Source organism: Engraulis encrasicolus, chromosome 20 (genome assembly GCF_034702125.1).
Source record: "Engraulis encrasicolus isolate BLACKSEA-1 chromosome 20, IST_EnEncr_1.0, whole genome shotgun sequence".
In the NCBI taxonomy this organism is placed as follows: Eukaryota; Metazoa; Chordata; class Actinopteri; order Clupeiformes; family Engraulidae; genus Engraulis; species Engraulis encrasicolus.
The window spans coordinates 8,554,961-8,625,152 of NC_085876.1; the positions used below are offsets into that span (position 1 = coordinate 8,554,961).

The following is a 70,192-nucleotide window of genomic DNA, read 5'->3' on the forward strand; positions in this document are numbered from 1 at the left end:
GTGATTACAATGCAATTTCCCATTGGCAATACAAGTTGCTATGTGGTGAGCAATGATATGGAGATGGTATTCAACAGATGGGGTCCAGTTTGGTACTATCTTAAGAGATTTCCTATCCTATGCTTGGGTTAGGGTAATGAGGTCACCTCAATAAGTGTTCTGACCCAATTAATTGGTTCTAATGATTATCAGCAGAGCTACCTAAATGGTCTAAAGTTGGAATGGGTCAAAAATGTGGGGCACATTTTCTAAAGCTCATTCAACCAATATCTTTAAAGGGACCCTGAGATTTTTAGTTGCTTATTTCCAGAATTCATGCTGCCCATTCACTAATGTTACCTTTTTCATGAATACTTACCACCAGCATCAAATTTTAAGTATTCATTATGACTGGGAAAATTGCACTTCATACATGAAAAGGGGGATCTTCTCCATGGTCCGCCATTTTGAATTTCCAAAAATAGCCATTTTTAGCTGCAAAAATGACTACTCAGACCATACTAGAAAATATTTGTTTATTACTCAGTAAACTTTCACATCAAGGCCAAATTTGGCAATAGGCAGCCCAGTTTCAATGAGCAGCATAGTTGCAGTACCTTTTTTGACCAAAAAAGGTACTGCAACTATGCTGCTTATTGAAATTGGGCTGCCTATTGCCAAATGTGATCTTTACATGAAAGTTTAAGTAGTAAACAAACATTTTCTAATATGGTCCAATTACAGTCATTTTTGCGGCTAACAATGGCTATTTCTGGACATTCAAAATGGCGGACCATGGAGAAGATCCCCTTTTCATGTATGAAAAGGGCCATTTTTCCAGTCATAATGAATACTTAGAATTTGATGATGGTAAGTATTCATGAAAAAGGTAACATTAGTGAATGGGCAGCATGAATTCTGGAAATAAACAACTAAAATCTCACACTGTGTCCCTTAAGTGATGGTGTACCATTGCCAGAATTCTCATTTTACACCTCCCTTTGAGAATTCAATTTTTCCTTTGTCCTGTACTTCCAGCTGTCCTGAGTCTGTCGGTGCAGGTTTTACTCCCAAGTTAGCATGCATCAATGAATCTGGAGGGTCCAGCTTCAATGATAATTGCCAGCCTTATAATTACCGGTACAAGTAGTATCACCAGACTGAGAAGGTTTGAAAGAGGCAAAACTGTCTATTGGAGAGGTATATGAGATTTCCTGAAATGGTACAGTACTGCTTCAAATGCTAAGTTTAGGAGATGGTGTTGAAGGCTTCCTTTGGTGTGCCACACTGTTAATGAAATTAACAGGTCATGTTGGATGAACCTCTATCCAGGCAAAAAAGTTGAAAGTGAATGAACAAGAACAGTTTCCCTACTCTGGCTTTTGTGGTGAAACACTCCCAAGAAGGTACAGGCCCTTTTTTACACAAGGGCACTAGGTTGCTAAGGGTATTCATTATTGGTCAATGAATTTTAATAATCAACATTTAGTTCAGCATTCATGTAATATGGTAGAGTAAATATGAATGACATCGCTGACCTTCACCACACATCAAAAGAGCAGCTAGTTACTAATAAAGACAGATACTCTTGACCAAGATTGGACACAAGGTGAAGGAGCGTGGGGTGAAGTATCACAAAGGCTCACAGTTAGGGCTGGGATCAAAAAGTAAGGTAACCCTTTTAAAGGAACTTAAAAAATGATGCCATTTTCTATTTGAAATCCATGTTCACCCAATGGAATTTTCGCCCCAGAACAGGTGATTACACCCTAATTGGCATCACTTAATATACTAATTCTGTTTAAATAATAATAATAAAAAAAAGGCCTGTTGGCTCATGAAAGATTCTAAAACGAGGAAGGCAGTAGGCTCTGTTATTTTTAAATATAGGCTAATATTGTTTGCCCCCTAGGAAACCCTGGCTCACAGACCTGTATTGCCCTGGCTGCCATACGGTAATCTTTACCCTTTTAGAATCAGGTATTCTGGAATCTGTCCCACACTGCCCCCATTAGACCAATAGTGAAGGGCATGGCGATTCTTTCGCACCAGTTCGTTCTCTTCGTTCAGTTCTGCTGAGGAATTCGTTCGTTCACAGTTCGTTCAGTCGTTCATTTTGATTACGTCACGCCACAATGCAGGAGAGCAAGGGGTGAATCACGAGCGAACTAGTTCAGTGAACGAGAGGAGGAGGGGGGCATTCATACTTTGCCTGTGTGCTTCTCATGTCCAAACATATCAACTTAACTTATTTTGCCTAGTTATATTATTTATTTAACAGCAGCACACATTTAAAAAAGCCCAATTACAAGCTGTTTTTAACCAAAAAGTATGCCTTCGTCTCTGCCACGTTAAGTTGTTTATTCGTGGTCATGGAGACTGTTGCTATGCGCCCAGGCTGGTCTCTCGTTCGCGGGCTCAATACAGTTCGTTCTCGCTGTGCTGTGTAGATTTAAGGTGCTCCTCGTGTCTAAACATATCACCTGAAACCTATTTTGCAGATTAATTTTATGTATTGAACAGTATCACCCATTAAAAAAAAGAATAAAATATCATTTACAAGTGGCATTTCCAACTAGAAGTATGCCTTTGTCTCTGCCACGTTAAGTTGTGTATTCGTGGTCATGGAAACCATTGGCTGCAGTTCACTGGCTCCTCGTTCAGGAACGAGAGCTCAGCTCGTTCAGAGCTGTGAACTGTGGACTATGTGAACTGCTGAGCTCTTCTAAATTATGAACTAAATACCCGGTATGTGTAAAAACTCTGGTAATATTAAGATATCACATTAAGAGATAAAGCGGTGCCCCTTTGCGCAGATTAAAATGCTCATTGGACGACCACTTCTGCTACTGTCTGACTAGTGACAGACCGGTGATTCACCAACGAACGAAGTGAACGAGAGGCGGGGAACTAGTTCGCTTCGTTCACTTCAAAGACTCGTTCAAAACGAACGGTTCGTTCGTGAACGACACATTACTATAGACCAATGAATACCAAGGCCTAAATATGTCCCAATAAAGTTCCTTTATCGGCGATTAAAATAAAAAAAGATACATGTCCAGAATTGTGCCTACATCCAACATATGAAACATGTAACACATATAAGAGAAATGTTAAAAATGTCTGAATTTTATGGACAAGGCCCTAGCCTATTCACAATTATCAGAGTTCAGGTAGGAGGCCACGAGGTAGGATGTGCAATCAAAGAGGAGAAGAGTGGGATTCGGTGGACGCCATTAAACTTGGTCCTCCATGGGTGAATGGAAACGACATAAGGTTAAAAAATTACGGAGACATCAACAATAATAAGAAAGTTGATAATTACGACGACGTGGAAGACCCACGTGCGAAAATTCCACATGAAGGTGACGCAGCAGTGACTCCACTTACGACGCATGGCATGGTTGCGTGCACTTGCCTGGATCCAAACATCCTCAGAAAATCTATTTTACACAATTTCAACACAAAAGCTGGTAAAGCAACACGGGTCACAAGAAGTCGCAGAAGTGTCTCTAAACGTAAGTGGAAAGGCGGTTTCATTCCCGCCACGGAAAGCAAATTATCAATGCTTTGCCCATAAAGCTAGTTAGCTAGCTAACGGTAGGTACGTTATTTGAATTCTCAAGACATGAGTGTGTTGTAGCTAGATCATGCAGAAGGAGCTACGGTATATTTCCCACTAAGAAGTTGACCAGAAAGGTGCAAATGGGAAGCTTTTGTTAAATTGTGAGTTATATGACATTATATGAAGCTTGCTTGGGGATTTATAGGAGCGTGCCATCACAATCTTAAAATATTGTTTTGTGCGGCTTGACGGCAGTGTTTGGTTGCTGGCTGGCCTAAACTCAGTGGCAGCCAGGTAGCATTGACGTCGTCCACCATACTATGAAAAATATCAAAACGCATTTGCCTGTCAATTTGTGTCAGTTGATTCTACCATATGGAACAATAATGTGGTAGCATACGCTACCTCTGTAATTTATTTATTCATTCATTCATTCATTAATTTATTTAAATTCATAATTATTTTTAGAGTGCGAAAAGTGGTCGCGGTTAATAGCTAAAACGTGTATCTTTGCCCCAGTCGTTTGTTTTGACCGAAAATGTAATCGTCTAAAAGTCTCTCGCAAAAAACGTAGACTATTAGGTACTTCAAAATTTCACTGTAGTGTAGTCATAAATTTCTATGCTGTAATCTGACTTTGAGAGCACCATACCTGTCAACTTTGAGCTCCCAAAATCCGGGAAAATTCCCATATTTTAAGCCAAAATCCGGGAAATTTTCTTAAGGCCAAATTTTGACAGTCAACGGGATGACAGACAGACAGATCGGACGGTGCGTTACTCTGCTTTTCACAACAGCGCGCGTGCTGCAGATCCTGTCTAAAATCTCTCAGCACACGTTTTACAGCGTGGAGAAACAATGCAATGAAAACAAAACAATGAAATGAGCGCAATGAGTTTCTTCTTGTTGTTTTGTCGCACAAGTTGTCTGTTCGTGCAAAACTTTGTGCTGGTACAGGTTGTGATTAGGTTAATCGCATGATTCGCTGTTCCGAGGTTGTTTTATGCATTGCATGAACTGACGGTTTCTGAGGAAAAGAGTGGGCGCACAAGCGCTATGGAGCTCGAGGTTGACAGCTCGTATTTTCAAGGAACTTCAATTATTGGTGGTATCTGGCATCTTCTGGCAGGTAGCTTGATAAAGACCCTCTGTCTCTCTCTTCAAGAGGGGGTGTGGCTCGTCGGACAGGGCCGTGGGTAGCCTATAAATAGCCTACTGGACCGACGGTGTTTTTTGATAATGTGAAAAATCCGGGATATTTCCGGGAAAAAAATCAAATCGGGAAGAAATCGGGAAATGAGTCAAAATTAGGGAGTTTCCCTGGAAATTAGGGATGGTTGACAGGTATGGAGAGCACCCTGTTTTCAAATGGGAGCAGTACAGGGAAGGTGGCTCGTGATGCTACTGTATGTTTAAAAAAAAAACCCAAAAAAAACAACATGCAATATCAGCCTGATCTCCAAAATTCCGTGCTCCTGGACACGGAATTGTTTTCCGTGGTCCTCCTGGACACAGAATTGTTTTCCGTGATGGGCACACGGAAGTGCTTTCTATAGGCTATTACCACAGCACGGTGTAACTCTATCATTAGAAATACATACCAAATGCTAATCCTAAACAAAATAATGCTATAGCAATTTAAGTTGTGGGCTGACCAAAACATTCCCTAACCTTAACCTGTCATTAAAGACATATTTTTGAGAAATACCTTTTCCAGTTGGTTGCTAGGCTATCAAATTCATAATGAATGAAAGAAAAGTAGCTGTGCCCAGACCAAAACAATCCCTAACCCTAACCTGTCAGTAGGAATTTTTTTTTTTTTTTGAGAAAAAATATTTGAAATTAGAAAAATCATGAGAAAACAACACTGTGGAAACATAGAGCTGTGAGAGTAGCCTATAGATAGAGCACTTCTCTGTGTCCAGCACGGAAAACAATTCCGTGTCCACGAGCACGAAAAACAATTCCGTGTCCAGGAGCACGGATCTCCGTGCTCTTGGACACAGATTTTGTGCCTTTTAACGTCCTTGTCCAGGAGCACAGAATTTTTGGAGATCATGTTGGCAATATTGACCTGTAGTGCAGTTAATAACTTTTTTTATTTTTTTGTTTTTTATGCTGTGGTGAATAGTTAATAACAATAATAGTAATGGTGAAGTAAAAATAATAATGGTGAATGAAATAATGTGTGCCATCTGGAATAAAAAAAGCGAATGAAAATTATTCAATATTTTGAAGTGTCCCAGCATGAACATTTCTGGAACCGCTGCTGTAACATCGTTCTGCATTGAGATGTCTCATTCTATTTTTTTTACAGGGCCTGTGACCGCCCAAAGAAGGCCTCAGTCGCCTACTTTGACATGGGCCTTGAGAAAAAGACACGTACAAAGGTCTGCCAGGAAAGTGTGCTGTAACTTGTGCGGGGTCACTAAGTACTCCCCACCTCAGCGGAGGAAGCTGGCACCCGTAAATCGTCTTAGGCTTGTCTTGGTGGATGAAGAGGACTACCTGGGACTCCGCAGGGTTTCCGGGTCTCAGCGAAAACCACGCAAGTTGGTCATTTGGCTCAGGAGGTACCCCAAGGTCAGGTTGTGTGACATCAGTCAAGTGTTTGATATTTCGCCGCACTTCTCCTGCCTCGTTCCCCCGTCCTTCTTCCCCTTCGTGCAGAAGAGTGGCTTGCACTGCTTCAAGCAGCAGGTCTTGGCCCTCATGTGCCAGGAGCATCTTGGAGATGGGTCCTCCTCTTCCTATGAACGGACAGCCGGAGCTGACGCACAGGTCGCTGATGCTAGTTGCCACCATACGTGCGAGGACGATAACGGTTGCCAGAGGGTGCGACCGTTTGTGCGTAGGAATCGCTACTTGTGCTCGCGGACTTACCTGACGTGGCCTTTCGTCGCCAACGCTCCACCTCCCTGTGTGCTGTCACCGCCACGTAGTCCAACTAAAGCTACTTGTGCGTCATCTCCAAATATCCCATGTAGAGGAATTTCGGCACTTTCATGCAGCTCAGTTGGAGAGGCCCGTGAACAGTCAGGCAGAACGCCATGCAGCTCATCCCTAGAGGCTGCCGTGTCCTCATCTGAGGATGACTATACATTACCACACTGCCAAAATGGAGATGTCTGTGAACTTTCACATAGCCCACCTAGAGGTGACCGCTTATCTCCAGAGAAACCGTCCCCAACCCCTCTGCAATCAAGTCAGGTCATAGAGGATCCTCAAGAGTTGGTATCTAACAGGGTTGTGGAAAACGGACATGCTGACGTAGTCCCATCTTTGGAGAGTCCACCAGCTTCCCACGATGGTTCACTGACCCATAAACCGCTTATATTCCATCAAAGCGGCTATGACCTCTCTGATTCAGAATCGCCACAGCAGGGTGACGTGTTCAAGACCCGTTTGTACAGGTCACTGCTGTCCGCAAGGCCACAACTTCTGTCTCCCATCGCAGAGCACGGACCTGACTCTGGCAGTGGCGAATCATCAAACGATGGAGTGACTAGCACTTTGTCTTCCGCTTCCAGTTTGATGGACTTTTTTGAAGAGGGGACTTCCGTTGGCAAAGATGGAGAAAATGACGGCAAGGACAAAGAGGTGGTTGATATGGAGACTGATGCTGTTACTCCCAGCTCATTGGATCTTTTTGAAGAGCAGAGTCCCAGAGACGAAAATGGAGAAAACGACAACAAGAAGGCAATGATTGACAGGGAGAATAATGATCGCATTCTGGACAGCACTGAAGAAGTGTGTGACATACCAGAGGCTGCTGGTGTTGTAGACAGCTCTGGGAAAGTGTGTGACAAACCAGAGGTTGGCTGTTTTCTGAGCAGCACTGGTGAAGTGTGCGATGTATCGAAGGCTGGTGCTGTTTTGGACAGCTCTGGCAAAGTTTGCAACATACCAGAGGATGGAGTTGTGAACAAAACTGGCAGTGAGTGTGAACTATCGGACCGTGATGCTTTTTTCGACAGCAGTGACCAAGTATGTGACAGAACGGATCCTGTGTTGTCACAGCGTGATTCTGGCGTCCACTCCCGCCGCCGCCGCCGCCACCTGAGGGACCTGGACAGTGTCGCTGCCAACAGCTGTGAGTTTGAAGCATACCAGCAGGATGCCCTTGTGCTAGACGTTATCGACGACGACCCTTATCTGTTTGGGTGCATGATGCCTGAGAAGGAGGAGGAGGAAGACGACGAGCCGGAGTCAGTGCGTTCAGACAGTCAGCGGTCCTCTCCGAGCTTCTATACTGCAAGGTCTACCTCTACTGAAGAGCTCTCATCCTCGGCTTCCAACTTCAAACGGTGCGTAACTGTCGTTGAATTGTGCCTCATTTTTGAATGTCTTGAAATGTACGATATTCTTAATATGTATACATGTGGTTTTCTTTCAATTGTGTTTTGTGTGCAGACACACTGAGAAGCAAAGTGTGAAGGCAAAGGTGAAGAGTCATAATCTTCAGGAGGATGGTAGGTATTACTGTTTATTTGTATGTCCTCAAATAAAAAATAAAAAAACCCTACATGACTCCTGCACACTGACCATCTGACTTTAACTTAATTTAGGACATTAAAGTTCAAATGAAATGTCCAGTGTGTGGTATTTTTTTTCTGATCAGTGACCAATGGGCCACCTGCAACGCTACTGCCAGCTGAGGTGTGCAGCGACAAAAAATCATACGTTTTAATGTCCTCAAACAAACTAGTGCAGTTAAATGTGTTGTACATTACTTGCAGGTAAGTTCTCTATGGCGTTATTATGCCTACAGTTGCCATTACTGTGTCTTGAGGATTAAATGCGTAAACAACTGTTCATAGCTATTTTACCTTTTTGTGTCAACGGCAGGCCTGGACTGGTACTCTGGCATACAGAGCATTTGCCAAGAGGCAGATGGTCCATTGATGGTCGCTTTCTTTTTTGGTCCCAATTCAGCCCTGATCAATGGGCTTTCAGTGCTGTCAGACCAGTTTCCACTTTAAAGCGAAGCAGGGAAAACGACTGCCGGAGACAGCAATGTAGGGTTCTGACATCACATCAGAGGGGCCCAAATATTTAGAATATGTTCTTTTTCACTGTGGATTTAGGTCCCAAAGACCAGATGACGACAGAGGGGTCAACAAGTTCCCAGAGCATGGACACAAGTGTGGACATGGACATATCACCAGAGGTACATGCATGCTCCTGTATTATTATTTTGAATTGTTTTTTTGTTGTTGTTTTTTTTAAAATATATTTTCAGGGCCTTTATGCCTTTATTTGATAGGACAGTCTGAGATGGTGACAGGAAGTGAGTGGGACAGAGAGACAGGGTGGGATTGGGAAATGACCCCGGCCGGACTCGAACCAGGGTCCCTGTGGGCATTCAAGCCCAAATGTGGGGGGCTGCGCCACAGCGCCCCCACTCCTGTATTATTAAATTGCTACACATGGTGGATTTATAGCCAGGTTAATAGATTTGAACTTCCCTAACATTTTTGTAAAGGGTGTTGTATTTCTACACTCAGCAGTCCAGAACTATACAGTATAAAACTAGTATCGACCAATCTTTAACCAGTCTCAGGACAGGAAGGAATGGGAAGTGGGATTGCATTTTTTTCATGGTGATGTAATTCATTTTTCAGTTAATATCAATAATGTGGCCTATGCACATTTTATAGAGATTCACACAACTTTATCAATTTAATATGTAAATTGGATTATTTTGATGTGAGGATGGAGTTAACATTGGCGTGTGTGTGTGTGTGTGTGTGTGTGTGTGTGTCAGAGTCCGCATGACTATGGTGATGATGGTTACCATGAGGATTGGAGCTCAGACCTGAACCCTGAGTAAGTATCTTCCTCTTCTGGACCACAGGGGATTTGCTCCATCAGCATGTACTTGGTGGCAGTGTTTAGCATGAACTTGACAGGTGGGCTCCCTGGGGCACCTAAGTCACGCCCTTCTACTTCCGATCCATGGGGCTGGAGCTCTCAAAATTTTGAATTGGAGTTAACGGAGCGAGTCAAGCTAAGTCCTCATCCCGTTTGGCATGTGCTCCGGATTTCACATATGATGACCATGAATTTGAAAGGTTTGGATTTGCGTCGTAAGACCACTCATTTTCGACACGCAAGAAATGTTATTTTAGCTTTTGTGCAAAACTGTGTTAGAGACTACACGTGCGCCTCACATATTTGACGTGAACCGAGGCACAGCCAACCCTACCGCTGCACCGCGGCTTAAGTGGCTGCACGTCGGACATGCGACGTCTGTTGTGTAGTCCAAATAATTACATATTTTTGCACCAACATAACTCAAAAATCGCTTGCCAAGTGAAGTCAACAAGCACACCATTGGTTTTTATTAATTCCGAGGCACAGCATATGTGTGATCAACAGGGAAATGCGAGGTGGATCGGGAAATAGCTTTGATCAGTCCATTACAGCCCAGTCAAAAGTTTTTGCGTTGCCAGCCCCATGAGCCGCCCGGAAGGGGTGGAGACTTACGTGCCCCATAGATACAGTATAGAACGCAAGCAGTTGTGCTAAGTAGCCTTGGCTATTTGATCCAATGGTGTCACTTTGGTCATAGTACTGGGTTAATGAACACCAGGCGTTAAGGTGCTGCGCAAATCATCCTGTAGGTGGGGGCAAATCAACATCCTTGCTGCTAGTGCGAACACCAGGCACCCCAGGCTTGCCATATACTGTAATACCAAAAGCCTGTGACATCTAGTGTGGGGGCAGCCATGGTCTGATGGTTCAGAAGATGTACTTGGGATGAGGAGGCTGTAGGGTTGAATCCTGCACCAGAATTAAGAATGTACTTTATTGTCAATTGTTATTGTCAGTCGCTAATGTGCAGTTAAACTAAAATGATTAAATTAGACATTGACGATAATCTCTCTCTCACTCTTGTGCGCACAGAGACACACACATACACACGGCTACCATATTCATATGGGTCATTTCACGTGAAATCTTTGGGACCCGACCGACACAGATTTCAATCATACTTGGAGTGCCTTTTTAGTTGCAAGGTAGCACCCCAGAACTGCATTTGTGTGAATCTGACACCAAAATTAAGGGAGAAAGAGACTAGGAAATGTTTACATACGAGGGTAGGACACTATACATTCAGCCTTGATTATATCAGCCCGTGTAAGAATTTACAATTCCTTCTCTGACACAGTCACTCACAAACAGCACAACACTCGTGCAGTTTTCAAACACCAACATATACTGACATATAGACATGTACAATGCACGCACACACACAGCCGTATAAGTGCAACCAGTGGTCATACAGTAAAGTGAAATGTGTAGATCTGTATACAAGGTGCAAGAGTAAAGCGTCGGTGGCATTTTGAAAGGAATGTTCATGGAATGTCCTCCAATGTTTCCTGTGGTTTTCTTCAGCGTGTTGAGGAGTCTGATGCCTTGTGGAAAGGAGTTGTTACTCAGTGTGCTTGTGCAGCACTGCAGGTTGCGGTATCGCTTCCCTGATGGTAGTAGGGAGAACCATCTGTGTGCTGGATGAGTTGTGTCTTTGAGGTTCATTGCCCTCTTGGAACAGGGGTGATCTGATGATCTTTTCTGCCGTCCTCATCACCCTTCTGTAGTGCGTTGTCTGCAGCTAAACTGAATGTGGGTGGTCTGCTACACCCCCATCCATGGCTGATGAACTTAACTTTGCTGCAGGCACTGTAACTACAAATACTTTTGTTTGTGTTAAGGTAACATCTTGCATAGCATTAATAGGTTGCTTTATGTTTATTGATGCTATGACTTTTTGACCTAGGAGGGCCTCAAACACAAAGCCGGAATCATGGAGCAAAGGTATCTATCTTTATTTCTGGTTTCTAATTAATTTGTAGATCAAGTATGTAATGCTTAGGCCATTTTTTTGCATCCTTCACTCTAAAAGACAGGTTCACACATTTGAAAAATGGAGTCCCACCTAGACCCCCACCCAGACCCAACGGTGATGCACGTGTAAGTCCCATGATCACACTCACGCTCACAAGCACACTCTATCATTGTGTTGTATGAATTTTGACTACACGGTATACCATGGTGTACAAGTAGCATTGGCTTGTATCAGTGTATTGACCTCGCTCCATAAAAAGAATCTGAACACACAAAGTACGGTAAACCCTTTTTTTAGAATAGAAAGTTTTGTTTGTCACTTTGTGTTTACAAGTACAGTATTTAAAGCTTCACCATAATGTGGAGATGAGTTAACATATGAAAAATATGTACAATAAAACTACTGACAACTATACATAAGCTATTAATAGACTTGTGCAACTCCGGAAGTACACAGGCAGGTGGAGAGTGTGTAGCAGCAAGTGATAGAAGTAGAAAAGTCATTTACTGACACTTATTTTCAAAAGTAGGCCACTGAAAACAGATTACTGGTAACTATAGTACGATAGTGCAAATGACAGTTTACAGATAGCTATGATATACAGCCATAGAAAAAAACGAGACCACTTAAACATTTCAGTTTTTCTGATCAGTATTGCAGGTACTACTTCAGTGACAAGGATTTCTGTTACCGGAAGATGTGTGGTTTTCTTCATGTGCCGAGGAAAGGCGATGAAAAGGTATTGTAATATAGGTCGTTTAATACAAGTGGAGATAACAGGATTTTGTGTTTTGTTTAACTACACTGTGTGTGTCTGTGCCTCTTTTGGTTTGAACTGCGCATTGGGTTTTGGTCAGATGAAAGTTCAATCTTCTACACTAAGGCTTGCTGCATAGCTTTTTTTTGACGACAAAAAGTACTCCTTTGTTTTGGGGGTAAAATGTGTCGCACAAACTACAGTACGAAAGTGTTTCAGAAAATACATTCCTCTGTGTATGAGCTAGTGTATTTACCTAATTGCATTGCTACAAATTATATGTAATGGGAGATCATGCATGATGTGCCTGCATAGCGAAATGACACAAAATAATGATCACTGTAAGCACGACTAATTTGTCATTCCTATCTCTTCACAGTTCTGTATGGTGATTGTGGAGAGGTTTGCACGGTCCAACAACCCGGTGTATGTGACGCAAGCTGGTGAGATTGAACAGGGACATGCATGTGTCAGATGCATCCATTACTTGTGACACAAGTGCATTGATTACTGCTTGAGGAGTTGGTTGCAGGTTTGATTCCAGACGTCTGTTTGACGTGCCCAGAGTATGGCTATGTTTTACTCGCACAACTTTTTGTGGAGGAAGGTGTTGTCTTCCACGTTCTTCTCACTAATATGTAACTTGAACCTGCTACCATTTCAATGTCAAGAACCTGCAACAGCTTCTTAAAGCAGATCTCCTGCCAATTTCAACAGGCTTATTATTGCTCACCCTACTCTTATCGTGACTGTGCCAATGAAGTCGCATTTCCAAATAAAGGAGAAGTCCACTTTTTTGAACATTAAGGCCATTTTCTGAGTGGTCTGCAATGTTTTAGAGTCCCCCTCGCCGTTTATTTCATGTGTGCTGCAGTCTCTGTTATTTGGCTGATTTTATCTCAACCAGCTTTAGAATGGCCGTCTATGAGCACCTGCAACTCTGTTCTTAAAATCACCTTAAACATTTGTTTTAGTAAGTCTACAGCTCACAAAGTGGTTAGGGGTGTTCACTAGAAGTCCCTAAGAAGTTTCAAGGCGAAATATGTCTTCTGTCATTTTTTATTTGCCATTTTGTGAAAGAAAGTGAAAGTGAAACTTAACTTACAAATTGCTACATAAAACACGACAGATGGGATATTTCGCTACAAAAATTGTTAAGGAACACCAGTCAATACTGCTGAACACTTGGTCAGTTGCATATTCTTGAAAACAAATGTTAAAGGTGATTTTAAGAACAGAGTTGCAGGTGCCCATAGACGGCCATTCTAAAGCTGGTTGAGATCAAATCCAAATAAGCCAAATAACAGAGACTGCAGCAAACATGAAATAAACGGTGAGGGGGACTCTAAAACATTACAGACCACTCAGAAAATGGCCTTAATGTTCAAAAAAGTGGACTTCTTCTTTAAGTCCTCTCCGAGATCATGCCCATTATAATGGGGACTTGGTTTGTTTACTGCTTTAAAAAACCCCTCGGCATACCCCAAACATCAGTCATACAGTTATTGCTGTGTTGTAAGGTTTCTGCTAAAGTTGCATAACTTTTGAGGTGGTATTTGAAGTATGCCAAGACATTTTCTTTAAAAACCTTAATAAGTTCATGCCCAATTAATATGGCAAGGATCTTGGAATGGACAGATCATTTTTAAAAATCTGCGTCGTCAAGTCAGGGGTAGCGTGAGCAATGCAACTTCTAGGTTCACTGTGTAGAGTGGTGGTCAGAATGGGTACTGCAATACGGCTGCTTATTGAAACTGCTGCCTATTACCAAATTTGATCTTTTCATTAATATTTACTGAATACATATTTACAAGTGTAACGAATGTACAGTAAGTTTTGCAGCTAAAAATGTCTATTTCTGGAAATTCTAAATGGCGGGCCATGGAGAATATCCCCCTTTTCATGTATGAAAAGTGCAATTTTCCCAGTCATAATGAATACTTAGAATTTGGTGGTGGTGGTAAGTATTCATGAAAAAGGTAGCATTTGTGAACGGGCAGCATGAATTCTGAGACAGTCAAAAAAGATGAGGCGCACACAAGGCTTGCAAGTTCAAAAAGTGTATTGTGGCCGACAAAATGTCATCGGAAAATGACTGGAGCTACAGACGTTTCAGACCTAGTCCATTATCAATGTATCCAGTGACTGTGAATACACTTTTTGAACTTGCAAGCCTTGTGTGCGCTTCATCTTTTTTGACTGTCTTAGTATCACTATTTTTGGTGAGCAGTCGCTCCAAGCAACACGCGATTCTAAGTTGAACGCCAACCTTTTGTTTCCAGCATGAATTCTGGAACAAATATTACAAATATTACACGCTGCACCTTTAAACCATTTGGCCAAGTTGGCAGCCTGCATGGTGATGATGTGCATTATCTCTCCTGCTCTCTCTCTCTCTCTCTTCTCCTCAGTTGATGTGTTCACACGCTACTACGAGGCTTGCCATCCTGGCTTGTGTTTCAACGTCGAGGTGGTTACCACTCTCCTGGACGCGCTCCTCCGACTGTCTTTATTCGCGGAAATGCTCAGTATCCTGAATTTACTACTTGCACACAATATACGGGTATGTGCTTCTTTTTACTCTTGTGTACCCTACCAACTACATGGATATTTAGCCCAAGGTGTCGCTTAGTTCACTGCCATTGTCAATTGCAATGAATACCAAAGATTTTCGATATGGTACACCGTAGCATGCATCACAAATGCAACAAAGTGGAATGAACTCCAGTCTCTTAACCCATTAATGCCTGATGTTGCGCAACATTAGCCCTGGCGCCTGGAGCTGCATTACGCAACATTCAAGCTCATGAGATTTGAGACAACTTCATGAAAAATCTGTTTGTTTGAGGTGAATGAACACATTCTAATGAAAGATGAGGGTCTTAGCGTTTAAATGCAACTTGGTGCACATTTTTAATGAGCTTCAGAAGCTGAGATATGTAGGTTTTTATAGGCTGAGGGCAGCTTTTCTTAAAAAGGGCTCAGGCATTCAGCACCCATTTTTGCAGGTGCCTTAGGCATCAATGGGTTAAATGGGCTTAATCATTGAACTCCATTCACTCTCATTCTAAAGGTGCATCCCTGCCATAGGATTGCAGTAAAGCCTTACATCATATTTATCCTGGAAGAAACTCCTTATATACACACCATCTCCTCCTTATCTATCATCTGCTTGAATCATTAGAGCTCCATAGCAATATGGCTGTCTACAAAGGGAAACAAGGTTCCCGTGCTGCCAACCAACACAGAACACCATCATCAAAAAGGAGGGAGTCCAAGGCACTCAATATCCCAAAAATATTTTTTAAAAGCCTTCATTCAAACATGGCTATTTTAAAGTTAAGAACTCAGAACACCTTTTAAGAGTCTCAACCATATTCAATATCCTGAGTGGAAATTAGATAATGCCATTTGAATCGTTTTTTGCGAGATGTTAATTAGGCTTGGGCGATGTCCCCCTAATTGGCAGCTGACGATGTTTACAGTGAGACGATGCGATGGACGATGACATCGTCGTCGTTGGGGGGGGGGGGGGGGGGGGGGGGGGTAATATTATTTTTTTATTACTTTTTTTTTTTTTTAATTATCATGTTTCGTTTTTTTTGGCTTTCGCTAAGCTATTATTTTAATATATTTGCTTTAAGAGTAGGCCTAAGTCAAATGTATTAGCAGTTTAAACCTCCTCCAGCTGCGCTACTGTCTGCAACAGAGATGGTCGCTCCTCTGCTGTCTGTGAGAGCGACTCTCCCCGACCGACCCCTCCCCATCGCCCTTCTTGTCTCTCGTGTCACCATCAGCTGCTTCAAGCCCGCTCTTCCAAACTCCACCGCGTGGAAACTTATTTTCAGTAAATTTCGCGATGCAGCCTACTGCAGGCTGCTACTAGAGTGTGTTATTTAACGGCGTCGTTCTATTTCAAGACCAGCTGTGTCACGGCGTTATTTGCATACCGGTACATAACTTTAGCCATGCAGGGAAGCCCAGAACGTTTGTCAAATGGAAGAGATGAGAACCCACGCGTGCCTTCTCGAGGTTTTGCAATGGATTTTAGCCCGAGTTAGCAAATTACCCGACGCGAATGTTTCTTAAGCACACGGCGAGACTTTTTAATTCATCAATGGAAATAATTGCGGTGAAGCCCCAAAGACGCGGGCAGACATGGAATCGCTTGCGCTCCCTCTTGGCAGTGGGCTAATCAGAAGTGTAGCCTACAATCTTGTGTGGCTACTTCACAAGACATCTCCATCGAGGAGAGATTAAACATTTTGAGTCGAATTTCAGTTAAACATGAAATGGTAAACTGTCGCAATTGCTGAACGATTTGTTGCTTTCACTTTAGGCTACTCCGGAGGGAGAACCAATGCCTCATGACTCTCCGTTGTAGAAACTTGGGTCACATAAATAAATGTAGGCAATCAGACACTTACTTGAACTCATATGCAGCAAACATTAGGGCTTAGTTCACAAGTTTGTTTTTATTCCATTGCGGTTTTTTTTCGTAGCTATAAAATTCACTCTGCTTGAGGAATTGTGTTGACAACCTCGGTCCGTTCAGTCCTGCTACCTGCGCAGTCCGCTGCTACTAAGGATTTTACGGTAATGTTTCAGTTTATTGCAATGCCAAGCACCGTAATGATGGCAATAGCAGCGGCTTCAAAAATACAAATTCCTTGGCATCACGATGTTGGCTGTCCATCGTGATGCCAGCTGTCCATCGCCGATGGACGATGACATCGTCTATCGGCACAACCCTAATGTTAATAAAATGTTGATCATGAATGATGTTAAGCCTTGTGTCATGAGGCGCAAGCAACAGGAAAGGACGGGCAGGTCTAGTTTCACCTGCAACTATTGTGTTTAGCAGGTGATTTTGTCCAGACTGTTGATTTCATAACTGAGGGGTTTTTTTACAGCCCCCGGCAGACTACTTGATCACTGTTTTTAAGACGGCTTCTATGACAAAGCAGCATAACGCCGTTTCTCAGCTCATCAGCGTGCTATCCAAGGTTATTGCACACACACACACACACACACACACACACACACACACACACACACACACACACACACACACACACACACACACACACTACCCTTATGTTGCATTCAGACACTACACTAAAACACTGAAATCATTGTAAGTAATTCACCCTGAATGGAAACGCGACAAAAGCTTCAAAAGTGATCAATAACTAAACTTGGGCGACAAGAGTTTACAAACTTAAAAATAATATTTATGCAGCAATGATTATATCCTTTAAATGGGTAAGCAAAATTAAATGTTTGAATTTCCCACATCAACAGTTACTTTGACATTGTTAGTTGCTTCTAGTCTGAATGCAATATTGCAAGAGCAGAGCAGCATTTATCAAAGTTTTAATTTTCAAGAGGCCTTTAATGCATCCTAGTGAACACCCCACACCCCCTTTTCCACTGTGCAACTCATAGAATATTTTGATATGCGACTTGCCCAGAAAACCTTTGACCTTTTCAGCGGTTTAATTCTTTCAAAAGCTGACATTATGTTTTGTAGGCAGTGTGAATATTGTGATTGGCAGGGTAAAAGGGTAATTTCATCTGTAATTTCGCACAAGTCTCATGAAAATCATTAATTACTGTGGTATTAGCATACACCATGGCTATATCTTAAGCATTTCACGGTGTGTGTGTGTGTGTGTGTGTATAGAGTGTGGAGGCTGGTTGTCTATTCTCTATGGGTCAATGTGAGGAGTTGCAGAAGTGCCTGGAGCTGCTGGCGGCCTCCAAGCTGCATATGGACATGTTCCTCGCTGTCAAGTGCAGGTGAGCCATGCATGTCCACACACTCATTCATCCAGCCCATCCCATGGTGAGTGATCCCATATTCCCCACCCATTTGGCTTGAAATAACATTTGAGGGTTCTTTTATCTATATGGCTTGTAAAGGGAATCTAAAGATATAAAATATTTTGTTTAAAAAAACATACTTGGAAATATGCCCTGTGGAAGAGCCTAAATGTCTTTTAAACTTAAAAAAAAATTGCCCAATTGCTTGTAATTGCAATCGTTTTACCCAGACATATCTGTGCAATCCCTTGTATTATAGGTGGTTTGTTTGCTCATTACAGGTTTTGTGAGTGTGTGTTAATTTTGTTTTCCAGGGCCCTGGCCAATGTCTGTGATGGTTCAGATATGCGTTGTGGCATCGCGTATGCCTTTGTCGATGTGGAGGTTGGTTACTCTCATACACGTTGGGGTTAACCTACAAACATGACATTTTAGTGTTGTTATTGAGTGAAGGCAGGCTGTCCTTTCTTGTGAGCCATTTTTGCCTCAGGTTTCATGCGTAGGTGTACAGTAGCTAGCGCAAAATGGCTAGTACAGTACCTTAATTAAGCTAGTTAGTTGCAGTTGTCCTTGCAATCAGTGGTTAATTTGGTGTTGGTACGCATGTGCTGGCATTCTGGCATCTTACTGTATGCTATTTATGCATACAACTTAAATTGGTAAAGGCGTGGGGAGGGATTGGTGTTTCTGTGGTGCCCCCCAAAAAAGACAATTTTGTGTGCGTCCAATAAGTATTGCAGACCCATCCAAACAGTGTGGGTTCTTTGAGGATCACGTGGTAAATGTACATTGTGCAACTTCAAATGGCAAATGTGTGCGCATGGCTTGTGTCCACAGCTGTGTAGGAAGCAGGAGGACTGGCCGGGTTTGGCCGACATTTTCCTGCGCATGTGTGCCAGCCCCTGCACCAGCAGCCACCTGCTGCGCTTCTGCATGGCACTGGCCACCGCCCTGCTGGTGGAGCCCAGCCAGTCGCCCACGCCGCCCTACGTCACCTTCGCTGAAAAAGGTACCAGCACCCGCACTTCTGTTACACTAGACGCGGAAATTGCACTCCCATTTGTCACACAAGGTTTGAAGGTATTCGAACACAACTTCAGGCAGGCGCAAGCATTTCTGACAAACAGTAGTGTCCTCTACTCCGATGATTGTCCGATTTTAGGCATGGGTGTAGACCTGACAGCTGGGGCCGTCTCGCTTACTTCACTTTGCAAAAAATAAATAAATAAGTATGCTCAGTAGTTGTGCACCAAACTACCTCATGATTTTACTACTTCATGTATCTGATTATTGTTTATCAGGTATTGCACTTAGGGTTCCATATATTCATTCAAAATTATTTTGCTAACTGGTTGAAGCTGTTTGGCAGTATTACAGCAGATATGCTGCATGTGGGACCTATGAACTTACATTTCAATTCAACATTACAATTCCGAATTGTGTCAATGTAAACTCAACGGAACTATTTAATTCTGAATTATTGATTTGAAATTAAAAATGTCATGTAAACGTGGCCATTGTCATCTAAGAAGCTGATTACATGTATTTGAAAAATGCGGATGGGCATTTTTATGTGAATTAGTTTAGGGGGCTAAAATGCACAATGGATATTTTATTTTTGTCTGCATGTTTACAGGTTTATTTATTTAAAAAGGGGCAGCATATATTACCAGCATTTAAACAAAAATGCTAAATACACAAGATTATAGCCATGAGGCTAATTTCCATCTTTTGTCTCTTAAGGTTAAAACAAAACAAAAAATACACAGTTATAGTACACAGTTGTAAAATTATAGAGTCAAATAATACTTCACACATTTTAAAAATAATTAATACAAAATACAATTACAAGATACAATACCCAAATAAGTTAAATACCTGCCAGTACTAGTAGCCTAACTACGTATGTTGTGTTTACATTTAGACGGATTAAAAAGAACATTTGCATGCGTGTAACGGGCACCTAAATAATTGTTCTGGGGCTGTGTGTCTGCAGTGTCCACCCAGGTGTTGGATGAGGGGCTGGACAGGAGCTTCTTGGGCAGGATTGGAATCTCCATGATGGTCCACTACTACAATGAAAAGCAGTGGGAGAAAGTGAGTGCTCATTAGCTGCTATACAACGGTGGCATCACCACCACATTTCTGCCACATGGCTATGTACACTTTTTTTCTCACATATTTTTTTGCGGCTGGTTATGGCCCTGGATGTCTTAAATGTGTAAATGGTTATGCTATGCAAGTGGCTTTGGGTAAAAATGTGTAAATGGTAATGCAATGTAATGAAGGACCTGATGTTCTTGGCTTCTCCTAACCTTTGTCTGTTTGTGAATTTAATTGATTGATTGTGGTGTTTTCTATTTGTTTGCTTGTAGGGTCAGAGGATCGTGGCGGTGTTGTCTCAGCAGCAGCCGTGCTACTCTGGCCTTAAGGGCGTCTTCAAGAACGAGGAGACGCTCTCCCGCTGCCGCCTCATCACCATGGCAACAGAGCTCCCCTTGCACTGTGGCAAAGTGGAGGTGGCACTCAACGTGCTGAGGGGTAACACACACACACACACACAGATGCTAGGGTGACATGAAAAAGCACACACTCCAAAATAACCATTTAGTTTTTAATTCAAAAAGTATTTCCATGCATAATTTGTATAGGACCCTGAACATTGCAAAGAAACTGTATGTGCTGGCAATACTATTTCTGTCTGTCCTATCTATTTTTATTAACTGAATTTGTTTTGTTTTGCTGATTATTTATTGTACTGTTACCTAACCCCTGGAGCGGGGTGGGCCAGGTATTGCAATGGCTCTGTCTGTCTGCCTGCAGTGTTTTGGGCCACCTCTGGCTGTCGCCTAACAAACATCCACACAGGCATCTTGCAAAGAATCCTCTAGTTGAGTAAGATACATAAAGCCCTTACTTTTCCTGGATCCATGTGACGTCAGGTTAACGTCCCTTTAGGGCAGTGTTTCTCAACTGGTGGGTCGCGACCAAAAATTGGGTCGCGGAGCCGTGGTGTAAACAAAAAAAAAAATGTAATTCATTGATTTGCCAAAAAAAAAAAAAACATTCAACTTTTCCTGCAACAATGTAAAACTTTTATTTTGATAGGTGATTGAACTCCATCAGAACCGTCTCTGACTCCATGTCATCTGTCGTCATACAATCAGAATGTTTATGCGAGATAGATAGTAGCGTGCAACCAGTCAGTCGAGTGTTGAAGACAGTGCGTTGAAAAGAAAGCTCGCATTGTGGGAACCAGGGTAAACAAAGACAGGTTTGACAGTTTCCCCAACGCTTGTCAAGAGATACTTCGTGTGGATAATATTGTGGACAAAAAATGCTCTGAAGAACACCATCTCTGCACATCTCAACAAACTACACGGTTTAATGAATGACTCGGCTACTTCCCGTAGAGCGCACAGAGCAAAACATGGGTAGCGCAATCCTTTTGAAACCAATGATATAACGCGCTGCGCTGAGGAAGAGAAACAGCTGATCGAACTGCGTGACCACTCAATGATAGCAGCATTCGGCAAAGTCACTTTGTGTCGGTTCTGGTGCCATGTCACAGCTGAGTATTCCACGTTTCCACGAGACGGGCTATTACAGTTTCTCTCGATTGCTTACACACATTTTTCGGAATCAGTTCTCGAATTCTCAAAACTCTACACACAAATCTCCAAACCTCATACACAACGGGCAAAACTCCTCACTACCTCTGAAAAATGCACGTCTTGTCTCAAAACAATGTACTCTCTTCTAAAAAGGTCATTTTGTTCTCAAATGACACACACAAGCAGTCATTTTAATACACTCTTGTGTGAACCATTGAACATTAATATTACTCGGAGTAAACAGATATGTGTATATATTGAAATATTTGTCTGCCATTCAAAAAATTGCACTACTTTATTGTAAAATATTGGGTAACCACATGAAAGTGATGTCTTGTATAACATATTTTTGAGTTCAAAAACTAAACAAATGTGTTCTCCTTGCATCCACTCATTTTTCATCAATATGACATGCAATATGTGTCCTTATGGGGTGATGATTTCAGATTGTAAACCGGTATGAAGAGAGTTTGCCCATGTGATGAGGAAGTGAACTTAGTATGGCAGTTGATTTTAGTATTTTGAATGACAGTGTGTTCAATGCGACAACCAGGGTTTTAGGGTTTTTCTTCATGAAAATTGTGTGTAATCCAGAGAATTGTGTGTAGTGGTTTGAAAAGAGTGTGTTTTAAAACTGAAATGTGAGTGTAAAGAAGGAATTGTGTTTAGTGTTCAGTGACATTGGTTAGGGGAGTTGGGAAATGGGTGAGATGTTCAGAGAATTGTGTGTAAAGTACCAGAAATTGTGTGTAAGCAATCGGGAAAAACTGTAAAAAATATTTCAGCACACTATCTTTGTGAAAGTGGCTTCTTCACACCACAACTCAAATCAAGACAGCGTCCAGGTTGGACACTGAACTGAACGATATGCTCCGTCTACCATCCTACCGGATTTTGAAGCCCTTGTAATTAGTTTTAAAAAAAAACCACACACACACACACAACTCTCCCATTAGCCTAAAGGTGCTCCTTGTTGTGCAAGCTAGGCATACGTGATAATAATCGCAGTGTTCTGTTAATTGCTGCGTTCACAGGCCTACTGCTATTCATAATAAACCAGAATACATTTCCCACATCTTGAAAGGATGATTTTTAATGTCAAGACATAGGCCAGCTGTTCCTCAGAGACATTCTGCAATGTTCACACAGCCCACTTTTTAAAATGTAGGATAATGTTAAAATGACCATGCAGATGCAGAACACAAGTAGGCCTTAGTAGTAGTAGTAGTAGTAGTAGTAGTAGTAGTAGTAGTAGTAGTAGTAGTAGTAGTAGTAGTAGTAGTAGTAGTAGTAGTAGTAGCATAAATAAATAATAAATATATATTTATAATAAATGAATAAGAAATAATAATAATGTCATTTAACAGGCCTATTGTGGTTATATTTTGAGAATTACATTGAATTGACTTGAACGCTAAAAAATTTGGGTCGTGACCGAATGAGAGTGGAAAATGGTGGTTCCCAAGACTGTTCCAGTTGAGAACCACTGCTTTAGGAGACCTTCGGTTGGTTAGGACAGTCTTTCCCAACCTTTTTTGCTCTGCGTACCCCCTAAGCCATTTTGTCATATGATAAGTACCTCTCTCACTCGTGCGCTATATGCCAATGTGACTATACTCCATATATTTGCTATTATTGCATTTTTCCACGTACCCCCTGAGGTGTGCTCGCGTACCCCTAGTGGTACATGTACCCCTGGTTGAGAAACACTGGGTTAGGAGACCTTTTGTAGACTTTTTCTTTTTTTTAAAGTATGTTTTGGGGTCTTTTTGGTCCTTTTATTATGACAGGATAGTGTGAGAGGAGACAGGAAATGAGCTAGACAGAGATATGGGCACAGTGGGTTTACATACAGTGTTGAATCTCGCCCTCCAACCCGTGCCTGCAGTTCACCTAGGGAGCGCTGTCGAGACAGCAGAGCTCATAAGGCTGGCGCTAATAACGTGACATTGTGCTCGCTGTCGGCTGAAACTTGACAATATTACTGTAAGTTCTGAGAAACCAATGTGGATTTCAATGAAATGTACAATAACCTGGGAGTTATGTCCTTCTGATTTCCTACAGCTTTGGCATTTATGAGTCAGGCTCCGCTAGCATCTTGCTAACAAAATTGCTTTACGGCCGTCGTGATCACAGCAATGCAGCCGGCCGACCAATCCAAACGCAGTGTGTGAAGCCACTCGTGACGTCATATTGACATTAAAGTCGTATTTTACAAAGATCCAGCGAGTTTAAACATTCAAACTAAGTGAAGAGAAAAAATAATCTATCCTGCTTTTTGGAAAAATAAATTGAAATGATGATACCAATTCTCTCCCAAAGCAATGGCAGCATCGTGGTTGAGCTCCATGGGACCCCATTCATTTCAACAGCCTCTGCGCTCCTTGGCGCTCCTCTGCGCTGTCTGGATGGCGCCACTTAGTGGACAGTACCACCCGGAAAAAGTCGCGAGATTCCTCTCTCGTACTACCCATAAACACTCTCTGGATATGGGGTAGGACTTGGAAATTATCCCGGCCGGACTCGAACGGGGGTCCCCATGGGTATGCAAGCCCAAATGTGGGGGGCTTACCGCGCTGCTCCACAACGCCAGACTTATGATTGACAATAAATAAAGTTCCCGTACCGCTGTAGATGGCGGTAGTGCACATTTTATGCAAGACGCCACAGAAAGAGAAGAAGACAGTGGCCCTTTAGGAGAGCTTGACCACACTTTTTTGTATTGGGTAGGCAGGGTTTGTGGTATCTTGCTCTACTAGACTATTCTTTGCATCTAGCTTTGATCAGGTGGCCAGATTGCCATCTCTGATTGCTCTTGTTTGTGCTGTGAAGTTGTGTGATTGTGCTGTGCAGTTGTAGTTTTGTTTTATATCTCATCTACTTAATCCACTTTTTTAAACACATTTATTGTTGTGTCCATTTATTAACTGTAGCATATTTGTACCATTTGTGGTGTGTTTAGACAACAACTGGTTTGTGAGTGACAGTGTGTGGCCGTGCGAGCCGGAGGATGTGTGCCACCGGGTGTCTGTGCAGAAGCGACTGGCCCAGGCCACCTCCAATAGGGACACCCTGGAGGTCCTCGCACACCTGCCTGGCCTGTTGCCTCCACAAGGTGACACACACACACACACACACACACAAATGATGCCAAAGCGTAATCCAAATTCATGTTAATTAATGGCTATGAACTCTAAATGGAACCCTACTTTCTCTTTATGCCTGCTCCAGTTGGGTGTATATTGTTATACTGTGGGAATGTCTTGTGATGGCATGTCTGTGCAAGACGGATACAGCAGTAACGTAACTAACTGCACTTTCTTTGTGTGTGTCAGATGTTGAGAAGGCGCGCGAGTACACTTGCCTGTTCAACTCCCTCATCAGGACGTGTTTGGAGATGCACACGCTACTGGTCGGTGCTGACACGCTGGAGTACCTGTTGGCCAATGGGATGCAGGCGGAGATGCCGCTGGTCCAGAACCTCATCTGCGAGCTCGGCAAGCGGAACATGTGGCAGCGTGCCCGGATACTCTTCCAATGTAAGCTCACACTCCTAGTATGACTGCAGTAAACACACATTGAGTCTCGTTTTTGTCCTTTTTTTTCCACACATTTTTTTAATTGCTTTCATAGGTTTACGCACACATTCTGTAAACATAAACATCCCATATCTGCCCCATCCACCCACATAAAGCTCCAGTTATACTTCATAAACCGTTTGCACATATAATGTGCTATATGCATCCTCACTCCTGTGCAGAAGCATCTGGTGCGTCACCGGAAATGATTTCAAAGTAGGAAAGAGAATCACGGGAGCATCTCACATATGGAATATTCATGTTTTTAATGTTTGTTTCATTTAGAGCAATGCCAAATTAATGTTTTGATGTTTACCAAGTCTTTGTGTTGATTCCACCTGTTGACGTGGAAATGTGCTTTTATTTAGAGCAGTGCCAGTCAGTCTTCCACTTGTGAGATGCTCTGGTGACTCTCCTTCCTACTTCCAAAATGTTGTTTCTTTTTGCGTAATCTTCCAATGTGCTGCTGTGGTGTGCAGGTGCCATGAAGGAGGGCTACTACCCGCTGGTGGACGTGTCTGACAAACAGGTGGTGCTGGAGCTGCCCTGCTACCTCAACAAGGTGGAGACCAAGACCGGCGTCTCTTAAACACTACTTACGCACAGTATAGGCCAATCTGCAAATGGCCAAGAAAATAAGGAGAAGGCATTAAATGGCAACGTTTATTATTCATTCAACCACCATGTCCACAGCAAACGCGTTTAATCCCGTAAATCACCATCTGTTGATCATAATAATCATTATTTAGATGTAAAATGACAAAGTTGAATGTAATCTAATTCAATTCAAGGTGGAGATGGCATTATGTTCATATCAATCACTACTTTGTGTGTAACTACAAAGTTTGAATACAATTGAATCTAACCTAAAATGGTCTAATCTAATCTAATCTAATCCAGTTTAATCTAATCCAAGGTGGAGATGGCTGTCTGCCTGGAGATGTTTATAAGTCGCTGCTTGCCCGACTCAACACAGAACCCCAGCAAGGTGCACGCCCCCATGGTTATACTCAAGAGGTGAGCATGGTGTGTGTGTGTGTGTGTGTGTGTGTGTGTGTGTGTGTGTGTGTGTGTGTGTGTGTGTGTGTGTGTGTGTGTGTGTGTGTGTGTGAGAGAGAGAAGCCCAGCTGCCTGCACACCCCTTGGTCATCCTCAATGGGCCAGTACCTTACACTTGGCTTATGTTCTTGTCCAAAGCAGCTAGCAGTTATTTAGGTACATGTTATCGGCTCTAGTCCCTGTAGCAATGTGGGGTGAAGTGGCTCACTCAAAGGCACTTCAGGCATGGATGAAAGTGTTGCATGCAGACGACTCAGTAATGCGGGTGTGAAGCCTACAACCTTCTGATCCTTGCCAGTCACAGCTTGGCTATCCCAGTCTGCTGCCATCTTTACATCTCTCTCTGTGTGTCTCTCTCTCTGTCTCTGTCTCTGTCTCTGTCTCTCTCTCTCTCTCTCTCTCTCTCTCTCTCTCTCTCTCTCTCTCTCTCTCTCTCTCTCTCTCTCTCTCTCTCTCTCTCTCTCTCTCTCTCTCTCTCTGTAGGGAGTCGGAGAGTGGTGTGCGGGCGGTTGAGAGCGTGTACTTGGCTGCCGGCTGCACTCTGCTGTCCTCAGCCCAGCTGCTGAACCCCAAGCTGCGTCTCAGCTACACCATCACCAGTGGCCAGCAGCAGCAGGTCTACACCATCGACCCCGGCTCCGCCCACAAATGGCTGCACGGCAACAGCAGCTGGGCCTGCAAGCTCTGGCCCGTGTGACCTCATCAGAGTAGTAGAAAGTACATGTAGGCTGTAAGTACAACACTAGTAGTATGACATGACGAAGTTGGAAACCATGTAATATACTACTAGTGTTGTAATTCCATCGGTAAGCGTACTTCCACAACTCTGGACCTAATCACGAACAAAGTGTGTGACCAATTACATGGAAGCTATGGCCCTTTCTGACCAATCACACGAAAGTTTTACTAAAACTGTGGCCCTGTGACCAATCATGCATAAGTTGTGGTCTTGTGAGTTCTGGTGTCTGTGACCAGACCACATGCGCATAAAAAGCACTCTCTTCTCCAACACTATCAAGAAAGCACTTGTTTATCTTTTAGACCTTCACAGACTTGGATGGTTCATGCACTTCCTTTTGAAGAGATTTTACGTTGACCGTTTTGGATTACGTTGTTTTTACTGATTTTACATTTCATATTGCATGTTATTTTTTATTAACTGATAATTGTTCCTAAATGTGAAAAAAGTTTATTTGAATGTGAAGTCTGTTGCAATTAATGTAAGTGTTGCCGTTGGAGTGCAATTAACTTTTTGTTTGGAGGATGGACGACTGTTCTTTGCGTTTTGTTTGGGCCAAATAGGCAATAAATACATATTCTGTATACAACTTTGAGTTTGTCGAGTTCTTGTCCCCATTTTCAGTATTTCACTTTTTCCTAACTTTTCACATCAGCTCGCATTAGGGTTGCCACCTCCAGGACAACAACCCGTTTGACCCTTTTCTTGCACTCTTCAAAACCGGGACGGGTGGTAACGCTTGTATTCAAGCACACCAACAAACTAAATTCTGTTGACAGTTTTCATACTGATTGATGTGCTTTCCTCACGAGTTGTGTTCTGCAACAAACAAATGGCAATGAAGGAATAGCTGTTATGACATGACATGGTATAGTTTTAGTTATGTTGCGCATTTGTAATGGAAACACTATTTCAGCAATAAGTGAAAGTGTGAAGGCCCATTGGGAAACTCCCATTGTCATTGTGACACAGCAGTCCACAGCACACAAGTGAACACTGCACACAACAGAATTGCGCTTATGCCTCACCCATGCAAGGGGGCAGCCCTCAATGGCACCCCTAGGGAATAGTACGGCGGGACGGATCTTATAGACAGAGAAAAGTCATTCTAGTTCATTTCTGGTATCCACTTTATGTCGTGAGGTTGAGAATAAATGGAGTCCCCGCTGTAGATGGCAGTTGAACACTTCTTGTGCAAACACCTCAAAAATAAAAGAAGAAAGAGGGAACAACTCCCCCTTAGGAGACCCAACTAGAGCACACTCTTTTGCATTGGGTGGGCGTGTTTTGAATCCTCTTAATTACTCCACCCTCTTTGGTACCATGCTCAGGGTACCTCAGTCATGTAGGAGACTGGTGGAGAACACTGGTTGATTCCTCCCTCCACCAACCTGGCAGATCAGGAGTCAAACTGACAACCTTTGGGCTACAAGTCTGACGCCCTAACCGCTTATCCATAACAATAAGCCGCATAATTAGCGAAACATTGACATACAGGCTATTTGAGTCTCACCAAATGAAAAGAAATGAAATGTTTTTATTGTGAAGCAGCTAAACATAATCCGCAATGTTGATTCACAGTTATACTAAATGAAATATGAAATTATGAATATGATAATGATTATCAATAAAGGTCCAACCTATGTGTAACTTCTTAGTAATTAATTCCCAGTTTACATTTACATTTATTTTTCATGAATATTTTTACTACTGTGATCTTGTGCATGTTCAATAGGCCTATTGTTTGTAAAGTACTGTAGGCCTACATAAGTAAGGGGATCCTCTACCTGTAGTAAATGAAATAATTCATTTTGAATGGCCAATTTATGAGGCATCTTTGGCTGCAAAACATGAGGGAGCAGGGGGGCGGCGGGGCGGCCGCCCTGGGCCAAGCTGTAGGGGGGCTTTTTTTATGCAACATGTAATTTATCCCTGTTCATTAAAACGTAGCAGGGCTGCTGACAGCTTTGGCTGGGCCTGGGACAAGATCATCTGATCATGTCAGCGGAGTAGACTATGTGATTTGCAAACAGGGGTGTCATACAGGTGGTAAAATGTGACTGAGTTACCAGGGACCCATAGGGGTCCCACACAGTCTTTGATTTATGTGGATATACTGCTGGGGGGTCCATTGGAGCTCATTGTACATAGGACCCACAATTTGTTGCTATGCCCCTGTATACCCACCAGAAAAGGTCAGGAGTTTCAGTATACCCCTATAAATGTCTAACAGTTAACTATACCCTGTGGCTGAATCTGACGCCAATACTAGACCGCTTGAACCAGGGATAGACAGTCAGTTTATTTTCTGTGAACAGTCAGTTTATTTTCTGTATGTACATACAGTATGTATAGTTGTGTGTGTGTGTGTGTGCGTGTATGTTTTTACTTATGTAATCCCATCCGTCCGTCCGTCTGTCCGCGGCCCATACCAGTTTAGTGAATGTGCAGTTCTCATGATGTGTATTCATTGGTGTGGTTCTATTTGGAATGACAGCCTTCAGGTAGGTCTATGTAGGCCATTTGTATCTGTAGCCTACTTTTAACCTTTTTTAACTTCAGCTGGCCCCTTGCAACCACTGAGTGCCTGATAGACCCTGTCATTTATCTACTGTTGTTAGGTCCATTGTCCACTTAAAAAGATGTTTCATGAACAAAAAGATGTCTCATTGTACTACATAAGGTTAACATGTGGTCCTGTTTGAAACGTGAGCCTTAAGGGTTGTTTTAAAACCTGGCAGGGCCCCTCGCAACCCAATAAGCCGTCACATTAACCCTGTTCAACGGTTAGGTCTATTGCCTGTTGGGTTGTTATGTGTATGGTGCAGGGGTGGAACTCACCAATCACTGTGACGGGTAGATTCTAAAATCAACCAGTCACTCACAATTTTTTACCAGTCACGATTTTTACCAGTTCATATTCAACATTTCCAAACATTGTAATGCCAAGTAAGATCATTTTCTGATCAATACTTCTGTTTCAGAGGTCGTGAATTCCGTTATTGTGATGCCACTAACTCTTTTCATTACCAATTTGCTTAAGCCTTTGATGTTGGATACTGCTTATTATTCGGCATTAACCTGGTCGCCTGTAGAAAATGTTCACCCTTCAAGGTGAGGGGGGTTGACATTTCACCCGCCAAAGGCCAAATTCACCCATCTTTGGCAGGTGGACGGGTTTGTTTTTTTTTTCATCCCTGGTATGTAGGCTACATCATGACATACAGTTTTACTTATATGTTGCACATAATCAAATTAATTTGTTACAAATGAATTTGCAAAAAAAATATTTGTTGCAGCAGTTATTCACATGATCAAGAAAAAGTGACATACACTCGGTTCAGGAAAAAAAGAGACACACAAAATGAAACTCTTGAATTTAATGTTTTTATTGTGAAACAAACAGCTAAAAGTAACCCCTCATGATAATAGAGTAAATATACATTTTTAAATGCATTCATTTTTTGTTGTATCTTTCGCCACTCTTTTGTGGGGCTTCACAGCTGTCATTAGAAGTCACAATAATACATGTAATTGTATGTATGTAATGTATGTAATAAAGATAATGTAATTGATATGAATGTGATTATTGTGTCGGCCTAATTATTGTGTTCAAAATGTAATCCAATTGTCATTAAAGGTCCAGTGCAAGTGTAATTTTGTAGTACATAATTCATAGAAACTTTTGCTGCCCATTCATAAATATCATCTTTTTCATGAACATTTCTTTTAATACATGAGCAAATGGCTTTTCTCCATGTAAACTTGCCATTGTGAGAGGCCAAGTATGGCTGAAGGGGCAGTCCTAGGGTCGGGGGCAATTGCCCGGCGCGGCAACTATGAGGGGGCGGCAGCATTGCGAAACTCCACCCCGACCACAATTCGCACTCTTTTTACATGTAATTTTCTGTGCTGTTACCACGCTATTGCAATAATAACATTGTATTAGAGATTTTTAGAGATGCACAGGATCCAAGATCCGGTTCCGGATCCGTCAGGATAATAGGGTTTTTCACAGGATCCGGATCCGGCAGGATCTTAAGCAGTGGATCCGTTATCCAGCAGTTACCTAAAAATCAGGGTCTGGTGCATCTCTAGCCTAGGTTTTTCAGTCAGTCTTTCACAACCCCAATTGCTGCATGGAGTGAAAGAACTTTGGAAGCGGCCAGTGCAGGCAGTGTGGCAGTAAGCCAATGAGTCTAAAAAATGGTTTGAGCCAACGTAATAAAAAGGGCCCACGTGTGCGAGTAGGCTATGTGTTTCAACCCTTTCGTAGGATCCGGTATCCGGTTCCGGATCCGGCAGGATCCTAAGCAGTGGATCCGGTATCCGGCAGGATCCTAAAAATCAGGATCCGGTGCATCTCTAGAGATTTTTAACGGCAGCTTTTTTGCAGCGGGTGGAGTATAGGAGCGGGTGTTGCCCCGGGTCGCTAGTAATTGTAGGATCACCACTGTTTGGCAGTAAAACATGAGTGGAACAAGTGGGGGTGTGCGAGGGGGCGGTCTCCCCTGGCCCAAGCAACACGGGGCCCATTTTGGTCAACTATATATCACTAAATTATTATTACATTGTGACCGTTGTTGCCACATTCCCCCAACCTGCACCCTCCACTGTACAGTGAACCAACGTTAGCTGTAAAACGTGCTCTAGTCAGACCATTTGGCCTGAATATTCATGAATAAGATGAAACGTATGAAAGGGCAGCATAAAAGTTTTTTTTAAATCTACTAAAATCACAATCTGGGCCTTTAAAAATATAGTAAAAATGTGTAAATTCTAAATTTCAAAATTAACTGTAAAATGTGTTGTCTTGCATCCCTGGGCCTTTAAAAAATATAGTAAAAATTTGTAAATTCTAAATGTCAAAATAAACTATTTGTTGTCTTGCATCCCTGGCTGTGTGGTGGGCTTGTCAGCTTTAGTCTGCGATGGCTGAAGAGGCGCCGCAGCCCAGGGTGAGGAAGTGGTACCAGCGCCGGCGTCGCTGTCTCCTGGTGTTCTCTTCAACACCGATCTCAATCCTCTCACTTTCCTCCTTGCTTTCCTCCTTCTCTTTCTTGGTCTCCTTCCTCTTCTCCTTCTTTGACCTTTTCCAAAACTTGCCCTTGGCTTTCTTTGGCTTCTTCTGGTCAAACTCGCAGGAACATCCCGCAGCAGCGGTCTCCGGCAGAGCAGCATCTTGGCCGAAGGCAGCACTCTCCATGACATCAGAGGCGCTGATGATGTCACTTCCTGTCTGGATGCCATCGCTGGCACATCCTTCAGTGGTCTCCAGCCGAGGAGCATCTTGTACCACGGCCTCTGAGATGTCCACCTCCTCGCTGTCCTCCTCCTCGCTGTCCTCTGTGAACAGCTTCTTAGAGTGAACCAGATTCTCTGAGTCCCACTTCACCAGCCGAGGCTTCTTGCGAAACCACCTTTTAGAAAACTTTTCCTTTTTGGTCTCCAGCTGAGGAGCATCATGTACCACAGCCTCTGAGATGTCCTCCTCCTCGCTGTCCTCCTCCTCGCTGTCCTCTGTGAACAGCTTCTTAGAGTGAACCAGATTCTCTGAGTCCCACTTCACCAGCCGAGGCTTCTTGCGAAACCACCTTTTAGAAAACTTTTCCTTTTTGGTCTCCAGCTGAGGAGCATCATGTACCACGGCCTTTGAGATGAAGAACTCCCCACTGTCCTCCTCCTCACTGTCCTCCTCATCACTGTCCTCTGTGAACAGCTTAGTCGTCACCAGATTCTCAGAGTCCCACTTCACCAGCCGACGCTTCTTGCGAAACCATCTTCCATAAAACTGATGGGAATAATCTGGCTCCAAGTCCTCGTACCACTCCTTTCTAAAAATCCTGGTCTTCGTCAGATTCTTCATGTCAAACCTCGCAGACTTCTTATGATTCGTGACAATCCGTGACATGCGCAAAATTCCCTTGGGACCCTAAAAGATAAATACATAGAGATATGTGAGAGATTTAAAGACAGACTGTGGCCATTTTCAGTTTGTGCTCAGTGTAGAATAATGTCATCAGAAACTACGTAGACTAGACAAAAACAGGAAAGCATGGGTCACTCACCTTATCTCTCTCATCAAAATATCTCAGTATATCCTCCATACATTCAGCAGCAAAAAATCTCAGTATATCGTCCATACATTCAGCAGCCGCATTCTTTGTATCCTAAAATATCAACAGAAAGACCCATTCCAAATGAATTAGAAGGCATTAGAAGTCTTTTACAATTTGTGAGTATCATGTTATCAGGAGTGAAGAAAACACAGAGGACATCCCTCACCTCATCTGTGCGTTGCTGGTACTCCAATGTGGAGCTTGTAGATGGTCCATGCAAACTTTTCTGCACATCGTCCACACTGTCCGCGGCCAGATTCTCTGTGGCCTAAAGGATAAATACAAATGGGTATTTGAGAAATTTTAGACACACTGTGGCCATTATCAATTTGTGAATGAGTGTAGAAATGTCTTTAAGGTGTCGGCTCCCAGCAATTCTGCAACCTAAAGGATCAACAGAGGTTCAATTCTAAAGATGAAGTCACTGAGAAGTGTGAACATTGGGATGTGATGTAAATAATGTTAATATTATTGTGGGGGGCGCTGTGGTGTAGTGCACTAAGCCCCTCACATATGGCCTTTCAAAAGCCATGTCCCATTTGTGAACAATGTTAGTTTTCATTTCATTTCATTTCATTTCACTCACCATATCTACGTCTTGCTGGTCCAAAATTCTCAGTATATTCTCCATACATTCGGCTGCCGCATTCTCACCCTCGGCTGCCAGATGTTCGGCAACCTAAAGCAAAAACCACAAGCAAGATATTCAGGAGACTTGGACACTCAAAAGCCATGTCCCATTTGTGAACAATCTTGGTTTTCTTTTCAGGAAGACGCCCCATCTCACTCACCACATCTGAGTGTAGCTGATCCATCAATACGGAACTGTTTGCAGGTCCATGAGTGTGGGACGTAGTTTCATATTCCAAAATTCTCAGTATATTCTCCATACATTCAGCAGCCCCATTCTCTGTATCCATTCTCTGTATCCATCCTTTCTTTGTATCCTAAAATATTAACAGAAAGACAAGTTTCAAAATAATTAGAAGCCTTTTTCAATTTGTGAGCATCATGTCATCAGGAGAGAAGTAAAACCAGAGGACATCCTCGCTCACCATATCAAAGTGTTGCTGATCCCTCATCAGGGTGGAACATTTTGCTGGTCCATCGGTATGGGACTTTTCCTCAGGTCCAACCAAAATTCGGAGTCCATTGTCAGCTCCCTTGGCTGTCACTGTCTCTGCACCCTAAAGAACCAACAAGAAAACAAATTCCACCAAATTAGATTTTGACTGTGTGAAGAGCATTAGTGTCATCAGAGGTGCAGAAAAAATATGGAGGGCGGCCAGAGGCGTAGCAGCAAATTGTGGGCTCTATGTACAATCAGCTCCAATGGACCCCCACCCCAGAGCCATATATCTACATAAATCAGACTGTGTGGGCCCCCTATAGACTACATGGGGCCCTGGTGACTCTGTCACATTTTACCCCCCTGAACTACATTCCTAAGGGCGGTACATAAATTACTCACCAAATGTGAGTGTTGCCGCTCCATCATCAGTGTGGGACTTTTTGCTGGTCCGCTGGCGTGGGACTCCGTTTTAGATCCACTCAAAACTCTCAGCACCTTCTTGACCTTCTTGAGTGTCAGTATCCTTGCACGCTAAAAGACAGCAAATCAACGAGAATTAGACAGTCATACCCATTTTTTGTTTTAAATGTGTGTGAACAATATTATCATATTATCAGGGGGTGAATCATGGAAAACAAAGAGTCTCTCACTCACAGCATCTGTGCTTTTGATCTCCCTCAGCACCTGCTGTCTGCTGATAGCCATCGACTTCATGGACTTGATCAGAGTCTCCTCGCTCCTGCGGCTCTCCTCCAGCCTGTGTCTCTCCAGGAAGCACTTCCTCTCGGTGATATAAATCTCCAGGCGGTGGCGGTCCTGCTGGTCCTTCAGGAACTGCTCCTGGCGGAGGCGCCACTCCTCCAGAGCGTTGACATAGTCCTCCAGCTCCTTGAGGTCTCTACAGCTAATGGGTAGGGGGTCCGTCTGCCTTATAATACCGGTAATGCGCTTGCGATTGACCGCCAGGTGTACTTGGAGAAGACACAGGACCTCAGGTCTCTTGATGACAGAAAATGTGGTGGTGATGGCCGGAGGTTTGTTATCACCGCTTTCATCGCTGACACATCCAGTAACGTCTTGCCTCACAACATTTTGGGTGAGGGTAACCAGGTCCTTGGTCACAGGCTTCTTGACATCAGAGTAGATGATGGACAGAGCATTGCCAGTGTCTCCCTGGTTGTCACTGATGACACATCCACTGGCGCCAGGTTTAGCAACATCTGAGGTAGCAAGGTCTTTGACATCAGAGGCGCTGGCGATGCCCCTGGTGCTGCCAGAGTCTCCCTGACTACCATTCGTGGCACAGCCAATGGTCTGCAGCTGAGCAGCATGCTCCATGACATCAGAAGCGGCGATGGTAGTAGCCATAGTGTTGTCACTGTCCACCTTGACGCTGTTGATGGCGCATCCAGTGGTCTCCATTAGAGCAGCACCTTGGCCGAGGACAGCAAGCTCCTTGGCATCAGACGCCTGAGTTTCTCCCTGACTACCATTGGTGCCACATCCAGTGGTCTCCAGGTGACCAGCATCCAGGGCAGGACGCTCCTTGACATCAGAGGCACTGATGGTGGCCTGAGTGTTGTTGGTGTCTCCCTGGGTACCAGTCATCATGACACATCCAGCGTTGTCTAGGCTACCTGGGCCAGCAACCTGCTTGACATCAGAGGGGCTGATGGTGGCCAGAGTGGTGTCACTTCCGGCCTGGAGTGATGTCACTTCCTGGTGGAGGCCAGCACGTTCCATGACATCTGAGGCACCGATGATGTCACTTCCTGTCTGGATGCCATCACTGGTACATCCTCCGCTGGTCTCCAGCTGGGAAGCATCATGTACCACGGCCTCTGAGATGTCAGAGGGAGGGCCCTCTGTCAGGGGACTGGAGATCTGGCATCCCGGCTCTGCACTGGTTGATGGTATGACCATCTCCAAATGCAAAACAGGTGCCTGAAATCAGAAACAGATTATTTTTTAAATGTATGTAGGCCTATGTATTTATTTTATGTACTGACTTATTTATTATTGCAATGTAAGCAGAGTGTTGAGACCTCAGCCTAGGGCAATGGCATAGCTCAATTTTCCTGCGACCATTACTCGACAATTTTCAGAGTTAACTATACATTTACGAATACATTTTCACAGAAAACATTTATGTATTTTTGTTAACATTTAGCCTACACGGTTTATGAGACTCACCTTTTAAAATAAATATAGATGATGGGAAGGAGCCTAATTAAAAACGATATCAAGTTAACAACGTTAATTAAAATCGTGCGGAAAGTCGCTTCCTCTCTTCGTGAATGAACATAAAAGTGAAATGCTTCCATAGAATGTTGGTAACTATGGCGATGAGTGATTCTAATCGCGTCAGTCAGACACAACATTCACAGCTGATGTAATAATAGAGTGAGTGATCGCAGTGATTTATGAAGCACTAGGCCTATAAGCATACGCATACCCACTGTGTATGTATGAAATAAACATCATGAATGGCAGTTAATTACATTCAAAATAGTTAAGCAATTAAAAAAATGTATACACTTAAAGAATAGTTTGGGACGAAAGAAAGAATTTTATTCTTTAGAGGTAGCCCATTCCCCAAAGCCGATAGCAGATATCATCCAGTCAGTCAGCATGCTCTACTTAGTACGGCAACTTGCAAGGAATTTGTTTTCAAATAGGCTAACTTCAGATCTACCTTCCTCTGCCAGTCAACAATTAGATATGTTGTCGTTCTAGGGTGGCTCTCAGGCCAATCTGAAAAACAATAGGTATGTTTAAATATTTTTTACATGCATGACTTTTCTTTTAGTCTTCATGGGCTGCATTTTTGCGAATGCGTTAGACACTCCGGTCCACCAGATGGTGGTCTCTGCACCACGGCTTCAATTCTGACAGCCAAAGAAGAGACTAGTCTGACCAGGAAATTGACCCATGTTGTTTATCAATTCATGGAATGTGGAAATGTAGTAAATAATTGGTCCAGAGACATATATCCTATTTATATACCCACTGTTAACATAGGCCGGGAGTAAACTATGGCTTGATAAAGGACTGCGTAAAAGCAAAGTCGAAGAACCCCCCCCAAGCGTTAGGAACTCCCCTGTAAGTAAGATTTCCTTCTTTGGTACCAGTGACAACTCCTGCCAAGTTCTATTACAGGCGAAAACCTGAGAGTGGGCCTACCTCAAATTAATGTGGATTTCCAAGAGATGGTTGCACCTAAATTGCATTATTATATGGCCAAGATATAAACGCAGAACTTGGTTACCTTGGCAAATGTTGCATTACAACCTGCAGAATCACAGCAACATGCATGAGGCGCCAACGTCCTAACGCAGGCTGCAGCAGGTGTCAAAAATAAAAGTGGAAAAGAAACATTGTTTCCTCCCAACACAGGCAATCTGAGTAACCAGCAGACGTGTTTGTACTTTCTTTACGATCAGCTGACTCAGGATTGGTTGGATCAAGTTTGTGGGTGCGTCCTTGTTAACTTTTTAGTGTTTTTCAGTAGCACTATATCTCATTAGGTTGGTTACAATGGAGTTAATGGTGTAACAGCTATGTAATACCATGTGCTAGAGTTGTACACCGTACATTTACTTTTGCTCTCTCTAATTCACACCTCTGATTTACAGTTTATCTACTCAGTCAGTGCACATCACATGAACACACCTAGGCCTATAATACCTCCATGTCACACATATCATATTAATATATTTATATTTGAATAGTAGCTGTTTGTACATGACATAGGAAGGCATAGCTCTTATCATAATTTTATAACAGCTCAAAAGTCCAAGGCCCCATGAGCTGTTCTGGAGAGTTGAATATTGCCAATGGCAGATATTGAGAGACCTTACTGACTTGGTTTTTTTGTTACCGTGTTACACAATTTAGTCCCCATGACACTTTGTAAGTCCTGTATTAAGTGTAAAATTAAAAAAAAAAAAAGAAACGGACGAATTTGCGGGTTCAACTTCATTTTTTTTTTTTTAAAGAAAGGGCTGAAATTGTGCATGCACGCACAGTTGATGCGTTGAGTTGACCTCTTCCCCTGTATTTGATCTAGTCTACCACTACGACTTGTAGTCCGAAAAATACGGTAATTCAATCCAAGGTGGAGATGGCATTATGTTCGTCATATCACTCACTACTTTGTGTGTAACTACAAAGTTTGAATACAATTTAATATAACCTAAAACGGTCTAATCTAACCTAATCCAGTTTAATCTAATCCAAGGTGGAGATGGCTGTCTGCCTGGAGATGTTTATAAGTCGCTGCTTGCCCGACTCAACGCAGAACCCCAGCAAGGTGCACGCCCCCATGGTTATACTCAAGAGGTGAGCATGGAGCGCTTGTGTGTGTGTGTGTGTGTGTGTGTGTGTGTGTGTGTGTGTGTGTGTGTGTGAGAGAGAAGCCCAGCTGCCTGCACACCCCTTGGTCATCCTCAATGGGCCAGTACCTTACACTTGGCTTATGTTCTTGTCCAAAGCAGCTAGCAGTTATTTAGGTACATGTTATCGGCTCTAGTCCCTGTAGCAATGTGGGGTGAAGTGGCTCACTCAAAGCACGCATGCACGACTCAGTAATGCGGGTGTGAAGCCTACAACCTTCTGATCCTTGCCAGTCACAGCTTGGCTATCCCAGTCTGCTGCCATCTTTACATCTCTCTCTCTCTCTCTCTCTCTCTCTCTCTCTCTCTCTCTGTAGGGAGTCGGAGAGTGGTGTGCGGGCGGTTGAGAGCGTGTACTTGGCTGCCGGCTGCACTCTGCTGTCCTCAGCCCAGCTGCTGAACCCCAAGCTGCGTCTCAGCTACACCATCACCAGTGGCCAGCAGCAGCAGGTCTACACCATCGACCCCGGCTCCGCCCACAAATGGCTGCACGGCAACAGCAGCTGGGCCTGCAAGCTCTGGCCCGTGTGACCTCATCAGAGTAGTAGAAAGTACATGTAGGCTGTAAGTACAACACTAGTAGTATGACATGACGAAGTTGGAAACCATGTAATATACTACTAGTGTTGTAATTCCATCGGTAAGCGTACTTCCACAACTCTGGACCTAATCACGAACAAAGTGTGTGACCAATTGCATGAAAGCTATGGCCCTTTCTGACCAATCACACAGAAGTTTTACTAAAACTGTGGCCCTGTGACCAATCATGCATAAGTTGTGGTCCTGTGAGTTCTGGTCTCTGTGACCAGACCACATGCGCATAAAAAGCACTCTCTTCTCCAACACTATCAAGAAAGCACTTGTTTACCTTTTAGACCTTCACAGACTTGGATGGTTCATGCACTTCCTTTTGAAGAGATTTTACGTTGACCGTTTTGGATTACGTTGTTTTTACTGATTTTACATTTCATATTGCATGTTATTTTTTATTAACTGATAATTGTTCCTAAATGTGAAAAAAGTTTATTTGAATGTGAAGTCTGTTGCAATTAATGTAAGTGTTGCCGTTGGAGTGCAATTAACTTTTTGTTTGGAGGATGGACGACTGTTCTTTGCGTTTTGTTTGGGCCAAATAGGCAATAAATACATATTCTGTATACAACTTTGAGTTTGTCGAGTTCTTGTCCCCATTTTCAGTATTTCACTTCGTCCTAACTTTTCACATAAGCTCGCATTAGGGTTGCCACCTCCAGGACAACAACCCGTTTGACCCTTTTCTTGCACCCTTCAAAACCGGGACGGGTGGTAACGCTTGCATTCAAGCACACCAACAAACTAAATTGTGTTGACAGTTTTCATACTGATTGATGTGCTTTCCTCACGGGTTGTGTTCTGCAACAAACAAATGACAATGAAGGAATCGCTGTTATGACATGGTATAGTTTTAGTTATGTTGCACATTTGTAATGGAAACACTATTTCAGCAATAAGTGAAAGCCCATTTGGAAACTCCAACTCCCATTGTCATTGTGACACAGCAGTCCACAGCACACAAGTGAACACTGCACACAACGGAATTGCGCTTATGCCTCACCCATGCAAGGGGGCAGCCCTCAATGGCAGCCCTAGGGAGTAGTACGGCTGGACGGTACCATCAGAGATCTTATAGACAGAGAAAAGTCATTCTAGTTAATTTCTGGTATCCACTTTATGTCTTGAGGTTGAGAATAAATGGAGTCCCCTTAGCCGCTGTAGATGGCAGTTGAGCACTTCTTGTGCAAACACCTCAAAAATAGAAGAAGGAGGGAACAGCTCCCCCTTAGGAGACCCAACTAGAGCACACTCTTTTGCATTGGGTGGGCGTGTTTTGAATCCTCTTTATTACTCCACCCTCTCTGGCAACCTTTGGGCTACAAGTCTGACGTCCTAACCGCTTACCGGTATATAACAATAAGCCGCATAATTAGCAAAACATTGGCATACAGGCTATTTGAGTCTCACCATGTTTTTATTGTGAAGCAGCTAAACACAATCCGCAATGTTGATTCACAGTTATACTAAATGAAATATGAAATTATGAATATGGTGATTATCAATAAAGGTCCAGCATATGTGTAACTTTTTAGTAATTAATTCCCAGTTTACACTCCATTCAGTTTTCATGAATATTTTTACTACTGTTATCTTGTGCATGTTCAATAGGCCTATTGTTTGTAAAGTACTGTAGGCCTACATAACTAAGTAAGGGATCCTCTTCATGTAGTAAATTAAATAATTAATTTTGAATGGCCAATTTATGAGGCATCTTTGGCTGCAAAACATGACGGAGCAGGGGGCGACGGGTGGCCGCCCTGGGCCAAGCTGTAGGGGGGCTTTTTATGCAACATGTAATTTATCCCTGTTCATTAAAACGTAGCAGGGCTGCTGACAGCTTTGGCTGGGCCTGGGACAAGATCATCTGATCATGTCAGCGGTGTAGACTATGTGATTTGCAAACAGGGGTGTCATACAGGTGGGTAAAGTGTGACTGAGTGACCAGGGACCCATAGGGGTCCCACACAGTCTTTGATTTCTGGGATATACTGCTGGGGGGTCCATTGGAGGTCATTGTACATAGGACCCACAATTTGTTGCTATGCCCCTGTATACCCACCAGAAAAGGTCAGGGGTTTCAGTATACCCCTATAAATGTCTAACAGTTAAGTACTGTATACCCTGTGGCTGAATCTGACCAATCAGATGCCAATACTAGACTGTTTGAACCAGGGATAGACCGTTTGTTTTCTGTGAACAGTCAGTTTCAGAGGTCATAAATTCTGTTATTGTGATGCCACTAACTCTTTTCATTACCAATTTGCTTAAGCCTTTGATGTTGGGTACTGCTTATTATTCGGCATTAACCTGGTTGCCTGTAGAAAATTTCCACCCTTCAAGGTGAGGGGGGTTGACATATTTCACCCGCCAAAGGCCAAATTCACCCATCATTGGCAGGTGGACGGGGGCTTTTTTTCCCCCCATCCCTGGTATGTAGGCTACATCATGACATACAGTTTTACTTATATGTTGCACATAATTCAAATTAATTTGTTACAAATTAATTTGCAAAAAAAATATTTGTTGCAGCAGATATTCACATGATCAAGAAAAAGTGACATACACTCGGTTCAGGAAAAAAAGAGACACACAAAATGAAACTCTTGAATTTAATGTTTTTATTGTGAAACAAACAGCTAAAAGTAACCCCTCATGATAATAGAGTAAATATACATTTTTAAATGCATTCATTTTTTGTTGTATCTTTCGCCACTCTTTTGTGGGGCTTCACAGCTGTCATTAGAAGTCACAATAATATATGTAATTGTATGTATGTAATGTATGCAATAAAGATAATGTAATTGATATTAATGTGATTATTGTGTCGGTCTAATTATTGTGTTCAAAATGTAATCCAATTGTCATTAAAGGTCCAGTGCAAGTGTAATTTTGTAGTACATAATTCATAGAAACTTTTGCTGCCCATTCATAAATATCATCTTTTTCATGAACATTTCTTTTAATACATGAGCAAATGGCTTTTCTCCATGTAAACTTGCCATTGTGAGAGGCCAAGTATGGCTGAAGGGGCAGTCCTAGGGTCGGGGGCAATTGCCCGGCGCGGCAACTATGAGGGGGCGGCAGCATTGCGAAACTCCACCCCGACCACAATTCGCACTCTTTTTACATGTCATTTTCTGTGCTGTTACCACGCTATTGCAATAATAACATTCTATTAGAGATTTTTAGAGATGCACAGGATCCAAGATCCGGTTCCGGATCCGGCAGGATAATAGGGTTTTTCACAGGATCCGGATCCGGCAGGATCTTAAGCAGTGGATCCGTTATCCAGCAGTTACCTAAAAATCAGGGTCTGGTGCATCTCTAGCCTAGGTTTTTCAGTCAGTCTTTCACAACCCCAATTGCTGCATGGAGTGAAAGAACTTTGGAAGCGACCAGTGCAGGCAGTGTGGCAGTAAGCCAATGAGTCTAAAAAATGGTTTGAGCCAACGTAATAAAAAGGGCCCACGTGTGCGAGTAGGCTATGTGTTTCAACCCTTTCGTAGGATCCGGTATCCGGTTCCGGATCCGGCAGGATCCTAAGCAGTGGATCCGGTATCCGGCAGGATCCTAAAAATCAGGATCTGGTGCATCTCTAGAGATTTTTAACGGCAGCTTTTTTGCAGCGGGTGGAGTATAGGAGGGGGTGTTGCCCCGGGTCGCTATTAATTGTAGGATCACCACTGTTTGGCGGTAAAACATGAGTGGAACAAGTGGGGGTGTGCGAGGGGGTGTGCGACCTCCCCTGGCCCAAGCAACACGGGGCCCATTTTGGTCAACTATATATCACTAAATTATTATTACAATGTGACCGTCGTTGCCACATTCCCCCAACCTCCACCCTCCACTGTACAGTGAACCAACGTTAGTTGTAAAACGTGCTCTAGTCAGACCATTTGGCCTGAATATTCATGAATAAGATGAAACGTATGAAAGGGCAGCATAAAAGTTTTTTTAAAAAATCTACTAAAATCACAATCTGGGCTTTTAAAAATATAGTAAAAATGTGTTAATTCTACATTTCAAAATGAATTGTAAAATGTGTTGTCTTGCATCCCTGGGCCTTTAAAAAAAATAGTAAAAATTTGTAAGTTCTAAATGTCAAAATAAACTACTTGTTGTCTTGCATCCCTGGCTGTGTGGTGGGCTTGTCAGCTTTAGTCTGCGATGGCTGAAGAGGCGCCGCAGCCCAGGGTGAGGAAGTGGTACCAGCGCCGGCGTCGCTGTCTCCTGGTGTTCTCTTCAACACCGATCTCAATCTTCTCACTTTCCTCCTCCTCTTTCTTGGTCTCCTTCCTCTTCTCCTTCTTGGACCTTTTCCAAAACTTGCCCTTGGCTTTCTTTGGCTTCTTCTGGTCAAACTCGCTGGAACATCCCGCAGCAGCGGTCTCCGGCAGAGCAGCATCTTGGCCGAAGGCAGCACTCTCCATGACATCAGAGGCGCTGATGATGTCACTTCCTGTCTGGATGCCATCGCTGGCACATCCTTCAGTGGTCTCCAGCCGAGGAGCATCTTGTACCACAGCCTCTGAGATGTCCACCTCCTCGCTGTCCTCCTCCTCGCTGTCCTCTGTGAACAGCTTCTTAGAGTGAACCAGATTCTCTGAGTCCCACTTCACCAGCCGAGGCTTCTTGCGAAACCACCTTTTAGAAAACTTTTCCTTTTTGGTCTCCAGCTGAGGAGCATCATGTACCACAGCCTCTGAGATGTCCTCCTCCTCGCTGTCCTCCTCCTCGCTGTCCTCTGTGAACAGCTTCTTAGAGTGAACCAGATTCTCTGAGTCCCACTTCACCAGCCGAGGCTTCTTGCGAAACCACCTTTTAGAAAACTTTTCCTTTTTGGTCTCCAGCTGAGGAGCATCATGTACCACGGCCTTTGAGATGAAGAACTCCCCACTGTCCTCCTCCTCACTGTCCTCCTCATCACTGTCCTCTGTGAACAGCTTAGTCGTCACCAGATTCTCAGAGTCCCACTTCACCAGCCGACGCTTCTTGCGAAACCATCTTCCATAAAACTGATGGGAATAATCTGGCTCCAAGTCCTCGTACCACTCCTTTCTAAAAATCCTGGTCTTCGTCAGATTCTTCATGTCAAACCTCGCAGACTTCTTATGATTTGTGACAATCCGTGACATGCGCAAAATTCCCTTGGGACCCTAAAAGATAAATACATAGAGATATTTGAGAGATTTAAAGACAGACTGTGGCCATTTTCAGTTTGTGCTCAGTGTAGAATAATGTCATCAGAAACTACGTAGACTAGACAAAAACAGGAAAGCATGGGTCACTCACCTTATCTGCGTCTCGCTCATCAAAATATCTCAGTATATCCTCCATACATTCAGCAGCAAAAAATCTCAGTATATCCTCCATACATTCAGCAGCCGCATTCTTTGTATCCTAAAATATCAACAGAAAGACCAATTCCAAATGAATTAGAAGGCATTAGAAGTCTTTTTCAATTTGTGAGTACCATGTTATCAGGAGTGAAGAAAACACAGAGGACATCCCTCACCTCATCTGTGCGTTGCTGGTACTCCAATGTGGAGCTTGTAGATGGTCCATGCAAACTTTTCTGCACATCGTCCACACTGTCCGCGGCCAGATTCTCTGTGGCCTAAAGGATAAATACAAATGGGTATTTGAGAAATTTTAGACACACTGTGGCCATTATCAATTTGTGAATGAGTGTAGAAATGTCTTTAAGGTGTCGGCTCCCAGCAATTCTGCAACCTAAAGGATCAACAGAGGTTCAATTCTAAAGATGAAGTCACTGAGAAGTGTGAACATTGGGATGTGATGTAAATAATGTTAATATTTCGGGTGTGGGGGGCGCTGTGGTGTAGTGCACTAAGCCCCCCACATATGGCCTTTCAAAAGCCATGTCCCATTTGTGAACAATATTAGTTTTCATTTCATTTCATTTCATTTCATTTCACTCACCATATCTGCGTCTTGCTGGTCCAAAATTCTCAGTATATTCTCCATACATTCGGCTGCCGCATTCTCACCCTCGGCTGCCAGGCTTTCGGCAACCTAAAGCAAAAACCACAAGCAAGATATTCAGAAGACTTGGACACTCAAAAGCCATGTCCCATTTGTGAACAATCTTGGTTTTCTTTTCAGGAAGACGCCCCATCTCACTCACCACATCTGAGTGTAGCTGATCCATCAATACGGAACTGTTTGCTGGTCCATGAGTGTGGGACGTAGTTTCATATTCCAAAATTCTCAGTATATTCTCCATACATTCAGCAGCCCCATTCTCTGTATCCATTCTCTGTATCCATCCATTCTTTGTATCCTAAAATATGAACAGAAAGACAAGTTTCAAAATAATTAGAAGCCTTTTTCAATTTGTGAGCATCATGTTATCAGGAGAGAAGTAAAACCAGAGGGCATCATCGCTCACCATATCAAAGTGTTGCTGATCCCTCATCAGGGTGGAACATTTTGCTGGTCCATCGGTGTGGGACTTTTCCTCAGGTCCAACCAAAATTCGGAGTCCATTGTCAGCTCCCTTGGCTGTCACTGTCTCTGCATCCTAAAGAACCAACAAGAAAACAAATTCCACCAAATTAGATTTTGAATGTGTGAAGAGCATTACAGTGTCATCAGAGGTGCAGAAAAAATATGGAGGGCGGCCAGAGGCGTAGCAGCGAATTGTGGGCCCTATGTACAATCAGCTCCAATGGACCCCCCAGCCCCCAGTCAAATATCTACATAAATCAGACTGTGTGGGCCCCCTATAGACTACATGGGGCCCTGGTGACTCTGTCAGATTTTACCCCCCTGAACGACATCCCTAAGGGCGGAGCATAAATTACTCACCAAATGTGAGTGTTGCCGCTCCATCATCAGTGTGGGACTTTTTGCTGGTCCGCTGGCGTGGGAGTCCGTTTTAGATCCACTCAAAACTCTCAGCACCTTCTTGACCTTCTTGAGTGTCAGTATCCTTGCACGCTAAAAGACAGCAAATCAAAGAGAATTAGACAGTCATACCCATATATTTTTTAAAATGTGTGTGAACAATATTATCATATTATCAGTGTCTCTCACTCACAGCATCTGTGCTTTTGATCTCCCTCAGCACCTGCTGTCTGCTGATACCCATCGACTTCATGGACTTGATCAGAGTCTCCTCGCTCCTGCGGCTCTCCTCCAGCCTGTGTCTCTCCAGGAAGCACTTCCTCTCGGTGATATAAATCTCCAGGCGGTGGCGGTCCTGCTGGTCCTTCAGGAACTGCTCCTGGCGGAGGCGCCACTCCTCCAGAGCGTTGACATAGTCCTCCAGCTCCTTGAGGTCTCTACAGCTAATGGGTAGGGGGTCCGTCTGCCTTATAATACCGGTAATGCGCTTGCGATTGACCGCCAGGTGTACTTGGAGAAGACACAGGACCTCAGGTCTCTTGATGACAGAAAATGTGGTGGTGATGGCCGGAGGTTTGTTATCACCGCTTTCATCGCTGACACATCCAGTAACGTCTTGCCTCGCAACATTTTGGGTGAGGGTAACCAGGTCCTTGGTCACAGGCTTCTTGACATCAGAGGAGATGATGGACAGAGCATTGCCAGTGTCTCCCTGGTTGTCACTGATGACACATCCACTGGCGCCAGGTGTAGCAACATCTGAGGTAGCAAGGTCTTTGACATCAGAGGCGCTGGCGATGCCCCTGGTGCTGCCAGAGTCTCCCTGACTACCATTCGTGGCACAGCCAATGGTCTGCAGCTGAGCAGCATGCTCCATGACATCAGAAGCGGCGGTGGTAGTAGCCAAAGTGTTGTCACTGTCCACCTTGACGCTGTTGACGGCACATCCAGTGGTCTCCATTAGAGCAGCACCTTGGCCGAGGACAGCGAGCTCCTTGACATCAGACGCCTGAGTTTCTCCCTGACTACCATTGGTGCCACATCCAGTGGTCTCCAGGTGACCAGCATCTAGGGCAGGACGCTCCTTGACATCAGAGGCACTGATGGTGGCCTGAGTGTTGTTGGTGTCTCCCTGGGTACCAGTCATCATGACACATCCAGTGTTGCCAAGGCTACCTGGGCCAGCAACCTGCTTGACATCAGAGGGGCTGATGGTGGCCAGAGTGGTGTCACTTCCGGCCTGGAGTGATGTCACTTCCTGGTGGAGGCCAGCACGTTCCATGACATCTGAGGCACCGATGAGGTCACTTCCTGTCTGGATGCCATCATCACTGGTACATCCTCCACTGGTCTCCAGCTGGGAAGCATCATGTACCACGGCCTCTGGGATGTCAGAGGGAGGGCCCTCGGTCAGGGGACTGGAGATCTGGCATCCCGGCTCTGCACTGGTTGATGGTATGACCATCTCCAAATGCAAAACAGGTGCCTGAAATCAGAAACAGATTCTTTTTTAAATGTATGTAGGCCTATGTATTTATTTTATTTACTGACTTATTTATTATTGCAATGTAAGCAGAGTGTTGAGACCTCAGCCTAGGCAATGGCATAGCTCAATTTTCCTGCGACCATTACTCGACAATTTTCAGAGTTAACTATACATTTACGAATACATTTTCACAGAAAACATTTATGTATTTTTGTTAACATTTAGCCTACACGGTTTATGATACTCACCTTTTAAAATAAATATAGATGATGGGAAGGAGCCTAATTAAAAACGATATGAAGTTAACAACGTTAATTAAAATCGTGCGGAAAGTCGCTTCCTCTCTTCGTGAATGAACATAAAAGTGAAATGTTTTCATAGAATGTTGGTAGCTATGGCGATGAGTGATTCTAATCGCGTCAGTCAGACACAACATTCACAGCTGATGTAATAATAGAGTCGCAACATCGCAGTGATTTATGAAGCAACGTCAGCTATAGCATACGCATAGGCCTACCCACTGTGTATGAAATAAACATCATGAATGGGCAATTAATTACATTCAAAATAGTTAAGCAATAAAAAAAAACCTCTACCCTTAAAGAATAGTTTGGGACGGCTTTTGATTTTATTCTTTAGAGGTAGCCCACTCCCCAAAGCCGATAGCAGTTATCATCCAGTCAGCATGCTCTACTTAGTACCTGTGCAACTTGCAAGGAATATTTGTTTTCAAATAGGCTAACCATTTCTTCAGATCTACCTGCATTTCCTCTGCCAGTCAACAGTTAGATATCTTGTCGTTCTAGGGTGGCTCTCAGGCCAACCTGAAAAATAATAGATTTTCTCTTGTTTTTTCTTTTTCTTTTAAATATATATTTTTTACATGCATGACTTTTCTTTTAGTCTTCATGGGCTGCATTTTTGTAGCCTGGTCCTGACCATCCCATAATACTACCATTTAGTGGAGCCAATCCTTTGGCGGAAGTACGTAGGATGGCTCGCGAGGCTAGCATTTTTGCGAATGCGTTAGACACTCCGGTCCACCAGATGGTGGACTCTGGACCACGGCTTCAATTCTGACAGCCAAAGAAGAGACTAGTCTGACCAGGAAATTGACCCATGTTGTTTATCAATTCATGGAATGTGGAAATGTAGTAAATAATTGGTCCAGAGACATATATCTTATTTATATACCCACTGTTAACATAGGCTGGGAGTAAACTATGGCTTGATAAAGGACTGCGTAAAAGCAAAGTCGAAGAACCCCCCAAGCGTTAGGATCCCCTGTAAGTAAGTTTTCCTTCTTTGGTACCAGTGACAACTCCTGCCAAGTTCTATTACAGGCGAAAACCTGAGAGTGGGCCAACCTCAAATTAATGTGGATTTCAAAGAGATGGTTGCACCTAAATTGCATTATTATATGGCCAAGATATAAACGCAGAACTTGGTTACCTTGGCAAATGTTGCATTACAACCTGCAGAATCACAGCAACATGCATGAGGCGCCAACGTCCTAACGCAGGCTGCAGCAGGTGTCAAACGTAAAAGTGGAAAAGAAAGGTAATCTGAGTAACCAGTAGACGTGTGTGTACTTGGTTTACGATCAGCTGACTCAGGACTGGTTGGATCAAGTTTGTGGGTGCGTCCTTGTTAACTTTTTAGTGTTTTTCAGTAGCACTATATCTCATTAGGTTGGTTACAATGGAGTTAATGGTGTAACAGCTATGTAATACCATGTGCTAGAGTTGTATTAACACCGTACATTTACTTTTGCTCTCTCTAATTCACACCTCTGATGTACAGTTTATCCTACTCAGTCAGTGCACATCACATGAACACGCCTATAATACCTCCATGTCACACATATTATATTTATATATTTATATTTGAATAGTAGCTGTTTGTACATGACATAGGAAGGCAGCTCTTGTCATAATTGTATAACAGCTCAAAAGTCCAATGCCCCATGAGCTGTTCTGGAGAGTTGAATATTGCCAATGGCAGATATTGAGAGACCTTACTGATTACTTGTTACTGTGTTACACAATTTAGTCCCCATGACACTTTGTAAGTTTTAAATGCAGTCCTGGTGACACTGTATTAAGTGTAAAAAAAAAAAAAACTGACGAATTTGTGGGTTCAACTTCAAAGGACTGAAATTGTGCATGCACGCACAGTTGATGTGTTGAGTTGACCTCTTCCCCTGTATTTTATCTAGTCTACCACTAAGTGACATATTGACCATTCCCGTTTTCTCTGTTTACAGCGTCATGCTGCGGCATATTGAGTATTCCTGTCCTCTGTCTCTACAGGGGCCATGCCGAGGGCTGTGCACGGCTGTGAGCTCACTAACAGTGATGCGTTGAGTTGACCTCTTCTCCTGTCTTCTATCTAAGTCTACCACTAAGTGCCATGTTGACCAATGCGGTCCTCTGTCTCTGGAACAGGGTCATGCCATGGGCGTGCACGGCCTCACCAGCTTCATGGAGCGCGAGCGGCGCTTCCTGGCGAGCGTGCGCGTGCAGGCCACGGCGCTGGTGGTGGACGGCAGCAGCCTGTACTTCAGCCTCTACTTCAGCAGCGGGGCGGACCAGCAGCACGGGGGCGAGTACCAGGCCTTCGCCGCCGAGGTGCGCCGCTTCTTCGCCACGCTCGCCGCCTGCCGCATACAGGCCTTCGTGGTGCTGGACGGAGGCATGGACCAGAGCGACAAGAAGTTCTCCACCCTACAGGTGCTGACTCTGAGAACCAAGAGAAGAAAATAGAAAAAGAACAAAAATCTTTTTTTGAACCAGTTAAAGGTACACTCGCCAGGCAATTTAATAGGTGCACCTTGCTAGTGCTGGGTTGGATCCCCTTTTGCCTTCAGAACTGTCTGCAACAGTACTCATGTAGGTTGTGGTATACAACTGGTACTAAGGGGCCCAAATTGTGCCAAGATGATAGCCCTACTACAGTAATGTACGCCATGACACCACCAGACTGAACCGTTGATACAAGGCAGGGTGGATCCATGTTTTCATGTTGTTGACCCCAAATTCTGACTATACCACCTGAGTGTTGCATGAATTTTGCTTAATTTGGCAAAGTATAGCCTCATTTTCCTGGTGAAAGGTGTGTCTAATGAAGTGGCCGATGACTTTATATTGTCCATTTCAACAGACTCTATGATGCTTAGGTAGATAGATAGACGTCATAGATAGAATGATAAGATAAGTGGTATTGTCTTTTCCCTCCTTTGCTATTTTTCTATTTTCTCTCTCTTTTGCCTACTAATCTCTCTCTCTCTCTCTCTCTCTCTCTCTCTCTCTCTCTCTCTCTCTCTCTCTCTCTCTCTCTCTCTCTCTCTTGTCTCCTCTCTCTTTCTCTGTCTTTCTCCCTCTCTATGCACCCCCAACTCCCCAACTCTCTTGACTTCCAATATCTCTCTCTCTCTCCCTCCTCCCTCTCTTTCTCTCCTCTGTCTCTCCCTCCCCATCTCCCTCCCCCCCTCTCGCTCCCTCCCTCCATCCCCACAGGAGAGGGCCCAGCGCTCCATCCGCGACGCCAACTCCCTGTCTCGCGGTGCCAACGGCTCGGTCCTGCCCCTCCTGACCAAGGTGACCTTCATGCAGCTGCTGTCGGAGCTGGCCGTGCCCTTCTTCCAGTGTGCCGCCGAGGCCGACCTGGAGCTCGCCACCCTGGCCAGCCAATGGGGATGCCCCGTGCTCACCAACGACAGTGACTTCTACATCTTCCCGCTGAGCGGAGGGTACCTCCCCTACCGCCACTTCCAGTGGAACAACGCAGTCTTGGGTGAGCGGTGCACACGTCTCCTCTGCATTGTAAAATACACCAACAGTCAACAGTCAACTTGAACTGGACATTCTACTGTACAGTAGCCCCTTAATGCACGCCGTACCTCCAGTGGCCAGCTGTAATAGTCATTGAAAGTTAACTACCATTGTACTACAATACTATGACATAATAGGGCCTTTAGTAATGCACTACGACTTCATTCCATTGCCATTCTGGTAACAGCAAATCGATAACGCCGTGTCTTAACGCCGTTAACGGGTTAAACAGCTGACATGACGTCATGCATAAGAACAGAGAATACACACACACAAACACACACACACATGCACGTACACAAACATTCTACAATAAAATCATTACACTATTTGTATCTTTTACTAGTATTTTCTATGATTATTTAAGGGACCTTATTCATCAATTATTGTATTCATTTATTCATGGGGACTGTCTTGTGTCTTGGCTGGAGGAGGTGGAGGAGGAGGCAGGACCAGCCAGCAGGGCTACATCCAGGCCAGGTGCTACACGGTGCAGCGTCTCTGCTCGCACTTCAGGGGCCTCACGCCGCCCATGCTCCCCCTGCTGGCCGTGGTGGTGGGTAACGACTACACGCCGCGTCACGTCACCCAGACCTTCCTCAGCCGCATACAGCTTCCTGCTGTTGGAGGAGGAGGTGGGAAGGGGAACCCCCAGATCGAGGGCCTTCTCCTGTGGCTGTCTCAGTTCGGGAGCCCCGAGGACGCTCTAGAGGAGGCGCTGGGGGTTGAAGAAGGAGGAGGAGGAGGAGGAGGTACTGTATGCTGCTCACCCTCACACACACCTTTGCACAGTACTGGCAGACAATGCTCATTTCACTGCATGTTCCGCTTTTAGTATTAATTCTATGCATGTGGCCAAATAAAACTCATTGCATCCTTGTATCACACTCACTTCTTTGTTCTTCGTTGGCTGTCTGTCTGCATACTTAGAGTGCGGCACATGTGTCTTTTTTTTAAAGCATACTATAGTAGTTTTTGCACTTTTCATGCTATTTAAATGCTACATGTATTCTACTGTGATGATAAAGGCATTCTATTCTATTCTATTCTATTCTAATCTGTTCTATTCTATTCTATTCTATTCTATTCTAGGAGGTGGTCGGGGAGGAAAGAGAGGAGGGAGAGGGCAGAGGAAGAAAGGAGGCCAGTCTAGCGTCTACACCGCTCTCATGGAGGAGTACGCCATACCTCCTCACAGCAGCTTGGCTCAGTTCTTCTCCAGTGACCCGGCCTCCAGTCTTCCAGCCTGCACCGCAGGGCTTCCGGAGGTGCTGGCTGCCCAGCCGACGTGGCTGCTGTGGGGCATCTTCACGGGAAGGTTCCCCTCTATCATCCAGGACGCCCTGGTGCACAACAGGGTCATGCTGCTTGCCCAGGTTTGATTTAAATTGGATTAGATTAAATTGGATTAGGTTTCACCAATGGGTTGAACTGGATTTTGGTCATTTTTCCACCTTATTGTCCACGGTTACAAGGGTGGTGCCATTACTATTTGGGTAGCAGTTGCTAGCGCTAAATCAGCTAGCAGACTGGAAATCCTGTATTAGCACAAACAGCATTGAAATAGCGAGGTTAGTGGGCGTGAGTTTTGACAGGAATGGTGTCTAGTAATAACTACACAATAACTGTACAGCAGCAGTATTACGCATGTTGTGTGCAGTAGTGTAAATATTTCTCAGGTGTCTGCCACCAAGTTGCGACTTTGAGTATTGCAGACTGACAAACATGCGGTTAGGGTCATTACAATACCTGGCCAGAGTCGTTCTGAGGATTGGCCGGGTAAATAAAGCATCTGAACTGTCTGAAGCAAAGGGGGGATCTCAACTGAAAAAGTAAAAGTTGTTTTTTGTAATCTAATTTGTACCTTAATCGCTACTTTACCCAGGTGGAGAACTGCAGGCTACCCAGCAGCCACAGCACTTCTCTGGCCATCCGACAGGTCATCTACGGCCTCCTGCTCCTGGGCCGTGGACAACAGCATGGTGGGACGGCTCAGTCCTCCTCAGCCAGAGGAAGAGGAGGAGGAAGCAGAGGGTATTGTTTTCATTTGTTAACTTAATTGGACATTCTACAGCAAATTAAAAATTCAAAGCTTTGCTGATATGTCATGTGTAATAACAGGACATTTTCAAATTTTCAACACATTTTTACAGTAATATTCCACTAAAAGTATCTTAGTAAATCTCATTTTACCATGTATAAATGACAATAAAGGCTTTCTTCTATTCTATTTTTCTATTCTTTTCTTTCTGACAGAGGGAGGGGTAGGGGGGGAAGAGGAGGAGGAGGAGGAGGTCCAGTATCAGGGGAGGTCTCCCCAGCGGAGAGCCAGGGCCAGGAGGCTGCAGGCGTGGTAGAGTACGACAGGTGTGACATGAACCTGACCAAGAACACGGTGACGCCATTCCTGCCTGGCAGCAGCCCTCCCCTGCGTTTGGAGGCCATGGAGCAGGTATGGGGACATAATACTCATCTTCATAAGAGTAAGAGTGTGCACATTCCACCTTGCTGAGGCCAGGTGCAGGACAAAGGCGTATCTGAGAGTAGAATGAGTAGAAGTCCACACACTGAAGTTCGGCTTTGAAGGATTTATTCAGGTCATACGACCCAACAACAGGGTCTTCATCAGGCATGTGTAGGTCTGGGGACAGCCATGGAGGTTGATGAAGGGGATAGATAGGGGCCAGTTGTCCTGGGCCCAAGGCAACCTGACGCGATTGTAGGGGACGGAGGATTGCACTCACTTCTAGTTTGAAATGATCGGGCAGCTCTCACCCAACCGTTCGCATATTGGCCGGCCGCCTGGAGGACCATGAATACAAATGAAGAGAAGCATTATGGGCGGGTCACCCAGGCTAGGGGACACCTGCACATAATGTAAACTATAACACCAATTCACACTGTGAAAAACATATTTTGTAATGCTTACAATATATGTGGGCTGGTTCTGTGTAGTGTGCCTGTAAGGATGTGCTGCATGACATACATAGCCATGCATGATGGCTACAGACACACCTACTCATACAGTTTTCTCCATTGGTGCTATATTGGGGTAGGTAGATGTGCATTGATAGAAACTGTCTCTATCTACTTCCCTCCTTCTCTCTCTCTCTCTACCTCCCTCTCCCTCTCTCTCTCTCTCTCTCTCTCTCTCTCTCTCTTACACACACTCACACACGCACTCTCACTCAATGGTCTCACACCACCACCTCTGTCTCTCTCTCTCTCATACTCTCTCTCTCTCTCTCCACTTTCTCCATCCTCTCCTCTCTCCCCTTCTCTCTCTCTCCCTCCCTTCCTCCAGGCTCCTGTTGCGGTGCGTCTGAAGGTGCTGTTGCGTGTGCTGTGTGTGGAGGAGCGTAGCCTGGGCCCCCTGCCCCCGGCCCTGCGGCTGCCCGCCTGCGTCACCTCCTACTGGGTTCAGCGCTCCAAGCCTCGGCCCGACCCCTCCACCCACCAGGCCCTGTTGCTGGGGCTCGTCTGCGGGGAGCTGAGCCGACGCAGGACCATCCCCACAGGTGTGGAATACATAAAGGCTTTTCAAGCCTTTTTATGAGACCGGATAGTGGAGGAGAGACAGGAAGCGAGTTGGGAGAGAGAGACGGGGAACGGGCGGCAAAGGACCTGGCCCACAACCGTACCCGGGTTGGCCACATAGCAGACGAGTGCCCTGCCGTTAGTGCCACGTTAGGACTGGAATACGTAGTTGTAAATAAGAGCAATTAAGTGAAGTTGTACTTAATATAGTTAAGTTAAATACAAGTGAAATAAAGTAAAGTAATGAAAGTAAAATTAAATGAAATAAAGTCAAATACTATTGTTCTTTGGACCCACTTGGAAATTGCATTATTGTATCTCAGGGGTTATCCCCCAATGAGGAATTTACATTTGAGTAAGAGGTGGACAGAAAATAGCTTTGAGATGAGAGAGATGGAGTAGGGGTTGGGAATTGACCTAAGGCAGGAATTGAACCCGGGTCACTAACGTAACATTGTGGTGCTCCAGTCATTTGAGCTATGGCCCAGGCTGTGAGGAATTGTACAAAACAAGAATGCTAATCTAAATGTGATGTTGTATCTGAAGGAAAGACAGTGCTGAGTCGTTGTAAAACTATAGCCACAGGTGATGAATTGTGACATGTCGAGTATAAATCTTCGCCACTTTTAAGGCCTCCTCAAAAACAAGACTCTGCATATGAAGGGCTTATATTCTCATAAAGAATTTGAAATTGAGAGGTTGTCTGCACAAGTTGTGATGTGTTTTCATTTTATCCATTGTTCAAATTATAATGTTTTGCACTTATGATGCATAATAACAGCTATATGATTGGTCCTTTCCTGTGGTCCTTTCCTAGTCCCATTGACCTCTCTCTCTCTCTCTATCTCTCTCTCTCTCTCTCTATCTCTCTTTCTCTTTCTCTCTCTCTCTCTGCCAGACCCTGCGTCCAGCAGGCCTGGCGTGGCTGCTGTCATCAACAGACTCAATCAGCTACGATTGGTCAGGAAGGAGGGGCGGGGTCTAAACCTGGGAGTGGCACACTCCCTCAGCCAATGGCAGTCGTGCATGAAGGCGGGGCTATGCCTGAACCAGCTGCTCTGTTGCCCCCTCCCAGACCCACCATGCACCTGGTAATTTATTAACTTATTGATTGATTGATTGATTGATTGATTGATTTACTTAGTCCAGACTTAAAATCTAATTTTTACAATGAATTAAAGCTGATCTGTTTGTCTGTTTCCTGAATTTGGATGCTCCTCTGTTTGATGAAATGACTCCTACTATACTTCAGTTTCCCTTTTTCTTTTCCTTGTTGCCCTCAAGGTTGTACAGCGGGACCCTCATCCATGCCATTCAGGCAGCTCTGCAAGAGGGGAAAAGCGCTGAAGATCTGCTGGCACAAGACCCCTTCCCTGGGCAGCTCTTCTCTGCTCTGAAGGAGGCCACACAGCCGAAGCCTGGGGGCTCTAGTAACCCTGCGGCCCACCAGGGGGTCTCCTCCTCAGGTAGAGGAAGGAGAGGAAGAGGCGGCAGGGGACAGGGAAGAGGGCAGCTGACGCGGGGAGGAGGTGGAAGAGGAGGAGGAAGAGGCCAGAGGTCTGGTGGTGGAGACTCTGGTATCAACAATCGCTTTGCCATGTTGATGAGCGACGAGGATAATGATGATGATGAGGAAGAAGTTGTGTATGTTTTTTGAAAACATGATGAGGAATTCAACTGGTTAATGGTGCTCGTCAGACCAGCTGCTTTGCCTTGTTGATCAGGGAATATGATTCTGATTATGAGGATGGGTCAAAGACGTGCAAAATTAAATTGTCATTCAGTGTAACGGATACCTTCTGCTGACTGTAACTTTAAAAAACGTGACTCTTTTTATTTTATTTTTTCTAGTGAATTAATGAAAGCCTCAGCCTTTATCCATTCACTTGAAACAATTTAAAAATCATGTTTTTTTTTACCGTTACAGTCAGCCAAAGGTATCCGTTACACTAAATGACAATGCCATTTTGCACGTCTTTGACCCGGATGTATTGGCTATTGGGAATTCTAACTGGCCTTTCTGCTGTGTCAATGGCACATTTTAAACACACATGCTTTCAGGGCATGAACTAGTGTAGTAACCTGGAGTCGAGGGGTGAGGGGTGTAATTTGTCTGTTTGTGGTCGTCAAAATGTGTTTCTATGAGCCAGTCTTTTACCAGCTTTTACTTGTTTATGGAGGTTCCAAAGGTGTTCAGCAGTGATGGGCAACCAGTATTAAGAAACTCCAATCCAATGCCTCATTTTCCAAAACACCTGGGTTATGTGCAACGGCTGCAACATTTTGCTATGGTTCCCTGATTGAACGACTTGTTTGGCGGCTTCGTATATGTTTGCTACCGTTTAGTAGGCGCATTCGACCAATTATCCAATCCCAACTGTTTTCTTGGCACATTGAATCTCCCTCTCAGCCGCCATAGGCTCAGGACTTGTGAACACAAGTTTTACTTGTTTACTGGTTTTACATCTCCAATGAGGGCATTTGGACAGGTGAAACCCTTATTTGGAATATGTGGCACATGATTATAGCTTCTGAGTCCAAGCTGTCCGTCACTGTGGTCAGGGCAGGGATTCTGGGCAGCTAAAACCAATACGGTAGGCTTTAAATGTGCAGCAGTGAGCATTTTATGAATTTATCAGGGAAAACAAAGGCTGCTGTTTACATTTTTTTTAACGCACACGGCTCAACCATAGAGGTTGTTACTTGTAATGGTGTGCCTTTTGCCAATGTTTTTTTCTTCTCCTTTTTTGTCAAAATGACTTCAGCGGCCAAATTTTGCCAATTTTTAGGTACACACAGTGGTTTATGTTTGTTTAAATTGATGGCATCAAATGCCCTTTCATGTCTGCTCAGAAAGATGCATGGGGCTTTTTGAAAGCTTTGTGCCTATGTGTTGTGTGTCTTGCTAACCCCTGCTGCTTAGTGCTGCTTAACTCCAGTGTATACTGGCTGAGCTATGCTGGAACTGAATGGATTGTGTTATAAAATTGGGTGTGCAGTGGCTGCATTGACTTCAATAGTTGAAATTCATTAATAAGTCTGTTTGCCTTACATTACAGCCAGTGCTTGAAGCAACTAAATGTTTAGTAGAGTAAGATACATCAAGAAGTCAGAGAATGCTCGCACATCAGTGGCACAGGTGCTGGATAAAATAAAATAACTGAATTAAATAATACATGTCTGTAGCACTGTAGATGGTGGTAGCGCACATCTTATGTGTCACCAAACACCACAAAAAGAAAAGGAGGGGATATCACCCCTAGAAGACGGAACTCGAGCACGCTCCTTTGCATTGAGTAGGCTGGGTTTGGGGTATCTTACTATATTAGACAATTCTTTGCTTGAAGGTTTGCAAAAAGTGTAGAGGATCCTATGTGTCTTCCCTTGACTTAACCACTCAACCTTAATTCACACTGGCTCTGTGCGCTGATGGAAGACGGCAGGCGTGTCTTACGCATTGGGGGAGTTGTCGTTCCATGTTTTTATTTCTACATACAGACTGTAACAGCACATTTATTTATGTGGTCGGATAGGCTGACAGATCTGTCACAGCCTGAAAATTTGAACATTGAACATCTTGGTGGAGACAATGGAGCCGATGGAACGAACAGGACCACAATGCATTTCAAGATTGCCCCATGCAAAGTCAATGAGATCTGTCAGCAACGGAGGCAGTGTGAACAAAGGGTCATGCCAGAAAGTAACTCTGGCCATCTCATGGTCTAAATCCCACATGGACTTACACGTCTTTACTTCTGCCTCTGGATATATATTTGTGTATACTTTCATTGCAATATTTTACAACATGATGTCTTAATTTAATTTAAAATGTTTCATACTCACGTACATACACGTACATACATAAACATAAGGAAACAGAGCATTTAAAAAAACATACTTCATATTTAAAATACATACTTCACATTTTACCTTCTGTGACAAGCAAGTTAAAAGCTTTAATGTCATTGTGTTGTCATTTTTTTAAACATTACATTTTGTAATTTAATAATAATACCAGATGAATTAAGCACCTTCAGATCATATCACATTTTAAAGAAAATAATGGGTTGTACTGTAAGTGGATGAATATAACTCTTTATAAACTACTAACATCACATCGTCATACTGGCTGATGGAATTCATGATTTTCTTTCACCTCTTCACCTACAGAACCATTAAATCACATGGCATTAAAGTGACAATACATGGCTTTCCGAAACATGTATCCCCTTGATGAATATTCGTACTTGCTCCGAAACTATTAGCTGACAAGCAAAAACTTGATTTGCTACAAAGAACTTGAAAGACAGAATATTTAATAGTTTACTGCCTTGGTCTCCAAACAAATCCAGCCCGGGCATGGCAAACATTTGGCCCGCCATGATGTCAGAACAAATGAAAACATAAATGTCTGTGATAAATGTGAGTGGGTCATATCTTTCCAAAGCTTTCACAGAGAGTTAAATCTTAAGCTAACCGTCTCATAGCAGACATTGGACGGAGTACAGATTTTCGCTTTTCCGTTTCCCCTTCTTGTCAGACATCTAACTTGTTTCTCATTGGGTTGAGGCGTTGTTTTGGCCCTTGCAGAAGAATAATTGGAGACCACTGGTTTACTGTATCGTCATCAGATCTCAAGAGGCTACACTGCTGTATCTACAGTAGGAAGACATTTTGGTTGCAGCTACATCGATTGTCCAGCTGAGGGCAGTGGTTCTTACTTAATTAACTTTTGGGTTTGTCCTTTAAAAAGGTGGTATCAAGAACACAATGCTACTGTACTGCACAGAAAAGTTAAATACAACAATATATACAAAAGACAATTAATATTCTGTCACAAGGATGCAACATGTCACACAAACATACAGAACGAAGGTCATGTCAACTTTTTCAGTCACAACAGGTGAAACATACATGTGTGTATTCTATGCATGAAGAGTCCCTATTATAGCAACGTGATACCATAGGTTTTGAAATAGATGAGAGGACAATCAAAAAAATGTTAAAGCTAAACTGAAAATTCATTGGTTATTATTAAACAGTTCCGATTGTACAACTACAGAGTTAAACTTCTGTACACCTGAGCGCTAGTTAACGAAAGGCCTCACAATAATGGCGTGAATGATAATTGGCTTCTGATGACAGCCTTGAACTTCCACTTGTCTGTTCAAAGTCAACGGCATTTACAACTCATTCATCTCCACATTGCATTTGTTCACACCCCGTTCACCTTCCTACTGTGTGCACTGCATTCTTTGGTTTGTGCTTTAGGGCTGGGAAGATATAGATAGGTACTGATTGTTTAAAGCAGACAATGGGAGTGGTAATTACATCAACAGTAATAATAAAAGGAGATGATGGAGTTTAGTAGTAAGAGTTTGACCGTAGATGGAGGCCAGCCCTAGCCTTACTTCCAGTTGCTGAACATTTTGTGAGTCAAGTTAGTCTGGCCAAGCCTTCCAGCTCTGATATTCTGCATCAGGATTCGAGACCAATTAAATTTGAGCATTTCCAACAAATCGAAGGGGGGTGTTAAGGCAATGACATACTAGTTCCGTTGACAGATGAGTGAATAGGAAGCAGTGATCTTGAGTAATTGTAGCTTTGACTAGTGTGGTGTTTCTCAACGGGGGCGGCACAGCCCCTAAGTGGGCGTTGGGGAGCTCTAGGGGGGCGTTGAGAAGGATACAGCTGAGATGGGGCGGTGCTTAGTTGCCATTGGGGAACATTAGTCCATTTTTTTTTTACATAACCTACTAAGGAGGGCGTTGTCAGGCTTATGATGAGGTCAAGGTGGCGTTAGGAGGCTTAGGATGAGGTCAAGGGGCGTTTGTTCAAAAAAGGTTGAGAACGACTGGACTAGTAGGATACAGAGTCATTTCATTAACACGAGTTAGACCTGGTCTCTGAAAGGGATGTCCAAGGGGTTATAGGACCTCCCTCATAATAGTGGGGTTACAGGCTGAGTTGTCCAGACCAACACTCACAGAGAGTTAAAGTGGCGATAGCCAGGCAAGGTCAGTTTTGCTGTGGGGAGGAGATGAATATCAGAGGAGCTGGGTTGGGTCAGAGGAGCACCGTGGATGGGTCACCATGGACACCATGGAAACGAGTGTTCACCTCCAGAGGGATTCACCTCAGATGGGTCCTGATTGGTGGTTGATTTGGTGACACTAATGGGGAAAAAAACAAACAAACAAACAAAAAGGAGCGTAAGCATCCTATACACGAGTCATTTGAAGATTTTCACAAACCTCATTTGAAAGGAGTCTTTAATTGATCTGCCATACAACATATTGAAATCCATAGTCCATGTTGGAACTTCAAAGAGATCTAAAGATACAGCATGTATGTAAAAACAAACAACTGTTTACCTCGATTCATTTTGCTTGGGTAAATCCGAGGAAAAGCAAAGAACTCCTTGGGTGGGGGCAAGTCCTTCAAGGGGTGAAACTGAAACTTGGACTCGAAGTCATCTGAAGAAAGAGCATCCAAAGAACTTCATTAAGATGACTGTGAGAATCACACTCGATCACAGATACATCCACCACCATTATGTTAAGGTATATGGCAATGATAACGCCATGCATTAGATCCATGTGAAGTTGTACTGTATATTATGAGACGTTGTGTGCCTTTCAGTGGAGAAAATGTAGTTGCATGTCCAACTTAATTTGACATGTGTCTGAGAAAGATGTGTGCATGGAATGATTGGGTCATGGAAAGAGGAAGTGCTCTTTATTATAAAAGATATTGAGAACAATATGCAACTGTATTGTATAAAGACGTGTTCCCCTTTTCAATGTATGTCATTTGTGTGTGTTGGTGTGTGTGCGCGTGTGCATGTGCGTGTGATTGTCTAATACACTTACCTGTAATTTACTGTGACATTGTGAGAAATTTCCACCCCTATCATACTCTGTACACTGCCTACTTCTACAGACTATACTATATCATAGATGTATCTGTCAACACTTGTTCCAGGTCATGTTAAGATTGTCTACCTTAACTGACAGAGTATGTTTTCTGCACATGGTCTATCCCATCTCACAGAATGTCTTTTTGCACAATTACCTTTTTACATTTTTTACATATTTACATTTTCACATTTTTTATCTGTACTATTTTTATTTTTATTTTCCCCTCCCTGACTATTCCTGTGTTATTTGTGTCTTGAAATGTCCATGTGGGCATTTGTTTATTTGTGTATTTATGTAAGCTACTGGATACCTGAATTTCCCCCTGGGGATTAATAAAGTTACTCTACTCTACTCTACTCTACTCTACTCTACTCTATTTACAGCATGGTCTAATTAGAAATGCAAATAGCAGGGTATTCATGTCATTTGGAAGTGGCTTCCCAATTTGGAACGTTCCGGTTTCAAGCTGATGATATAAACTTCACAACAAGCATATGCACCATCTGACTAATTTCTGTAGATTCACTTAATAGAGATAAGGCTGGAAGATGGTGGAAAAAAGGAACTATCGAGGCATATGCTTTGATTTCCAACTCTGATAAACATGAAAGAACCTATTATATTATATTATATTATATAATATTATATTATATACTAATCTAATCTAATCTGCGGTATGCATTTAAAGAGCATTGCTCACCCAGGCTGTGCAAGAGGCCATTCCCGTGGCTGGTGGGCATGGCTTGGAAAGAGGTGGCGTGGAAGTTGGGGGGTGGAGGGGGAGGCGGAGGAGGCAGGTGGGTGTAGCTGCCGGACAGCTCTGTGGACGGAGATCTGGTAGGCGGAGCAGGAGGCACGCCCAGCCTCCCAGGACCTGAAACACAGTGACATATTATACAGTATATTCCTTTAATTACTGCAGCCAGTCACATACAGCACCTGTGAATAACCGCAAGTGGCTTTCGCTAAAAGCCTCAGCTAAGTGTAATGAAGTGTAATATAATAATACCTGTGAAGGTTGGCACGGCAGGGGGTCTCCTGCAGGGGGCAGTGGTGGGGTAGCTGGGGGGCAGGGGGGGCACGGCCGGCCTGTAGGAGGAGGAGGACTGGTGGTGACCTGGGCCGGGGGGCAGTTTGGAGGGAGCAGAGGACGGAAGAGGAGGTGGAGGAGGTGGTGGTGGCAGGTAGGTCGGACAGCTGGGGGTGTAGGACGCAGGCGGAGGTGGGGGCGGTGGCGGGTACATATCTCCCCCGTCCGACATCTCCGGGGGGCCAGAGAGCCGGTGCGAGGCGTAATAGACCCCTGTGGAATGATCCGGAAGGGAGCGGGGCGCCGATGGCAGGGAAGGTGCCGGGGCTGCTGGTAGCGGTGGCGGTGGTGGAGGGGGCGGGGGAGTGGAGGGCATGACTGGAGGCTGCTGGACAGGTAACCAGTTGGGCCTGGTGATGTAGGTGGCCACGGGTGGAGGAGGAGGGGGAGGGCAGGAGGGCAGAGGAGGTGGGTAGCTCTTTGGTTTGTCGTCGCCCTGCCTGTGAGACAGCGACTGGGACCGGGACAGTGATCTGGACTGTGACAATGACTGGTGGGAGTGGGAGTGTGAGAGCGACTGGGGCTGGGGGTGGGGATGAGACAGTGATGGTGGAGGTGGAGGGAGACCTGACATGGACAGCGGTCTTGAAGGGGGAGCGGAGGTGGGAAGAGGCGGTGGGGGTTGGGGTGGTGCTGTGGTGTTCGGAGAGGGCCGGGACCATCTGCGCTCCAGGGGCTTGTGGGTAGTGGTGGTCGGGGTGGTGGTGGAGGAGTTGGGGGTGGTGGCACCAGGGGCGGCGCTGGAGAGGTCCGGAGCGCTGCCCCGGAAGTCGCCGGAACCCATGGGGGGGTTCCATAGTGGCTGCCTCAGGCTCAGAGAGGAACCGGAGCGGGATACTGCCCAAGGATAAGTGTACATAAGAATACACACACACACACACACACACACACACACACACACACACACACACACACACACACACACACACACACACACACACACACACACACACACACACACACAATTCACTCAATCATCAGATCTTAAATGATGTAAAAACAAATACTGGATCATATCATTGGCAACAAATTTATCTAGTCTTCACACAAACACACCCAATCACAGTGAAACTTCAGGAATAAACAGTACATGCAACGTAATGTAATTTTTTGTATTGAGTTTGGTTCTTTAAAAAATCCCATACATAATTAATGTTCTTTAGTGTGTGTGTGTATGTGTGTGTGTGTGTGTGTGTGTGTGTGTGTGTGTGTGTGTGTGTGTGTGTGTGTGTGTGTGTGTGTGTGTGTGTATGTGTGTGTGTGTGCGCTTGCGTGTACAGGTGTGTTTATCTCACCAGGATTATGTTGGGGTACTCTGGACTCTCCTTTAGACACCGACCGGAGCACGGGGAAGCCTCCAGCAAACAGGCCCCCAAGAGACGGCGCCCCTCCCCCAGATGAAGAGCCTGTCCCTGGGCCTGATCCACCTGATGTGCCCCCACCTGCCCCTTTGGACTCTGTGGACAAGCAAACAAACACGTTCAATGACCTTCCCTCCACCTAGTCCAAGAGCATTAGCTCAAAATTGAGTCAAACCCTGACCAAATTAGTAACAAGATGTATTTGTTGTCAGAAGATGTTCAGTATAGCATACTAAATAAACAAGGAATGGCATACTAGAAAGTATCCCAGGTATCGTAACGTGCACTCTCTGAGAAATTAAGTATTCTAAACCTGAAAAATTCAGCTTGTTACTAATTGAAGTCAGAGTCATTCTAAAATAGCATTTACTTCTAAATCTTCGAACATGAAATCAAACATGAAATCAGACATGTAACTAACATTGTCTGCTTCTGTATTTTGTGAACATGCCAGCTTTTCCCTCAATGTAGAGACCTCAGTCTATGAAAATGTGTGTCAATAACCCTTTAAGACACTGCCCCTGTTATCAATTAGCTGTTAGCAGAATGACGATGACCAAGCTGTCATGTATAGTATTACTAAAGGCCCTGTGCGCTGTCATAGTGGTGTAGTACTATGGCAGTAATGTATTTTTCAGTGACAATTACAACCTTCCAGTAGTGGAATGGTGTCGAGGGGCAACAGCAGAAGCATGTGAATCCTCAGACCTTAGTATTACTAGACCCCGTGATGCTGTTGTGGAGTGTCTGTTTAACAGCTTGTCTAGGTCTTATCCTGTCTGCGAAACCTCTCATTTTCATGAGGCACTTGAGGACATTTTCAAGTGCTTTTAGACAAAACTGCTCTTCAATGAGTCTTTGTGTAGTCTGTCTGCAAGCACGCAGCACCTGAGTAATGACTCACTGACCATGCAGTAGACATCAGCTGCATGTGAGACCAATTACACAACAGAATCTCTAGAATGTGGACACACAAACACACACACACACGCACGCACTCACAAACACGCTCACACGCACGGACACACGCAACTTAACAAACATGTAGACAGCCCCTGTTGTTAGTTTGCTTTTCCCAGAATGCCAATGACCAAGTCATAATGTACTACTGAAGACTATGTGTAATGTCGTAGCAGCGCAGTAGTACGATGGTGGTCATGGTTTTCAAAGAATAGTGTAGAGGTTTTACTACTGGCGGAACAGTGGATACTATGTGGCTGCAGAAATTGTACAAATCAGAATGTGTTGTATGATCAATGATCAGTTTCTCACCGGCATTGTTTCAGGGTTGTTACATGTAACTCTACAGAAATTGTCATATTGTTTTTGAGTTATTCATTTTTTGGTCTGTCTGGACAATGATTCCTAATTGGCCCCATTAACTTTTGTGTCAAAGGTCAAAGGTCAAAAACAAGGCCAAAACAACTGTGTCTTGATAAGCAAAAAAAAAAACCAACTGTTGTAGACTTCAATTTGTGTTCAGTTTGTATATAAACCTGTGTCATACACTTCTGTAACCTACCATGATGTACTTTGTAAGCAACATGTTTGACAGTAACACATGACTACTAGTAGGCTACTGCCAATTTCCTGAAGGGAGCTTTCTTGGAGAGTCTCTAGCGCTGTTGATAGTATAGGAAGCACCCAGATTGAAAAACATGTCTCCAATTCACACACACACGCACACGCACACACACACACGCACACGCACACACGCACACACACACGCATACGCACACACACACAGTCAAAAGGAAGCTCGTATTGAAAACACATTCTTTGTCTCTTTGTCTCCCACAATCCATTTGGTGTGGCGACCGGTGATGTCGAACCGGACAGGAAACAGGAAACAGGGAACAGGAAGTTACTGTGTGTGTGTTGTGGAGAGACTCACTGCTATCGAGCTGAGGGGCGCTGCGGTCGTTGACCTGCGCGACCTTCTTGAGTCGGAAGCCTTTCTGGATGTCGGCCAGGAGAGCGTTGCGGCCTCCTCCTCCTCCCACTGACTCGGATGACGAGCACACGGCAGCATAGAGGCTCAGCTGGAATGGAAACAAGACGACAACAGCAGTGTCAAGGAAGAGCAATCAGAGATGATAACCTAAGGGCAAAATATCCCACCCCTACCTCATCTCTCTCTCCACCACTACTTTCACGTCACATCTTCACTGTCCTGTCATGATAAAGGCGTGAAAAGACCAAACCAGTGAGATAGTCTGGAGGCTATCTATGCAATTTCTTGCTGGGAAGATGTGGTTTGCAATTGCCCATGGCAGTTTATTGGGCATTATGAATGTATTATTTGGCATATGCGTAGTCCATAGCCAATCGTGTAAGCTACAAGCTTCCGTTTGTCAACACTTTCCACCCACCCTCGCCCTCTGATTGGCTCCCACGCATAGCCCGCTGCCATGCTGTCTTTCACATCAGAATGATTGTGTAAAGCAGTGTGGGATTCCCCAGGCTAGGTGTACATGCAATTTAAAGGACAATTTCGATGAATTGGACTTGTCAGTACTTGATGACACAGCATTTATGTTGACCCCTTTCCTTACCCATCCTGCCCATTCTAATGGAGGAATATATGAAGAGTTCAGATGCAAAACCCCCTAACTCCATTTCTGAAGATCTGCACTTCTATATTTTTAGAGAACCCCGTTGTTGGTTTGGTTTACATTCATGTACTTGATAATATAACATGAATAAAATAAAACAATGTGCAATTTTGATAGCTTTGTATTAAATAAAAATGAATTAAGATTATTTTCTGAAAAGGCACTTAGGGGGGTTTGCATCTGAACTCTTCATATTGTTAATTTTTTTGTCCTAACATACTCCGAATACTCTATCATCTCAAAAGTTACAGATGTGTTCTTAAGAGTCTGCGGGTGTTGCATAACTTTTGGGATAGTATTTGTAGTATGTTGACGTGCCCCTGTTAGAATGGGCAGGATCAGCATTGAACAAAAAAAATGCTGCATCATTGCGTTCTGACAAGTCAAGGATAGTGTGCGTGAGCAATACAACTACAGGCTGAAATTGACAGGAATTTTCCTTCAACTGATCATTAGACAGACAAGCTTGACAAATATCTGCTCAACTGAAAAAAAAATTCTCTCCTTTTTCCATTGCACAAAATTGGTATATGGTCTTAGCGTACCACTATTTTTAGAATGACTCCTAGTCAGACTACAGGGGCATCCATCTCGTTAGGCTACGGTGAAAGAGTTGCAGGATGTTTTAGATTTTTGTCACCGTCAGAAGCCCTAGTTAGCTTGTGTCATTAGCAGGTGTCAAACAGTCAAGAATGTTGTGTTGTCTAATCCTGGTGTTGAAATACTGACAGTTATACGGCCACTGGTGCCCTTTTTAATCCTCTCGTCTACAACATTCTAGAGCCTGCACTGTTTAAGTTGCTTTAGTCGGATGAATGGCTTTTTAAGAAGCAAAAGGGCGTTTTCCCATGGCGGTGGGAGGGGGACAGAGACAAGAGAGGGGAACACAGACACACAGAACAAGAGAAAGAAGGACAGAGAGAGAGAGACAGAGAGGTAGAGAAAAAAAAAGAAATTTGACACCACATTGCTACTGCATGCCTCCTGCTGTCTAGTGTCTATGAGACCAAGAGAGTGACCAATTGAGAGAGAGAGAGACAGAGAGAGAGAGAGAGAGAGAGAGAGAGAGAGAGAGAGAGAGAGAGAGAGAGAAAGAGAAAGAGAAAGAGAGAGAAGCGTGTAATTCTACCTCTAATTAATAATACAGACTGGCTGGAGGCATGAGACTCTGTGAGATGCGGTGTGCATGTATAGTATGGTGCTTGTACTTGTCTTTTGTTTTTACCTGTGGTGGTGGAGGTGGGGAGGCGGCTATCTGAGGGGATGGCGGAGGAGGACATGAAGGAGGAGGAGGAGGCGGGGGTGGGGGCGGCGGAGGTGGTGGAGGGACAGGCATGACCAACCACTCACCAAAACCTGCAATAGATGGACAGACACAGACAAAAACACACACAGGTTTAAACCCTTGCAAGGTATACACGTACGCACGCACGCACTCATTTTCAGCACATCAGTTGTACAGGCCTTGCTTCCTTAGAAAGAGTAGGTGACTGAAGCATAGATCAACAACCTGATCTGGCGCGACACCATTTCAGAATCAGCCGTCACACAGGCCCATCAACCTATCCAGCCTAGCTCACCATCACATCCTCAAATCTTCTGTGTGGCTCCTGTGTGTCAGGGTGTACCGCGAAGCCAGAAAGCTTATTCACTGCATTTTGTAGTGTTAACTCAACTCCTGTAGAGTAGAACCAGATACACTTGATTGTTAAATGAGTGTTAGATTTGACTTGTGCAGTGCTAATTCAACAATCAAATTGAGTTGTTTTCACTCTGTATTGAGTCACAACTGCAAAATGGAAGAAAGATCCGTCAACTCAGAGAGCATGTTTAGGCCCTGCTGTGGCCTAACAGTAGGACATTGGGTTACTACGCCGGCTACCCGGGTTCGATTCCCACCCGGGCCCTTTGCCAATCCTTCCCCATCTCTCCTCCCCATGTCCTGTCAAAAAATAAAACCCAAGAAGCCCTAAAAAAAAGTTGAAAAAGTTGGTGTTTTATTGGACGTACCGTACTCCCCACTAATCAAACTGTTCAGATGAATATGTTGATCCCATTGACCTCTATAATTGACAATGTTTCTGTTCCTTTGGATTGTCTTGTTTGTTTTAGGCTTTCGCACTGGAAGCCATGGATTAGGTTCCTGTTGTTATACATGCTCCTGCAAATGTTATCTTAAAACATGTCAGCCCACGCCTAATTTTACTGTTGGGACAACTCGCTAAATTGAAGGAATGTTTTGTTAATGTTGCCGACTTAAGTGTAAACCTCTAGGGCCAACACAGGAACCCTATCGTCCATCTTAGGGTCAAACACACACACACACCACACCACACCACACCACACACACACTCCTGTAAAAAGGTTGTTGGTTACCGGCAGGGAACTACAGTATATGAAGTAATACAACTTCCAACATTCCAAAATCATAGAGTTCTATTAGATAATTGATTATACAGTATGTGTACATGCCACTGAGCTGCGTGATGTTGCTTTTTCTCATGTTGTCAATAGATATTTAAAACATCTCATGACACTCAGATCCAAATTCAACGTTCTTCTTCTTCTTTTTCTCCACAACTTCTTCCTCCCTGTCAACACGGACGGGAACCACAGCAGTTCTTCCCTCTGTCTCTGAACATCCTCTCCGGTCCTAACTCCTACAATGCAAGGCTGGGGCCCATTCTGAAAAGGAGTGGGCGATCTGATGGCCCGTGGGCTGGGGAACAATGAAGTGTGTTGTCTGGGAAGCAGTGGTGCTTGCCCTCCGGACAGAGACCCCCTCGCATACTTCACATACACATGCACACTGAGGCTTCAGTGAGTGTCCCCCTATAGGCCTACAGTATCAAAATACAAATGGAGTATTTTGTAGAGATGGGATTTATGGCTCTTTTTCGGGATTCGGATCTTAGTGGCTCGTTCCTTTCAAAGAGCCGTTCAAAAAACTGGCTCTTTTGGCTCTTTTTTAAATTATTTATTCAGTGTTAAGAATGTAATATTTTGACTCCTCCTCAAGGTAATTTTGTCCAAACAACAACTGATTATTCTCCTGCTTCTAAAGACCGTTTTTGCCTCTCTTTGAGGCAAACAATTGTGTTTTTTCCCAAATTTAATTACTCTGGTCGAGGTCACGTGCTTAAAATGAATGAAAAATGAACGAAATAACTTTCGAGTGGCTCCCCCAGCTGTGATCCGGTTCCCATCGTTCACTTCAGGGAGCCGTTCAAAAGAACCGGCTCGATCATGAACGACACACCTCTAGTATTTTGGCTGTCTTGCCGCGTGTTTGCAATATTATTGTGTCAAAAGTGCAGCATTTTGTTGCCTAA

General features: G+C 43.9%; 5 protein-coding genes across 7 annotated transcripts in view; 3 read left to right on the forward strand and 2 right to left on the reverse strand.

The window, feature by feature from the left end:
• Window positions 1-3,022: 3,022 nt before the first annotated feature.
• LOC134436227 (protein TOPAZ1-like) lies at window positions 3,023-27,558 on the forward strand. Of its 2 annotated transcripts, none has more exons than XM_063185340.1 (21): window positions 3,023-3,497; window positions 5,862-7,851; window positions 7,958-8,016; window positions 8,632-8,714; window positions 9,312-9,373; window positions 11,328-11,365; window positions 11,454-11,521; window positions 12,049-12,135; window positions 12,533-12,596; window positions 14,565-14,716; window positions 17,067-17,159; window positions 17,840-17,955; window positions 18,294-18,363; window positions 18,817-18,988; window positions 19,976-20,076; window positions 20,355-20,520; window positions 24,556-24,708; window positions 24,929-25,132; window positions 25,651-25,733; window positions 26,088-26,188; window positions 26,714-27,558. In XM_063185340.1, exons 1-21 carry the CDS (start codon window positions 3,173-3,175, stop codon window positions 26,925-26,927), a joined length of 4,401 nt encoding a protein of 1,466 aa, XP_063041410.1. In that variant the 5' UTR covers window positions 3,023-3,172; the 3' UTR covers window positions 26,928-27,558. The 2 variants fall into 2 exon arrangements, with proteins under 2 accessions (XP_063041410.1, XP_063041411.1); XM_063185341.1 differs by having other exon boundaries at window positions 11,331-11,365.
• A 9,506-nt stretch (window positions 27,559-37,064) lies between these two features.
• On the forward strand, window positions 37,065-39,716 carry LOC134436228 (protein TOPAZ1-like). 2 transcript variants are annotated; one of them, XM_063185343.1, is made up of 3 exons: window positions 37,065-37,266; window positions 38,401-38,501; window positions 38,872-39,716. In XM_063185343.1, exons 2-3 carry the CDS (start codon window positions 38,407-38,409, stop codon window positions 39,083-39,085), a joined length of 309 nt encoding a protein of 102 aa, XP_063041413.1. In that variant the 5' UTR covers window positions 37,065-37,266; window positions 38,401-38,406; the 3' UTR covers window positions 39,086-39,716. The 2 variants fall into 2 exon arrangements, with proteins under 2 accessions (XP_063041413.1, XP_063041412.1); XM_063185342.1 differs by having other exon boundaries at window positions 37,065-37,262.
• A 3,589-nt stretch (window positions 39,717-43,305) lies between these two features.
• LOC134436794 (uncharacterized) lies at window positions 43,306-45,320 on the reverse strand. The gene is made up of 5 exons (XM_063186143.1): window positions 45,297-45,320; window positions 45,092-45,184; window positions 44,664-44,765; window positions 44,441-44,548; window positions 43,306-44,304 (listed from the first exon to the last, which is right to left on the reverse strand). The coding sequence occupies exons 1-5, from the start codon at window positions 45,318-45,320 to the stop codon at window positions 43,306-43,308; spliced, it is 1,326 nt and encodes a 441-aa protein (XP_063042213.1).
• Window positions 45,321-48,600: 3,280 nt separating this feature from the next.
• aste1b (asteroid homolog 1b) lies at window positions 48,601-56,756 on the forward strand. The gene is made up of 10 exons (XM_063186144.1): window positions 48,601-48,790; window positions 49,952-50,236; window positions 51,023-51,299; window positions 51,769-52,086; window positions 52,430-52,713; window positions 53,223-53,371; window positions 53,594-53,789; window positions 54,642-54,855; window positions 55,773-55,965; window positions 56,159-56,756. Exons 2-10 carry the CDS (start codon window positions 49,961-49,963, stop codon window positions 56,529-56,531), a joined length of 2,280 nt encoding a protein of 759 aa, XP_063042214.1. The 5' UTR covers window positions 48,601-48,790; window positions 49,952-49,960; the 3' UTR covers window positions 56,532-56,756.
• A 2,848-nt stretch (window positions 56,757-59,604) lies between these two features.
• Window positions 59,605-70,192, reverse strand: part of wipf3 (WAS/WASL interacting protein family member 3) — an 11,757-nt gene continuing 1,169 nt past the window's right edge. The window contains exons 2-8 of the mRNA XM_063185344.1: window positions 68,086-68,216; window positions 66,140-66,287; window positions 64,180-64,341; window positions 62,804-63,721; window positions 62,495-62,668; window positions 61,249-61,350; window positions 59,605-61,047 (exon numbers count right to left, since the gene is read on the reverse strand). Coding sequence (XP_063041414.1) covers window positions 61,007-61,047; window positions 61,249-61,350; window positions 62,495-62,668; window positions 62,804-63,721; window positions 64,180-64,341; window positions 66,140-66,287; window positions 68,086-68,196 — 1,656 coding nt within the window. The 5' untranslated portion in view covers window positions 68,197-68,216 and the 3' untranslated portion in view covers window positions 59,605-61,006. The remainder of the gene's footprint in view (window positions 61,048-61,248; window positions 61,351-62,494; window positions 62,669-62,803; window positions 63,722-64,179; window positions 64,342-66,139; window positions 66,288-68,085; window positions 68,217-70,192) is intronic.

What these genes read in the sequence shown, in the direction of transcription:
- aste1b (XM_063186144.1), top strand. Translation starts at nt 49,961, where the DNA reads ATGGGCGTGCACGGCCTCACCAGCTTCATGGAGCGCGAGCGGCGCTTC. An exon ending in AGAAGGAGGAGGAGGAGGAG is followed by an intron (nt 52,087 to 52,429) that starts GAGGTACTGTAT and finishes ATTCTATTCTAG; the next exon opens with GAGGTGGTCGGGGAGGAAAG. An exon ending in GTTTGGAGGCCATGGAGCAG is followed by an intron (nt 53,790 to 54,641) that starts GTATGGGGACAT and finishes CCCTTCCTCCAG; the next exon opens with GCTCCTGTTGCGGTGCGTCT.
- LOC134436228 (XM_063185343.1), top strand. Translation starts at nt 38,407, where the DNA reads ATGGCTGTCTGCCTGGAGATGTTTATAAGTCGCTGCTTGCCCGACTCA. An exon ending in CCCATGGTTATACTCAAGAG is followed by an intron (nt 38,502 to 38,871) that starts GTGAGCATGGAG and finishes CTCTCTCTGTAG; the next exon opens with GGAGTCGGAGAGTGGTGTGC.
- LOC134436227 (XM_063185340.1), top strand. Translation starts at nt 3,173, where the DNA reads ATGTGCAATCAAAGAGGAGAAGAGTGGGATTCGGTGGACGCCATTAAA. An exon ending in AGCTCAGACCTGAACCCTGA is followed by an intron (nt 9,374 to 11,327) that starts GTAAGTATCTTC and finishes TTTTTGACCTAG; the next exon opens with GAGGGCCTCAAACACAAAGC. An exon ending in TTCCTCGCTGTCAAGTGCAG is followed by an intron (nt 17,956 to 18,293) that starts GTGAGCCATGCA and finishes TTTGTTTTCCAG; the next exon opens with GGCCCTGGCCAATGTCTGTG.
- LOC134436794 (XM_063186143.1), bottom strand. Translation starts at nt 45,320, where the DNA reads ATGGATCAGCTACACTCAGATGTG. An exon ending in ACCAGCAACGCACAGATGAG is followed by an intron (nt 44,549 to 44,663) that starts GTGAGGGATGTC and finishes TTGATATTTTAG; the next exon opens with GATACAAAGAATGCGGCTGC. An exon ending in ATGAGCGAGACGCAGATAAG is followed by an intron (nt 44,305 to 44,440) that starts GTGAGTGACCCA and finishes TTTATCTTTTAG; the next exon opens with GGTCCCAAGGGAATTTTGCG.